This window comes from Siphateles boraxobius, unplaced genomic scaffold, assembly GCF_051911475.1.
Source record: "Siphateles boraxobius isolate OS27281-9 unplaced genomic scaffold, OSU_SipBor_1 189, whole genome shotgun sequence".
NCBI classification, from domain to species: Eukaryota; Metazoa; Chordata; class Actinopteri; order Cypriniformes; family Leuciscidae; genus Siphateles; species Siphateles boraxobius.
The window spans coordinates 171,819-243,907 of NW_027508798.1; the positions used below are offsets into that span (position 1 = coordinate 171,819).

Here is a 72,089-nt window from a genome sequence, read left to right on the forward strand (position 1 = left end):
TTTCAACCAGCACGGGATTCCAACATTCGACTAACATATTTCTGGCAAATAATTTATATGTTTCTCCCCAAACCGTATCATATACCTTCAAAACACCTACAGCACACGTCATATAGGATTACTTTAGAATACATGCTATTTTATTAAGGTTATGGCTTTGACAACACGGTGAGCAGGCCTCATTAAAATTAAACAGCACCTAGCGCTTATTTGTAAAAAATAAACATATCACCTAATATACAAATACTTGAACCTATATTCGATATATTATGAATGAGCAGTAATTAAATACAGATTAATAAGATAATATAGACGAAACAAGAAAACACGTTCTTACCGTCTCAGAGATGAAGACAAAATGGCTTCCGACCAACCGGAAATATGATCTCTGACAACAGTCGCAGCTCCTCTAGTGGTTGGGAGTAAATAATAATTTACCCTCCTTGCACATATGTAGCATTACTTTTATTTTATTATATTAACATAACTCACAATTTATTCACCAGGACACTTTCTATTCTTATACTATTATTGCAACAGTAAATCAATGTTGTATTTACTGCTATGCAAAACCAAAATCAGAACTCGTCCTTTTTGAGTAAAAATAAGTTAATAACCACATAAGACAGACAGGATGGTTTTTATTTTTTCCCCAAATGTTTAAAAAAAATAAAATAATTAAAGGCCATTAAACTATAACTCATTAATAACTATTGCACATATTTTTACTCATTGTTTACTTCAGTTATGAAAGAAAAAAAAACAATTGTTAATGATTTTTTTTCATGAAGTAAACAATCACAGTGAAAATATGTGAAATACTGCCATTTTAATCTCACTGCATTAAACTCACATTTCTTCCAGTTTGACAAGGACATAGTGCTATACACATAGGCTACATCAATTAATTTGATAGCATAATACCAAACTGGCTTTATCTCTACAAAACTTTTTAACCCAAAACTCAAACGTAATAGCCTACATACAATTCCACCGTTATATTTAGCAATACAACATAACTCTCTGACACAAAAGGTTGTGCTTTATCTTTTTTTGTACAATGAGACCAGTATCTTGAAAGTATACTATATTAGGCCTAATCCTCCAATATTAGTTCACATAGTTGAAAAGTTAGTTCACATAGTTGAAAAGTTACGTACATAATTAGTAAGATCTCTAAAGAGGACTATATAAAGTGTAACCCTATTGTACTGCCTACAAGATTAAGTAGTCACTTTTTTGTATTTCCAAAAAATCAAAAATATAATTTTAAATAGAAAGTAAGAAAAAGACAAATCAATATTAATTTAAAGCAAAATGTTTTTTGTATGTATAGGCTACAGCCTAACTATGAGCCTGTCCTAACAATGTCACACATTTCAATGTTATCCAGAACTATTCACAGAGCTATTCTGCCCTATAAAGGCAAAAGACCTTAACTCGCTACAGTGTGGAACTGAGAAAAATGACTTTAAAGATTTTAGTTGTCCCGCCAAATTAATTAAGGTAGGACACTGAAAATCTGGCAATTAGATGTTTAAGTAATGAAAATGATCTACATAACAAAATTTTGAGCTCAAACTTGACTTTTGACTACTATTTTTAAGTTACTGTAGGCTACTCTGCCTTTGTATTGTCAGCAAAGAGTGAGAAGTCATGCCAAGGCAAAAGGCAGTAACTTCCACATTATCAATATTTGGTTGCTGATCACCATTAACAAAATCATTATAGCCTACTAACACCTGTATAAAATCTAGTGATCGTGGCATTTATTTTGTATGATTTACAATTACCTAGCCTTCTTGTGCTTTGGTTGCATTCTGGTGGCCGTATTAATACATTAGACATGACAAAATACCTTATAGCGGTAAAGACTAAAGAGTATCTTCAAGTGGTATCGAGTGGCATAAGACTTGCTAAACTAGCGTTCAAAATGATCACGATAAAACAGATCCTCGCGCACATTCGACCCGGAGACTGGTTTATAGCGGTGCATCTGAAAGACGCATATACTTTCACAGGCGTTTACCGAGATTCGTGTTCGAAGGTGTCACGCTCCGTTCACGAAAAGTAGCCTATACAGTGCTTTACCCCTTAGGACTCAGTAGGGACTAGGGAGCGACTAATGCATTTATAGCACAACCGTATGTGTTCTGCGTCTTTTCAGTATGCGTTGATTTCAGCTGTCTGCCCTATTATTGTGCGTGCACTTATTCACTCGTCCCGCGGATTTATTCCAGACGCTGTGTTTTCTATGCATGCTTTTAACTGATGTTGTATGCACCAGCACTTCTTACTTCATTATGTTGTATGCACCAATATACCCTTGTTGCTTCATTATTATCACTCTGTGATATATTAGTCCCACGTCGGCTCGACCGTGTTCAGGGCGCGGAGCTGAAGGCGCCGGCGATGTTTTGGCACTCTGCCAGCTAGATGCATGATTGTTTCAACTAGGTCCGGTACCCGAACTGGGTGAGGCGGGGCTTTAGTTCTTTGTTGTATTCACCTGCTTCGGCATGTGTAAAATGTTTCTGTCAACTCTGCATATCCTTCGCGATCGATATCGCACGTTTGTCGATGGAGCGGGTTAAGAGCATACTAGCATGTTCTGATCGCATTAGTGCAGGACAAAGCTCTGAGGACATCAGAAGTTACAGGGACGGATGGTAGGTGTACAAAGTACACAGGCTACATCGTAATTTCAATTTTAATGGAGAGTAAAACAAAAGCAAAACACCGTATAATCTGATAGGTTGCATTATTTGATAGAACGCCAGCACAGTAACTTCATATTGAATTGACTCAAGATACTTATCCACATAATAAAGGAGGTCTTGAATGTGCCAAAAATATCAATAACTCATTTTCGACCAAAAACGAAGTTACGGTCTTTTGCCTTTGCACGGCAGTATTTTCAATGCATATTAGGGACATATTAGACTACTTAAAATAATAATTTTATATTAATAAACAAAAAATATTAATAGACTCCATTTCAGCCCTATTGCAAGCCTCATAGGGTACTGTAGGTGATGCTGAAACAATAATTCAGCTTGAAAGTCCTGAGACACTATATTTTAACAAAGTGTAGGCTTAAGACATTGGCAACGCCATTCTGACTGTTAAACATAACCTTTGAAACACCCAGGCCCAAAAAATATTGCAACAACATACATTAAAATTAAACATGGAAATTAGCGATCTTTACTGCTCAGCGTACAGCGGATAGCTGCAGTGCCTGCCCAGCTCAGAACATGTCTGACCATTTATAATTCATTTTATTAAAAAGATTCACCCATTTCAACACATAGCCTATACCGAATTTATATGCTGCCATAAAATGATGTAGCCTAAGCATGAATATAGTAATTTAGCAATAGGCCTTTAAAAATTGACCTATTAAACCTCCTAGAGAAAATACAATTGAAAACTTTGACTCACACTCAAAACCCATTTTCCCAAGGATTATTGATTATTCACATTTTTACATTATAAATATTCAAATTTAAATCCCTTTCTCCCATAAAATAAGCAAACAAAACCAATATAATTACATGAAAAAATAAATATTTATTATGGACATACAGAAAGCTTCAAGTGAAACCAGAGCACATGTTACTGTAAAAATAAAAAATAAATCTTAACGAATCTGAACTCGAAAACATCTCTTCTTTCAACCACCAAACAGACACCGCGTTGCCTTCCGCCTTTAGCTGTGCCCCGCATTACTCTGCAACACTGTCCCGCCGGTCTTCCGTGCCGAGAGCAGGAGCCGCTGCCTCTGACGAGCCTACTTCACGAGCACGAGCTGCCTCGATAGACAGTAGGAAACCGTCCAGGTTTACTTTCAGGTCGAAGGCGGGGGACTGTAGAAAGTGATCCTCGATCGCGTCGTTCAATTAACCGCTGAGGCCGGCGACGCGCAGATAGGTGGACAGCGCCGATCTGGTCAGCAACACGCTCTCCTCGCCGGTGGGAGTGGAGACGATAGCTTTCCCTCCAAAAGAGGCGGAGAAACAGAGGGACGCCTGCTTCAGCTTGCAGCCCTCGCACCTGTGCATCACCGACTTCTCCACGAACTCCCTCTGCTTGAACTGGCAGCTCGGACACTTCCGTTGAATAGCCACCTCAATGCCCTTTATTGTGGCGCTTAAAAGTGCCGTTGATTGCTCTGCTTCCTCGTCGCCTTCTCCCTCCTCCACCTCCAGATCAGCGATCTGTTCTATGGTGCTGGACGGACCGGTACAAAGGCAAATGCACCCGTCTCTCTCTCGCGTTGACAGGTTCTTGAAAGCGTACGATTTGCCGCCCTCCGCCGAGTTTACGAAGCTGTCCCACTGCGTCACCTTTATCTCGCCCGTTCCGTCGCAGATCCGCACCTCCTTAAGCTCGCACTCCGAGCCGTTAACGGTCACCACTCTGCTCACAGATCCGTGAAGCTGGACCTTTCCGCGGAGGTCTCCCACCTAAACACACCACAAACACCAGATTAGTTTTCTATCAATTGCGGCCACAAACAGGAGCGGTCAGGAAAAGTCAGCTCTGCGATACACACCTTCTGCCTCGGATCGAGCGCTTTCACCTCCTGTCATGGTTCATCCCGGCGCCGGGCACGGCAAAAACGACCACTTACTACTACGACCACTCTCCTGCCCTGCGCTTTGAATGACGGCGGTGAAGAACGGACAACTGTGCCTAGCCTGCCTTCTGGGTGACACGTTAAATCCTTCCAATGTCTTCACCCTCTTCTTCGGACCTTTGCAGGACTAGCCATCCCTCCTCATCTTTATTGGTGACAGATGCCGTGTTCTCTGGAGGTCCAAATTTGCTGTCTTGGACAAATAACATAATATGCCACCAGAGAACTATTTATCCCTGTGATATGCAAATTAAGATGAGACTGATGATTGGCCATTTCTAGAGAGGGGCGAGCACAATCATTTCGATCATTCAATGCTGTTTGTAACATTTAAAACTTAAACCTTTTGTCTTCAAATCTGCCTCTCTTTATAGCCTACTTCGGAAAAAAATAAAATAAAAACAAATAATTTGCAACAGGCAATTCTCACACCATGAAAAACAACTAAATTTAGGCAATAGGCGCAATCTGAAGCTCCAGCGCTGTTAGGCAATATTTTCAATCTATCCAAATAATTAATTCACGACTTACATTTCCTTTATTAAAAAAATAAATATCTATAGGCTACTCTTCCAAAAGACAGACACTAGTTTAAGCACGCCTTTTCTTTTACAGCTCGAACGAAAAACCAGATTGAGTTATTATAACGGCCTAATTTAGCCTATCTAGCCTACAAGATGTAGCCTATGTATCGAATATTTGTAAAACTTACACTTAAATCGTCACATTTCATTCAGAACATTACATGACTGGAAATAAACTTGATAAGTAGGTCTTGGCTTATGAAACGCGGACCAGTGAGTCCAATACATTGCAAAAACAGACAACTACACAAACAAAGAAAACAAATTTATTTAAAAACTTTAAATCCGCGATTAGCACTGACCTGAGACGAGAGAGAATATTATTTGTATCTTTACTGAAAGAAATGTATGACGTAGAGTCGTAGGCTACATTCCAAAGTAGTGATTTATTATCAGCGTCGGCGGTGATCCCACGCACTCATGCGCACTTTGCAAAACACACCACTAAAAACTTTGTTACTGAATAGAAATAAAAGCAGAATAAGAGCAACAGAAATATAAAATGGCCTTGCACGCATACATGCCGTGATCACAGCTCGCGCTTCTCACCGACTCCACTGAGTGAGGGAGTAACAGACTGCGTAAAGACACAGTACCTTCCTACTGCCTACAACTATTATTTCTCTCAAGTCTTTTCTAAATTTAACTATATTAAAGAGACTCTAAAATCCACTCGAATATCGTATAATTTATATAAACAAATTAAAATAGATTAACCTACTTTGAGAACTTAAATTAATAGAAAACACTTCTTCCCATGGCTTATTGATCTTTTAAGCCTAAAGCTATTATTATTATTTTTTTTACATTATCTATATACCATATTTAACAATACTTTTATTAATAAATATTACATATAAAATAATTTGTCCCGGTGAAATAAGCAGACAATACAAATTGGATTAAATGAAAAAGGAAACATTTATTAAACATTTGTTGAACATGCAAAACACCTGTAGTTAAAAAAGAAACAATATAACAATAACGAAGCTGAACTCGACATCTCTACTTCAAGCCTCCGAACCAGCAGACACAGCGTTGCCTTCCGGCGTGAGCTGTGCCCCACCTTCCTCTGCAACACTGTCCCCCGGCTCTTCCGCGCCGAGAGCAGGAGCAGCTGCCTCTGACGAGCCTACTTCACGAGCTGCCTCGATAGACAGTAGGAAACCGCCCAGGTTCACTTTCAGGTCGAAGGCGGGGGACTGTAGAAAGTGATCCTCGATCGCATCCGCGTCGTTGAATAAACTGCTGAGGCCGGCGCCGCGCAGATAGGTGGACAGCGCCGAGCTGGTCAGCAACACGCTCTCATCGCCGGTGGGAGTGGAGACGATAGCTTTCCCTCCAAAAGAGGCGGAGAAACAGAGGGACGCCTGCTTCAGCTTGCAGCCCTCGCACCTGTGCATCACCGACTTCTCCACGAACTCCCTCTGCTTGAACTGGCAGCTCGGACACTTCCGTTGAATAGCCACCTCAATGCCCTTTATTGTGGCGCTTAAAAGTGCCGTTGATTGCTCTGCTTCCTCGCCGCCTTCTCCCTCCTCCACCTCCAGATCAGCGATCTGTTCTATGGTGCTGGACGGACCGGTACAAAGGCAAACGCACCCGTCTCTCTCTCGCGTTGACAGGTTCTTGAAAGCGTACGATTTGCCGCCCTCCGCCGAGTTTACGAAGCTGTCCCACAGCGTCACCTTTATCTCGCCCGTCCCGTCGCAGATCCGCACCTCCTTAAGCTCACAGTCCGAGCCGTTAACGGTTACCACTCTGCTCACAGATCCGTGAAGCTGGACCTTTCCGCGGAGCTCTCCCACCTAAACACACCACAAACGCAACATTACTTTTCTATCAATTGCGGCCACAAACAGAAGCGGTCAGGAAAAGTTAGCTCTGCGATACACACCTTCTGCCTCGGACCGAGCACTTTCACCTCCGCTATTTTCATTTCTTTGCAGCTCGGCGGCGCACACCGCAAAAACGGCAGACTGGTCACCTCCACGCTCGTCCCACGAGAGCACAATACGTCGAAGCCGTCTGGATCAGAGAAGCCTATAGGAACAGGCAAAATAGTTTTATCAAAACTGAGACCACTGGCGATCCAGCACTGAACCACAACACATCAGTGAGGCTGTTCTGTAAAAATAACTAGGCTGCTTACTTATACTGCTCCTGACGTTGCGCAGCCTCACTGCGTTGCCGTTCTTTTCGGCTTGACCGAAGGTGGCTTGCTTCTCCATGGAGAAAACGACCACTTTGTGGTACTCCTGCCTGGCACTCTGAATAACGGCGGTGAAGAACGGAGAACTGTTCCGGCTCTGCCTTCTAGGTGACACGTTGTATATGAATCCTTCGACCGCGTCTTCAGCCTCCTTTCGGACCTTTGCAGGACTCGCCATCCCTTCTTCTTTATTGATGTCAGATGCAATGTTATCTTGGACCACCAATTTTGCTGTCTCAGACAATTGACTAAATATGCCACCAGATAACGCCTATTTATACCTATGATATGCAAATTAAGCTTAGACTGATGATTGGCTCTTCTAGCGAGGGGCGAGCACAATCATTTCGATCATTCAATGCCATATAAAACATTTACTTAAAAGGTAAACTGTTTGCCTTTAAACCTGATACTATAGTACCTTAGTACTATAGGCTACTGTACTACACAAAAAACGGATAAAACTACAATCACTGTAACTCACGAAAACGACTAATTAGCCTATTTCTCGTAAATTCAAAGGAATAAAGACTTTTTGCATTCCCTCCGCAAAGTAATATAAAAAGTTCATCTCAATGTCTCTTTCTACAATTTCATACACTCCTTAATAAAGCACGTAGCCTACTGGAGGGTAGATTTGGGTGCTGGAGCCCCTGTCCTGTACTAAAATTAATCAAAAAGTGCCCTTCTCAAACAAATATCAATGATATTATTGTGGCCATTACAACAAAATGCATTTCATTATAATCAATTATTAATGATAATTTGATTTATTTTTACATTTCTGTCAGCCTGAGGTGTCGTTGACATAACGTGTCAAATTGCGTTATGGGTCGCGTCAAATTGCTTGAGGGTCTAAAACTCTGGACTAGTGTGTCTGTGTGTGTGTGTGTTTCTGTGTGGACGGCAGGCGTAACCGTAGCAAAAGTTGCGTTTTGAAATTAAATTGCACTATTGTAAACACAGGCAGCCTATTTCACAGTCTGCTCGACAACCGATGCTCTCAAGCTAGCTATTTCAGTGATGCTCCACGGCAGGAAGGAATAAAACACATTTTAAACGTTTTTTTTTTCAATGGTTTTGTGTTGATTCAATAAAAAAATCCACATATTTCAAAATATTACATAATTTATTGTCATACCGACATCGTTATCTGACACAAGTTCAAATTTCTTTGGAACAGTTGATGCAAATTGAGCACTGCAAAAAAAACTAGCACCAAAAGTGGCTTTGATAAGTAAAATTAAAATCACTTTTTATTCAGTCTGATGTAGACTATATTGATACACCGTTTACCATTGGATCAATCCATCATAATTGGCCTTGTGTGAAATGTAGGCGAACAACAACGCTCCAAATGGTGAGGTAAGGACATTTTTCATTATTATGCAGCAATAATATAATAGTAAAGTAGGCTACTACTAAGAGGTGTTAGTGGGGCCAGTATGGTGCTCACCACATGGTAGGACACTGAAAATCTGGCAATTAGATGTTTAAGTAATGAAAACTATCTACTTAACAACATTTTTAGCTCAAACTTGACTTTTCACCACTATTTTAAAGTTAGCCTACTATACTCTGCCTTTGTTTTGACAGCAAAATCAAATCAAATCAAATCAAATCAAATCCTTTTATTGTCACACAACCATATACACAAGTGCAACAGTGGGTGAAATTCTTAGGTGCAGTTCCGAGCAACATAGCAGCCTCACTGCGTTGCCGTTCTTTTCGGCTTGACCGAAGGTGGCTTGCTTCTCCATGGAGAAAACGACCACTTTGTGGTACTCCTGCCTGGCGCTCTGAATAACGGCGGTGAAGAACGGAGAACTGTTCCGGCTCTGCCTTCTAGGTGACACGTTGTATATGAATCCTTCGACCGCGTCTTCAGCCTCCTTTAGGACCTTTGCAGGACTCGCCATCCCTTCTTCTTTATTGATGTCAGATGCAATGTTATCTTGGACCACCAATTTTGCTGTCTCAGACAATTGACTAAATATGCCACCAGATAACGCCTATTTATACCTATGATATGCAAATTAAGCTTAGACTGATGATTGGCTCTTCTAGCGAGGGGCGAGCACAATCATTTCAATCATTCAATGCCATATAAAACATTTACTTAAAAGGTAAACTGTTTGCCTTTAAACCTGATACTATAGTACCTTAGTACTATAGGCTACTGTACTACACAAAAAACGGATAAAACTACAATCACTGTAACTCACTAAAACGACTAATTAGCCTATTTCTCGTAAATTCAAAGGAATAAAGACTTTTTGCATTCCCTCCGCAAAGTAATATAAAAAGTTCATCTCAATGTCTCTTTCTACAATTTCATACACTCCTTAATAAAGCACGTAGCCTACTGGAGGGTAGATTTGGGTGCTGGAGCCCCTGTCCTGTACTAAAATTAATCAAAAAGTGCCCTTCTCAAACAAATATCAATGATATTATTGTGGCCATTACAACAAAATGCATTTCATTATAATCAATTATTAATGATAATTTGATTTATTTTTACATTTCTGTCAGCCTGAGGTGTCGTTGACATAACGTGTCAAATTGCGTTATGGGTCGCGTCAAATTGCTTGAGGGTCTAAAACTCTGGACTAGTGTGTCTGTGTGTTTTATTAAAGTCACTGAAACAATATAACCCTATAGCCCACATTTTATAGGCCTATACTTTCCCAATTCGAAGGCAGACTCAACAACCGCCCATGGAGACAGGCTTTCTGATTATACAGCTCTATAGAGCTGACTACCGTCTCTACACACGCACGCGATGGGGCATTAGTCAACACAAGTGAAAACGCTTTACTTTACTAAAGGCAAAATTAAAAGGATTATCTAGAGAAAAGCAAAGCCTCAATGCAAAGGAACGTACTTAAATTAAGTTATGGTATACTCTGCCTTTGTTTATCTATACGTCAATATGAATTTACCAAAACAATGCAATTGTAGGACGGTGTTCTGCTTCTGTTTAACTGTCCTGTCCATTATAATTTGCCGCATGTAAATTACGGAGTAGCCTGTGTGCACAGCTGCCATCAGTCCCTAACCTCTGAAATCAAAGGTCCTCAGAGGGATAGTTGTGTCCTGCACAAACCCGGTCAAAAACACTGTATGATCCCTCTCCATCGACAAACGTGCAATATCTATCATGAACACAATACACATGCCATACCAAGTGAATACGGCAAAGATAAAACGCCCCGCCTCCCCAACTCGGGTATCGGACCTAGTTGAAACACCCATTCATCTAGCTGGCAGAATGCCCAAACTGCGTCGGCACCTTGCACATGTATGTATCGCCGCAGCCCGGAAACCTGCAGGTGGTAGGAGCTTACGCCGCAAGTGGGAGGGGCTTATGCCGCAAGTAGGAGGGATTTTAAAAATGTGCAAGTAGGAGGACTTTAACCCGCAAATGGTAGGAGCTTATGCGAAAATCCCCAAGCTGTCATTGCCGAGGATGGCGGTGAATGAGTATGGCAGGAAATTGCGACAGTAATGAAAATAAATGATCAAACATTACGTTCCTAATCAGTCTGATTTCTTACAGCTTTGTTATTATTGTGTGTGTCCAATACAAATCACTGTCAATGATGAAGTCACGTCTTTACACCATTTACCATACTTAAAGTGATGGTGTTTAAAATTTATCACGCTGTAGGCCTTATTCAAGCATATTTCTGAATATTAGCTACATATTCTACAGTATCAAGTAAATTAACATATTAAAATGTGATGCAATTGGACTCAGTGAAGTGAATGTGTAAATACATGAAAAACATTTGGCTAATGTAAAAAAACAAAAAAGTTACCATCCATCTTTACTGCATTTTTTTTTTATGATAGCAGACTAATGTTCTTCTGAACGTGTTACAGATATATTACATTTAAATCTCAGGGTGGATAAATTATTTTTTTTCAATGAATAAAATCAAGTACAAGTCACTCAGAAGTGATTGCAAAAGTGTTTATTTTGTTTTATTATTTTTAGTATTTTTTGGTTATTTGTAAGGACACTATATCAGCTCATTAGAACTGATCTGCATGCAGTGAAAACTACAAAATCCAGGGTGCAATGTTTCTGAATAAATGCCCTGGAGCTCACCTCGCTTTCCCTTCCCAGCATAACCTGGTGGATACACAAGAAGCACAATAAGAACTAGGGTATAGTTGACATTGAAGATTTACAAACATTACAAATAATTTCTCAGCTCTGTAGGTCCATGCCACGCAAGTGAATGGTCTCCAGAACTTTTAAACTTCAAGGGATGACATAAGTAAATTCGATTTTTATGTTTCCTTTAGACTAACAACTAGTTTATTTATCACCAATTTACACAAAAAGTACCACGTGTGCAGCATTTGTACTCAAACCCACACTCCAAACAAGTGGACATTGAGTACATCCTCCAGAAGAGCTGTTTGTAGTGAGACGACTCATTTTTCCAGCATGCAACACCTGAGGTGAAAAAAAAATTAACATAACATTTAACATTATCAATGATGTTCTTGTTATGCGTTTTACTTTTTAATGTCAATATTTACTTTCTAGCCATAAGAAGTGTGCCTGATTCTTAAAATTGTCATCCCCAACTATGTCCCTGAACCTTGAGCAAGCCAATGACAGGGGCATGTAGGCAGCATCTCCTTCTTGAAAAACAACTTCAAGAAGTATGTTCATCAGCAACGCTCCTGATAACTCAAAAGATAGCAACAGTTAGCACAGACCGTTAAAAAATGTTAAAAAGCACAATATATAACATTATTCAACTACCTTGAAGATTAAGCATGATGGAGGGTCATCGTCTTTTAACAGCTCATCCTTAAAGAAAAAAATATAAGTGGATTCAAATTGTTCTATGATACACATATAAATCATCATTAAAATTGATTATGCATACCTTACTAAAAACAGAGGGCACAACTGGGATTTGGTCTGCTAAAATGAAGTAATTTAAAATTAGCTGACCAATATTATAGTTACATAAAACCCAGCATAGTATATGTATTTTGTTTCATATCAAAGTTCTTTCTTTTATATGCAAGTTCAGTTTTTATCTTCCCATAGGTTTCAGGGATTGCAGAGCATTCTTCTTCTTCTGAAAGAGGATTAAAAACAAAAAAAGTGATAAAAATTATCCATTCATTTTTAATTTGACAAAAAAATATCAGCAAAAATATAAAAAGCTGACAATACCAGCAACAACAGCTCATTTTCTCTTTCTCCCATATCTTCCACAATTTGAATGTCAAGCAACAAAAACAAATAAAGTAAGCAATAGAACAAGTACAATATCAAACTTAATTGAATGCAAGGATGCATTACATTAATCACAAATTACAGTAAAGAATTGTGTAAAGAAAAAAAAATATCTAATTAATGGTCCAATTTTAAATATTAAAAAAAAAAACTTATTCACCAATGAATACAACATTTCAAAATCTTGCAAACCCCTAATAGTATTAATAAAGATATTAAAGGAGTTTGATAGAGCAAGTAGTGTTTACTGATTTTCATCATCACTGAAACACTTTGCTACTACTTTTCACTCAAAGGGACTGCAGAATATATTATTACTGAAATAGTGTTATGAGCGAGTCACTAAATCATTCCGTTCCATGACTTCCCAAAACAGTTTACAGAGTGAACAAGATTTCTTCACTTCTTTAAGACTTTCTTAAAAACACCACGTGTTAAAACTACAGCTAATTTTTTCACACTTACTCTAAAGACAAATTTTCAAGCAAGATGGCACACCACCATTTTCTTATGTTCTTCATGTTTAGTTGTATACATAAAGCAATGAATTAGTATAATTCTCAATTATATTAAAATGCATATAGCTACAAAAAATAAATACTTACTTCAGTGAAATCAAACTTTAGTCCCAGAACAACATACGGTGCATATTATAATATGCAACGAAACACAAAAAAAGTTAAATCGGTAACAGCAATTGATTACGATTGGATACGATCTCCTATTCATAGTGAATATAACAATAATATTTTGGTCAACTTACACCCATGTACTACCACCCAAGATAAATGGGACTGAAGATGGCCTGTTGCCTGGAAGTTCTCATCAAATTTTATATTGTCCTTAGGACAAAGCGGACAGTGAAATTTTGTGCACTTGAGTCACTGGTATGCCTCAAGAGTGTCCTGCACATCTTTCACTGATAAGTGAACCTAAAAGACAATAACATGACTGAGCCTCTTGGTGGCACTATAATAGAACAAAACGTAAAATTGCCATTGAATTCAATACAGTTTTCTGATTTAAATGCTATACTTAACAAATGCATTGGTGTAACATTACGAAACTCAGTGTGTGCCATAAGCAGCATGCCCTGAAGGTACTCAAAAGATTTTGAGACAGCACCACCTTTTGGTCAAAAGTTATGATTAATTTCCGAAAATGCTAGTAACTTTTGAATACATTTGAATACCGCAGCAGCAAAGTTGAGACATGCTGCCAAAATGACTATTAAGTCTTTATCTCTGCAATGCCTTGATATTTTGACACCAAACTTTGTATGTTTCATTGTCACCTCACTCTGATCACAATGCATTGATTTCATAACTGCGCCACCTAATGGTCAAAAGTGATAAACCATTAAATCATTTTATAAGTTACTGTATATATAATTTAAGCCATTTTGCCTAAATTCATCTTTAAATGTCTTTAATTGCTCCTTGCTGCTGTCGGTCTGAAACTTCCAGCCATGTTGGCATGTCTTGTCGTCTGCGTTTGCGCTTGGCCCCGGAATGGCTGCTTGCAGCTATATTTATTATTCTTATTGCAACAAAGCATTAAAATTACAAGAAAGGGACAGAATGGTAGTGAAGACAAATCCACAGTGTGTGAGAACTGAAGTGAATGTCAGAAACATTTCTTTGATATAAAGGTTTATTATTATTTATTATAAGCAGTAGTGGTATCATATTCTTATTTTAAGTATTTGTATTGCAACAAAGCATTAAACTTACAAGAAAGGGACAGAATTGTATGGACAGGTCCACAGGATGTGAGAAGTGATTGTCAGAATGATATAAAGGTTTATTATTATTATTATTATTATTATAAGCAGTAGTAGTAGTATCATATTCTTATTTTTATTATTGTTATTGCAACAATAACCAATTCTATATGTATCAGTTTTTAAGCTATATTTGATAGATTCATAGCACTTTGTAAGAGTTTGCAATAGTTGATGCATGTTCCAATCGGGATTCGAACCAACGATTTTCGCCTTTTTCCCCTCTTTTTTTCTCTTCTCCTTCCCCTTCTTTCCTCCTTCCTTCTTCCGCTGAGAAACTGTCACAGGCTCTGTAGGAATATCCTAACAACACCACAACTTGTCATGAAAACAAAAACAATAAGATCCCCAACATGTGAGGCCTGCATCTCGAAGGTTTTTAAAGCAGTTTTTTGCAGAGGTCTGTGGAACAGGATCCCTGTTCTTCCACTGAGAAACTGTCACAGGCTCTGTAGGAATATCCTAACAACACCACAACTTAACATGAAAAAAAAAAACGAGATTCCCAACATGTGAGGCCTCCATCTTGAAGGTTTTTGTAGCAGGCCCCTCATCTGACCCCTTCCTGATGTTGGCTCCAGGTCTGTTAATAGCATGAGAAAAAGTAGATGTCATCACAGGCCTCTGCCCAGTCGAACACCAACAGCTCCCGTGTAAGCTCAAGGACACCTGATCAGTGGGCCAGTGGCGCAATGGATAACGCGTCTGACTACGGATCAGAAGATTCTAGGTTCGACTGCTGGCTCGCTCTGCCTCTTTTACTATGCTGTCAGCCCTTAGCCGTTTTAATATCCTATATTTTTGTTATTATTATTATTGGATTGGTTGAGAAATATTAAAAATTCACAGTCCAACAATAGGCTGCTTTGTCAGTAGGATAACGGTTACCATACAATACTATGCGTCTTTTAAAATGCATTGCATGAGTACTGTCACAAGGACCTTGCTTTACGACCAGTTTGTAGTGTCTATTATACCATCGCAAGAATGGGAGGAAACTGAACCCCCTCGTGAGGCAAATGAGAGCTCCCTCTGTTGAGCCTGATGAAATTGAATTCAGTAAACAATCCCTTCGGATCATTCCCATGTTCTTAAAGGGGACGGTCACACACTAAAAGTAAAAGGGTCTTCTCCAGGTAGAAGGAAGATCCCATATGGTCTAGCGGTCAGGATTCCTGGTTTTCACCCAGGCGGTCCGGGTTCGACTCCCGGTATGGGAAGAACGGGTTGTCTTTGCATCACTTAATCGAAACAACCAGCATGTATGTCTGTAGCAGTTTTAGCCAGTGGCGGAGACTCAGCAACCTGATATGTTGAGGTTCTGTCCTCAATCAGTGTGCCTTCAATAGCTCAGCTGGAAGAGCGGAGGACTGTAGGTGGCAAGTTGGCAATCCTTAGGTCGCTGGTTCAACTCTGGCTCGAAGGAGTTCTTTTTCACACATAAACATTTCCTTGGCCCTGCTTCTCGACGAGGGCGTCAGCGCTTGAGTTCGTAGTTTGCCATTTTACATTCACGGCCGCCGGTGGTGGGCAAAAACTCATTCCCTGGCCGGGAATCGAACCCTGGCCGCGGCGGAGAGAGCGCCGAATCCTAACCACTAGACCACCAGGGAAGGTCTGCTGACGACTTGCCCTCAAGCCTTGTTTTGGCCTATACCATATTTTGCAGCAAGACCACTAATACTTGTATTTTCCTCCAGGAGAGGAGACGTCACTGACCCTGGCAAACTGACAAACTGTCACAGACTCTGTAGGAATATCCTAACAACACCACAACTTGCCATGAAAACAAAGCAACCGAGATCCCCAACATGTGAGGCCTCCATCTCGGAGAATTTTAACGCAGTTTTTTGCAGACGTCTCTTACCCTGGATCCCGGTTCTTCCGCTGAGAAACTGTCACAGACTCTGTAGGAATATCCTAACAACACCACAAACTTGCCATAAAAACAAAAAATTTGAGATCCCCAACATGTGAGACCTCCATCTCTAAGGTTTTTTTTAGCAATTTTTTGCAGACGTCTCTGGCCCTGGATCCCAGTTCCCAGTTCTTCCGCTGAGAAACTGTCACAGGCTCTGGAGGAATATCCTAACAACACCACAACTTGCCATGAAAACAAAAACAATAAGATCCCCAACATGTGAGGCATGCATCTCAAAGGTTTTTAAAGCAGTTTTTTGCAGACGTCTGTGGGCCTGGATCCCAGTTCTTCCACTGAGAAACTGTCACAGGCTCTGTAGTAATATCCTAACAACACCACAACTTAAAATTTATTTTATTTTCTTTATTTTTCCAGGAAGGTCCCATTGAGATTAAAAGATATCTCTTCCACCAGGGAGTCCTGGCCAACATGGCCACACTACAAATCACACACAAACACACAACACATATAAAACATTCCAGAAAGTCAGAGCACAACATTCATCATAAATCAAGTAAAACAACAGCATGATTCAATCATTGTATACTGCAGTAAACTTTTAAATACATTCAAAGGAGGAATTGTTTCAGGAGGGACAGTAGCTTGAAATTCATTCCACAGCCATGGAGCATAGTAGGAGAAAGATGATTTACCATGCTCTGAATGTACCCTAGGTACTACTAATTTAATCCCATTAGATGATCTAGTGCTATAGTTCTTTCTACATAAACATAGAAGACTAGTAATGTAATTTGGAAGTCTACCCATCAATGTCTTTACAATAAATTCTAACATATGGGATTTCCTTCTTTGATATAAAGAGGACCAACCCAAATAGTTGTGCAGCAAACAATGATGAGTACGTGAACAAGAATTTGTTATAAAACGCAGTGCAGCATGATAAACGCCATCCAGCCTTTTCAATAAATATGTAGACGCATGCATGTAAACAACATCACCATAGTCTAAAATAGGTAAAATAGTACTCTGTGTTATTCTCTTTCTAGCTATAAAGAAAAAACTTTTTTTTTTCCCCAAAAAGAAAACCCAGTCTTGGTTCAAGCCTTTTCACCAAGTGATTAATGTGAACATCAAAGGCTAACTTCTCATCGAGCCATATTCCTAAATATTTATAAGTTGGTACTCTTTCTATATGTAAACCCTCAATAGTCAGAATAGGCATAACAGTAGACATAGAACGGCTACGTGTAAAAATAATATACTTCGTTTTATTTACATTTAAAACTAATTTTAGTTTCAACAAAGTAAGCTGAAAAGTATAAAAAGAATCCTTAAGAATTTCAATAGCCTGAGACACAGAGGATGCAGTGGAGTAAATAATTGTATCGTCAGCATAAAAATTTAGCTTTGCCGATTGTATTCCCTGCCCCAATTCATTAATAAAAATAGAAAAAAGAAGTGGTGCCAATAAAGAACCTTGCGGGACACCCTTCCTGACTATTACCATGGATGAGGTGTAATTATCTACAGCAACACATTGAGTTCTATCCGATAAATAATTTTTAAACCAACTCACAGCCGAATTATCGAGGCCAACCCTTTTAAGCCTCCGTAACAGTAAAACTTGATCCACTAAGTCAAACGCTTTTGTCAAATCAAAAAATAAGGCCGCACAATGTTGTCTATTATCGAGAGCAGTAATTAAATCATTAGTGACTAATGTAGTAGCTGTTATCTTACTATGGCCCGCTCTAAATCCTGACTGAAATGCGTTCAAAATATTATGACTAAGTAGATATTCTTTCAATTGATCATTTATAATAGATTCAAAAACTTTTGCTAAAACCGGTAATTTAGAAATCGGACGATAATTATTCAAATCGGAAGGATCGCCTCCTTTTAATAAAGGCATAACCATAGCCGATATCCAAGATGGCGGAATTACATTAGTGGATAGACTCAAATTAAAAATCGATGCAATATGTTCGGCAATAATATCTGCTGACAATTTTTTAAAAATTGGTTCAATTTGGTCAGACCCACCTGATTTCTTACAGTCTAAATTTCGGAGTAGTTAATGAACTTGGGACGGCAATACAGGGGCAAAAGAAAATAAATCTGATTCACTATTAGTCAACTCATCAGTTCTCTGTTCATCAAGGACCAACGAATTGTCTGTTATCAAACCAGCTGAAATAAAATGACTATTAAACGTATTAACAATAATAGCCTTGTCTGTAATCAATCATTGATTCAATTTTAAAACTTTTGGAAGATTAGTGGATGTATTTGATCCTATAAAAGATTTCGTTAATTTCCAAAATTTAGAAGGACAATTCATGTTATCATTAATCAGGTTTAAATAATACTGACTCTTCGAACTTTTTATTAATTTTGTACACTTATTTCGTAATAATCTATATTGAGACCAGTCCTCCTCACCATTTGTTTTCTTTGCTTTAGACCAAGCCACGTTTCTTTGCTTAATAAGATTAGAGACGGATTCATTGAACCAAGGATTATTTCTACCTCTCACCCGAAATCTACGTAAAGGAGCATGTTTATCACAAATTTCTAGAAAGATAGATTTGAAATAATCCCAAGCATCAACCACATCAGGTATAATTGAAACCAACTGTAAATCACTATTATATACATCTTGCAAAAAAGCCTGTACATTAAAAATTTTAAATTGACGTTTAAGATTTGAATTGAGAATTGAGATCCCCAACATGTGAGGCCTCCATCTTGAAGGTTTTTGTAGCAGGCCCCTCATCTGACCCCTTCCTGATGTTGGCTCCAGGTCTGTTAATAGCATGAGAAAAAGTAGATGTCTTCACAGGCCTCTGCCCAGTCGAACACCAACAGGTGCCGTGTAAGCTCAAGGATACCTGATCAGTGAGCCAGTGGTGCAATGGATAACGCGTCTGACTACGGATCAGAAGATTCTAGGTTCGACTCCTGGCTGTCTCGCTCTGCCTCATTTACTATGCTCTTAGCCGTTTTATTATCCCATAGTTTTTGTTATTATTATTATTTGATTGGTTGAGAAATATTAGAAATTGACAGTCCAACAATAGGCTGCTTTGTCAGTAGGATAACGGTTACCATACAATACTATGTTTCTTTTAAAATGCATTGCATGAGTACTATCACAAGGACCTTGCTTTACGACCAGTTTGTAGTGTCTATTATGCCATCGCAAGAATGGGAGGAAACTGAACCCCCTCGTGAGGCAAATGAGAGCTCCCTCTGTTGAGCCTGATGAAATTGAATTCAGTAAACAATCCCTTCGGATCATTCCCATGTTCTTAAAGGGGACGGTCACACACTAAAAGTAAAAGGGTCTGCTCCAGGCAGAAGGAAGATCCCATATGGTCTAGCATTCAGGATTCCTGGTTTTCACCCAGGCGGCCCGGGTTCGACTCCCGGTATGGGAAGATCGGGTTTTCTTTGCATCACTTAATCGAAACAACCAGCATGTATGTCTGTAGCAGTTTTAGCCGGTGGCGGAGATTCAGCAACGTGATATGTTGAGGTTCTGTCCTCAATCAATGTGCCTTCAATAGCTCAGCTGGAAGAGGGGAGGACTGTAGGTGGCAAGTTGGCAATCCTTAGGTCGCTGGTTCAATTCCGGCTCGAAGGAGTTCTTTTTCACACATAAACATTTCCTTGGCCCTGCTTCTCGACGAGGGCGTCAGCGCTTGAGTTCGTAGTTCGCCATTTTACAATCACGGCCGCCGGTGGTGGGCAAAAACTCATTTCCCTGACCGGGAATCGAACCCAGGCCGCGGCGGTGAGAGCGCCGAATCCTAACCACTAGACCACCAGGGAAGGTCTGCTGATGACTTGCCCTCAAGCCTACTTGTGGCCTTTACCAGATTTTGCAGCAAGACCACTAATAGTTGTATTTTCCTCCAGGAGAGGAGACGTCACTGACCCTGGCAAACTGAGAAACTGTCACAGACTCTGTAGGAATATCCTAACACCACCACAACTTGCCATAAAACAAAAAATTTGAGATCCCCAACATGTGAGACCTCCATCTCTAAGGTTTTTTTTAGCAGTTTTTTGCAGACGTCTCTGTTATTATTATTATTGGATTGGTTGAGAAATATTAAAAATTCACAGTCCAACAATAGGCTGCTTTGTCAGTAGGATAACGGTTACCATACAATACTATGCTTCTTTTAAAATGCATTGCATGAGTACTGTCACAAGGACCTTGCTTTACGACCAGTTTGTAGTGTCTATTATGCCATCGCAAGAATGGGAGGTAACTGAACCCCCTCGTGAGGCAAATGAGAGCTCCCTCTGATGAGCCTGATGAAATTGAATTCAGTAAACAATCCCTTCGGATCATTCCCATGTTCTTAAAGCGGACGGTCACACACTAAAAGTAAAATGGTCTGCTCCAGGCAGAAAGAAGACCCCATATGGTCTAGCGGTCAGGATTCCTGGTTTTCACCCAGGCGGCCGGGGTTCAACTCCTGGTATGGGAAGATCGGTTTGTCTTTGCATCACTTAATCGAAACAACCAGCATGTATGTCTGTAGCAGTTTTAGCCGGTGGCGGAGATTCAGCAACCTGATATGTTGAGGTTCTGTCCCCAATCAGTGTGCCTTCGATAGCTCAGCTGGAAGAGCGGAGGACTGTAGGTGGCAAGTTGGCAATCCTTAGGTCGCTGGTTCAACTCCGGCTCGAAGGAGTTCTTTTTCACACATAAACATTTCCTTGGCCCTGCTTCTCGACGAGGGCGTCAGCGCTTGAGTTCGTAGTTCGCCATTTTACAATCACGACCGCCGGTGGTGGGCAAAAGCTCATTCCCTGACCGGGAATCGAACCCTGGCCGCGGCGGTGAGAGGGCCGAATCCTAACCACTAGACCACCAGGGAAGGTCTGCTGACGACTTGCCCTCAAGCCTGGCTGTTGCCTCTACCAGATTTTGCAGCAAGACCACTAATACTTGTATTTTCCTCCAGGAGAGGAGACGTCACTGACCCTGGCAAACTGACAAACTGTCACAGACTCTGTAACAATATCCTAACAACACCACAACTTGCCATGAAAACAAAGCAACCGAGATCCCCAACATGTGAGGCCTCCATCTCGAAGGATTTTAACGCAGTTTTTTGCAGACGTCTCTTACCCTGGATCCCAGTTCTTCCGCTGAGAAACTGTCACAGACTCTGTAGGAATATCCTAACAACACCACAAACTTGCCATAAAAACAAAAAATTTGAGATCCCCAACATGTGAGACCTCCATCTCTAAGGTTTTTTATAGCAGTTTGTTTGCAGACGTCTCTGTTATTATTATTATTGGATTGGTTGAGAAATATTAAAAATGACAGTCCAACAATAGGCTGCTTTGTCAGTAGGATAACGGTTACCATACAATACTATGCTTCTTTTAAAATGCATTGCATGAGTACTGTCACAAGGACCTTGCTTTACGACCAGTTTGTAGTGTCTATTATGCCATCGCAAGAATCGGAGGAAACTGAACCCCCACGTGAGGCAAATGAGAGCTCCCTCTGATGAGCCTGATGAAATTGAATTCAGTAAACAATCCCTTCGGATCATTCCCATGTTCTTAAAGGGGACGGTCACACACTAAAAGTAAAAGGGTCTGCTCCAGGCAGAAAGAAGATCCCATATGGTCTAGCGGTCAGGATTTCTGGTTTTCACCCAGGCGGCCCGGGTTCGACTCCCGGTATGGGAAGATCGGGTTGTCTTTGCATCACTTAATCGAAACAACCAGCATGTATGTCTGTAGCAGTTTTAGCCGGTGGCGGAGATTCAGCATCCTGATATGTTGAGGTTCTGTCCCCAATCAGTGTGCCTTCGATAGCTCAGCTGGAAGAGCGGAGGACTGTAGGTGGCAAGTTGGCAATCCTTAGGTCGCTGGTTCAACTCCGGCTCGAAGGAGTTCTTTTTCACAGATAAACATTTCCTTGGCCCTGCTTCTCGACAAGGGCGTCAGGGCTTGAGTTCGTAGTTCGCCATTTTACAATCACGACCGCCGGTGGTGGGCAAAAGCTCATTCCCTGACCGGGAATCAAACCCGAGCCGCGGTGGTGAGAGCGCCGAATCCTAACCACTAGACCATCAGGGAAGGTCTGCTTACGACTTGCCCTCAAGCTTGCGTGTGGCCTTTACCAGATTTTGTAGCAAGACCACAAATACTTGTATTTTCCTCCAGGAGAGGAGACGTCACTGACCCTGGCAAACTGACAAACTGTCACAGACTCTGTAGGAATATCCTAACAACACCACAAACTTGCCATAAAAACAAAAAAATTGAGATCCCCAACATGTGAGACCTCCATCTCTAAGGTTTTTTTTAGCAGTTTTTTTGCAGACGCCTGTGGGCCTGGATCCCAGTTCTTCCACTGAGAAACTGTCACAGGCTCTGTAGTAATATCCTAACAACACCACAACTTAACATTTATTTTATTTTATTTCCTTTATTTTTCCAGGAAGGTCCCATTGAGATTAAAAAAAATCTCTTCCTCCAGGGAGTCCTGGCCAAGATGGCCACACTACAAATCACACACAAACACACAACACATATAAAACATTCCAGAAACATTCCATATTCCTAAATATTTATAAGTTGGTACCCTTTCTATATTTAAACCCTCAATAGTCAGAATAGGCATAACAGTAGACATAGAACGGCTACGTGTAAAAAGAATATACTTCGTTTTATTTACATTTAAAACTAATTTTAGTTTCAACAAAGTAAGCTGACAAGTATAAAAAGAATCCTTAAGAATTTCAATAGCCTGAGACACAGAGGATGCAGTGGAGTAAATAATTGTATCGTCAGCATAAAAATTTAGCTTTGCCGATTGTATTCCCTGCCCCAATTCATTAATAAAAATAGAAAAAAAAAGTGGTGCCAGGATGAGGTGTAATTATCTACAGCAACACATTGAGTTGTATCCGAATAATAATTTTTAAACCAACTCACAGCCGAATTATCGAGGCCAACACTTTTAAGCCTCCGTAACAGTAAAACATGATCCACTAAGTCAAACGCTTTTGTCAAATCAAAAAATAAGGCCGCACAATGTTGTCTATTATCGAGAGCAGTAATTAAATCATTAGTGACTAATGTAGTAGCTGTTATCGTACTATGGCCCGCTCTAAATCCTGACTGAAATGCGTTCAAAATATTATGACTAAATAGATATTCTTTCAATTGATCATTTATAATAGATTCAAAAACTTTTGCTAAAACCGGTAATTTAGAAATCGGACGATAATTATTCAAATCAGAAGGATCGCCTCCTTTTAATAAAGGCATAACCATAGCCGATTTCCAAGATGGCGGAATTACATTAGTGGATAGACTCAAATAAAAAATCGATAGGCAATAGGTTCGGCAATATTATCTGCTGACAATTTTTAAAAAATTGGTTCAATTTGGTCAGACCCACCTAATTTCTTACAGTCTAAATTTCGGAGTAGTTTATGAACTTGGGACGGCAAGACAGGGGCAAAAGAAAATAAATCTGATTCACTATTAGTTCACTCATCAGTTCTCTGTTCATCAAGGACCAACGAATTGTCTGTTATCAAACCAGCTGAAATAAAATGACTATTAAACGTATTAACAATATCAGTCTTGTCTGTAATCGATCTTTGATTCAATTTTAAAACTTTTGGAAGATTAGTGGATGTATTTGATCCTATAAAAGATTTCATTAATTTCAAAAATTTAGAAGGACAATTCATGTTATCATTAATCAGGTTTAAATAATACTGACTCTTCGAACTTTTTATTAATTTTGTACACTTATTTCGTAATAATCTATATTGAGACCAGTCCTCCTCACCATTTGTTTTCTTTGCTTTAGACCAAGCCACGTTTCTTTGCTTAATAAGATTAGAGACGGATTCATTGAACCAAGGATTATTTCTACCTCTCACCCGAAATCTACGTAAAGGAGCATGTTTATCACAAATTTCTAGAAAGATAGATTTGAAATAATCCCAAGCATCAACCACATCAGGTATAATTGAAACCAACTGTAAATCACTATTATATACATCATGCAAAAAAGCCTGTACATTAAAATTTTTAAATTATATTTAAGATTTGAATTGAGAATTGAGATCCCCAACCTGTGAGGCCTCCATCTTGAAGGTTTTTGTAGCAGGCCCCTCATCTGACCCCTGCCTGATGTTGGCTCCAGGTCTGTTAATAGCATGAGAAAAAGTAGATGTCATCACAGGCCTCTGCCCAGTCGAACACCAACAGGTGGCGTGTAAGCTCAAGGACACCTGATCAGTGGGCCAGTGGCGCAATGGATAACGCGTCTGACTACGGATCAGAAGATTCTAGGTTCCACTCCTGGCTGGCTCGCTCTGCCTCTTTTATTATGCTGTCAGCCCTTAGCCATTTTATTATCCCATAGTTTTTTTGAGGTAGGTGAGGTACGTGCTTCATTAAATTGGGAAGGAAGATTATTAAAATTAAAAAAGGAAGATCCCATATGGTCTAGCGGTCAGGATTCCTGGTTTTCACCCAGGCGGCCCGGGTTCGACTCCCGGATATGGGAAGATCGGGTTGTCTTTGCATCACTTAATCGAAACAACCAGCATGTATGTCTGTAGTCGGGGAGCCAAAGTCTCAAAAATGGGTTGAACCTGACATGGTCTGCCATACTTTTTATTTGTGTTTTTTCTGTTAACTTTGACCCTAAGAACCAATAATTGGAGGGTCTGCTCTGCCGGAAATATCGCGAAAAAAAATTCTGGCCATTTTAGTGTATGCACCCTTTATTTTTTATCAGAAAAAGGTGAAAAATGATTTTTTTCCTTAAATCCTCAGTGGAATGGGTAGGCTGTCAATAAATGCATTCCAGATACACAGAACACATGTGCTGACAACATCCACTGAAAAAATAACTCTTAAAACACATTTATACATGATTTTTACTTCATTAGCAATCAACTATTACCTTAAGTTATGACATCAGTCGATATGCCATTCTTTTCACTAAACAGTATACTCATTCCACAGAAAAAAATTATAAAAATCCAACCAAAATCAATGAATCTGTGATGATTTCACTACTAGTTGGCTATCAACAGGCTCAGAACTCAAAATTCTAAAAAACATGCTGCATATTTAGCATCATGGCACACTTACACACACACCCATGATCTTAGTAATTTGAATGAGTTTGGAACAACAAACTAACGGTTACCAACGGATTTTGAAGCTGCTCATCATTGTCTGTGGGAAGTGACAGTTAGTTTAGTGAATACCGGTAGGTCTGCCCCAGCGTTTTGCGAAAATAATGGTATGGATATTGTAATGGTAATTAATTGAAAGGACCACGCCAGTCTGCAAACAAGTATATTTCTGATGATTCCTCATCCCAAACGTATCCCTGTAGCATCAGCATTCATTCTCTACTAGTTTACTTAGCTAGCTTTAGCTGTTTTAGCTAATTTCAGTGGTTTCTTTAAAGGGCCATTACTCCTCACAGGAATGGGGTAGAGACTGATTTTTTTTTTTAAATGCTCAGAATCCTATGCTCTGCGAGAGGTATGTGTCATATATGTCTATTTTTCTTCGACCGGAAGTTGAGAAATTCAACAATTTCAACTGGACTTGCTAGGTAAAGAAATAGACATGAGCATAAATGCTGCTACAGGGAAACGTTTGGAGCGAGGAATCATTAGAAATACACTTGTATGAAGGCTGGTGTGGCCCTTGAAGTGTTTTTCATGTCAGACAGATAGTACGCTAGTAAGGATAACTAAAGGCTGCACTAAATGTTAACTACTCTTAGCAATTAGCTACATGGCCAGTTGATACGTTCAGGTTCAGAAAAATATAGTATTGTACAGTATATAGTGAGTGATTTGTCAAAAGCTAGTTAGCTATCAGTGTCAAACATCTAGATTTCTTTCACCTGAATGCACAATATTTCCCATTTGCAGATTTGGTTCAGATCTTATTGAGTTTGTTGTGGAGGAAAAGTTAGCGAGAAGAGAAGGCAGCAGAGGATTGAAAAGGACAGTAAAGAGGAGTGGAGTGGAGAGGAGAGTGGATGATTAAACAGAAGAGAAGAGTGAAGAGGACAGGGGTGGACTGAACAACAGAGAAGAATAGTAGAGGAAAAAAGAGGAGTGAATTGACCAGGAAAGAAGAGTGGAGTGGAGAGGTATGGAGAGGAGTTGATTGAATTGGAGAGAAGAAGAGAGAAGAGGAGAATAGTGTAGAGGAGTAGAAGAGGAGAAGAGTATAGAGGATAGGAGAGGAGAGAAGAGTGGAGAGGAGTGGATGGAATAGAAGAGATTAGGAGTGGAGAGGGGAGAAGAGTGAAGGATTAAACAAGAGAGGAGAAGCGTGGAGGAGAAAGGAGAGGAGGAGAAGGGAGAGGAGTGAACTGAACAGGAGAGGATAAGAGTGACGAGGAGAGAACAGGAGAGGAGTGATGTGAATTGGAGAAGTATGAAGGATGGAGCCTGAGTTCTCAACCAAGAAGCTGGAGAGAAAGCTGCTCAGTACCAACTATACTGCTTGCATAATATGTCAGAAAACAGACAGTGACGTTGGTCCTCTTCAGAAACTGACAAATCAAGGCTACCCTTCCCTCCTATATGCTGTAACCAATAGAAAGGATGCTGTCTCATACAGACTTGACAATGAGATGAAACCTCAATGTGACTTTCTGGGGAGGAATCATTTGTGGCACACACAATGTCGTGCAAAGTACACAAATCGTAAAACGGTTGACCAGAAGAGGAACAAAGGTGAAAAGCCAGAAGGCACTTCATTTGAAGCAGAACTTAATCCTGAGCCAGACAGCAGCAGGCCTACTAAAAAAACACGGATGTCAATGCCACAGCCCATCAAACACAGGGAAGAGTGCTTCATTTGTGGAAGAGCACGCACGACCGGGGGGAATAGATCCCTCGTTTTGATTGCCACGTATGACAGACAGAATGCAGTATGGGAAAAAGCAAACAAACTTGAAGATGAAGAGATGCTACACACGATTCGTGGTCCTGATGAAAACAAGTGTACTGATATGATTGCTGAGGACTTCCGGTACCACAAGGAATGGCATTTGGTGCATAGCTGCCCTACTGTACTATTGGAGGACCTGAAACCAAGTTGCGCTGCTCCAACATGGAGTTCATTCCAAGTATTTCTCATACCAGATACCATCCCTGCAACTGTGATCAGCTATGGTCCCTTCTTCCCCAAGTCACCAACAAACCCAGAAATGGTTTAACAGTCTGTTCAGTACTGCATGGATGTGTCGAGAAAACATGGTCAAGAGTATGCCATCATCACATGTGACCAAGCAATATATGAGGTGGTTCTAAGTCTGCAAAAGAAGAACAAAGAGAAGTATGCCAAACTTATCTTGCGCATGGGTGGCTTCCATATTGCTCAGAATTTCCTTGGAGCCATTGGGCATTTGATGCAGTCCACTGGAATCGAAGACATCATGGTCGAAGCTGATGTATGTCTCCGTGGAACAGCAAACAAAATCATCAGTGGGAAAGACTACTATGCAATGCTTCACGCCCACACTATGGTGTATGCAGCCATGTTTGCCCTACACTGGGAAGCATTTGCCAGATGGTTGGTCGATGAAGAGAAGGACCTGGAGTACATGAGTGTGCTTGGCAACAATATCCAGCTACTCCTAGATGCCCTGTCAGAAAAGGATTTAGAGAAGGCAACTTCTGTGTGTGCTGATGCAACTGACCAACTGAAAAAGCTGTCATGTTTGATGGCTGAGTTTAATGAAGCACGTACCTCACCTACCTCAAAGCTATGGCTAATGTACATGGATATGGTGATGATTCTTAGACGGTTCATCCATGCTGAGCGTGCAGGTCTGTGGGAGGAACACCTGGCTGAAGTGGAAAAGATGTTACCATACCTTGTAGCTGCTGGCCACTACAAGTACGTATCCAGCCTGCCCCACTATCTAGAAGCTATGAGAAGCTTGCCTACACTAGCTCCAAACATCTATAGGGAATTCAAGGATGGGAAGTTCACTGTACGTCAAACAGAAGGGCGGTTCAATGGTGTCTGGACAGACATGGCACTTGAAAAAACCTACAATCGTGATGCCAAGACAAAACTCTTCACTGGCATCAGTCAGCAGCCAGCATCCATGGAGAAATACTTGAAAGCTCTTCCAGTTCTGACAGCTGTGTCAGAGCAGACAAAGGCTATGGCACACCTGGATGCGGATGACACCCAACACCACAAGGACAAGGACAGCCAAGGTGCAAATGAGGCAGAAGGAAAATAACAGATGTCATCAACAAACAGATGATCAATCCTTTCACATCTGAAGAACAGGAGCTGATCAACATTTCAACAGGCCACAAAGCCACATCTGCTGACTTGACCTGTGCTTGTGAAAAAGGACTGGAGGCATTGGCTGCAGCAAGAAGAACAGGCAGTGAGAAAGTAGCCCAAATTAAACTTTCAACCTTCGCAGCAAAGCCAAAGAAGTCAATGTCCATGGCATTCAAAGCCAAAAAGGTCTATGAGGAGGAGAGTGCAGTTGTACGTAACCTGTACTTTGTTCAGGACTTAGAGGAAGACAGGAAGGTGGAAGTGTTTGGCCATGAATGGACAAGTTGCCCAGCCTCCCTGTTTGAGCCAGATCCGTCCCTTGACCAAAGTTATGCAATGCGTAAAGGAAACAAGGCAGACTACCTGGCTGCAATCAAGACAGCCCTTGGCAGCTCATGGGGGGAAGTGGACAAACTACCGCCGTCTGACAAGCCTGTTGTAATGGTAGTAGATGCCATGGCGTTCATTCAACATTACCAACATCTTGGGAGCAGCACCTTCCATGAACTGCAAGGAAAGTACCTGAGCCAGCTCCTTGGAATCCTACCAGACAAGTGTGACTGCATCCACTTTGTTGGTGATCGATATGATGTCTCCCCTGCTGAAAGTCTGAAAGGGGAGGAACGAGAGAAGAGGATGAAGACCTGCCCCAGCAAAATGAAGGAGTACAAGCCACATGATACTCTCCCTATACCTGAATGGAAAGGCTTCATTCACAATCCAGTGAATAAAGCTAATCTGTTGAACTACATGGGGGAAGAATGGGCAGCTCAGAACAAGTCACTTCCTGCAGGATGCACACTTATTCTTGGTGGAATCTTTTGTGATCCTGGTCGCACTGTCCTCTTGTCAGCGGATTGTCAGGTTGAGCTTCCAGAACTTTCCTGTGAGAAACATGAGGAGGCAGATACCAGGATGTTTGCTCACATTGCCTACTCAGTTCAAATTCTGCACCTCAAACAGGCTGTAGTGGTTGCGACTGACACAGATGTGATCATGATGTGCATGTACTACATCACACACATGGATGGGCTGCAGGAGCTGTGGGTGAAGACGATGGATAACTTCCTGCCTGTTCATGCCATCACAGAAGCTCTGGCGAGGAAGTATGATGTTGCAGCTTCAGATCTTACATCCCTTCTCCTCAGCACCTACATACTTACTGGATGTGACACAGTGAGCTATCTGTACAGAAGAGGAAAAAGGCGGGGCTACACAACTGCTATTAAACACCTGACAGACCTTCTACCGCTGTGCAGGTACGGTGACCCTGAGGAAAGCCTGGATGTTCAGGAAGAGGTTATAACAGCAGCACGGCAATACATGGTGTCACTCTATGACAGGAGTGACTTTGGTGGTACTCTAGATGCACTGCGAGCCCATCTCTTTGTGAGCATCAAAGGAGACATGCGTTGCCTTCCACCAACTGAAGATGCCTTCCTATTACATCTTCGCCGAGCCCTGCATCAGTTGGCTGTGTGTAAGCGGGCACACATGGTTCAGCCAACCTACCCAGCTGCCTCTGATTTTGGGAGACAACTTGTCAATGGAAAATTGGTGGCAACCATGATGCTGAAAGAGGCAAAACCTTCCGAACTTAGACACAGCAAATACTGCCGCTGCAAGAAAAGCATGTGTGCCCGAGGATGCTCCTGTGCAAGAGCCAATGTGAAGTGTGGCATTGCATGTCTCTGCACCGGGGACCCCAACAGATGTTCAAGGATTGAACTTGCGCTTGAAGACAGGGACATGTAAGTAGGCCATGTGTGTGTGTGTGTGTGTTAGAGAGAGAGAAGGGGGGGGGGGTGCATCTTTTATCGCGCAGCTGTATAACCCACCCTGCCGGTCTTGTTTGCTGTCTCCTCAGTTGGTGAGGGTGAAGGTCTGTCCCCAGAGCAGTATCTGCAGTGTGCCACCCTCCTGATTATCCCACCTCACAGGGACCTGCACCTAGTTAATTAAGTTATGTTAAATTATTTTGTTCTGTTAAAGTTGTAATAGTTGTCATCTGAGGCAATAAAATAATGAAAGTCATTTTGCTGTATTATATTTCTTGTGTGACACATTTCCATAGGGAGAACAGGGTTATGTTGAAATTAAAAAGATGCCTAGGTCATGATGTTTAATAATGTGGACATTAACAACCATGTTAAAGTCATCATGAAATCAAATTTTACCATTCGTATTTTTATATGTAATATTGTAGTGTTTATAATAAAGGATTTATCTGTGCACTTCATTATTTTTTTTTAATGCATGTACCCTTATAATCTTTAATCAAATACGTTACCCTTCCCTCCCCCCTTGAAACGACTTCTCTTCTCTTCCGGTCAAAATCTATTACTAGAGGGCATGACTATCAGCCGCCTCATCTTGGTTCACAGGAGGCTCATATAAATATGGGGTGATTCCTTACGGAAAATTTGGCTGCTCGTCCTCGTTCTCATCGTCGGTTTCCTCAATTAAAAATGCTTCATGGTAGGGTAACGGTGGTGAGTCCGGTGGAGAGAAATCCTCCACAACAGACTGTAAACTGGCATTCAAATCTGCCTCCATTTTGTTAGCAACGCCCAACCTCCAACGATCCAATTAATTCCAGAAGGACGAAATCAAGCCCCGCCCTACATTTTTTTTTCCAATTTCAGAAGCCGTTTCACTCGGATATACGTCACAATAAGGAAAAAAGGACAATCTCAACTTCCGTTTCATGACGATTTTAAATATCCAGTATGTCTTTCAAAATTTTGAGAGTAGCCTAAAATTCTATTGAGATTCTGAGCCTGTTCATCGCCAACTAGTAGTAAAATCATCACAGATCTATTGATTTTGGTTGGATTTTTATAATTTTTTCTGTGGAATGAGTACACTGTTTGGAGAAAAGAATGGCATATTGACTGATGTTATAACTTAGTTGATTGCTAATGAAGTAAAGATGAAAATATTGGAAAAAAGTGAGAAAACGCCTACTTTTTTGCATTAAATTGATGCAAAATCAAGTATAAATGTGTTTTAAGAGTATGGAATGCATTTATTGACAGCCTACCCAATCCACTGAGGATTTAAGGAAAAAAATCATTTTTCTCATTTTTCTGATAAAAAATAAGAGGTGCATACACTAAAATGGCCAAAAAAAAATTTCAGCAACCTGATATGTTGAGGTCCTGTCCCCAATCAGTGTGCCTTCGATAGCTCAGCTGGAAGAGCGGAGGACTGTAGGTGGCAAATTGGCAATCCTTTGGTCGCTGGTTCAACTCCGGCTCGAAGGAGTTCTTTTTCACATATAAACATTTCCTCGGCCCTGCTTCTCGACGAGGGCGTCAGCGCTTGGGTTCGTAGTTCGACATTTTACAATCACGACCGCCGGTGGTGGGCAAAAGCTCATTCCCTGACCGGGAATCGAACCCGGGCCGCGGCGGTGAGAGCGCCGAATCCTAACCACTAGACCACCAGGGAAGGTCTGCTAACGACTTGCCCTCAAGCCTGGGTCTGGCCTCTACGAGATTTTGCAGCAAGACCACTAATACTTGTATTTTCCTCCAGGAGAGGAGACGTCACTGACCCTGGCAAACTGACAAACTGTCACAGACTCTGTAGGAATATCCTAACAACACCACAACTTGCCATGAAAACAAAGCAACCGAGATCCCCAACATGTGAGGCCTCCATCTCGAAGGATTTTAACGCAGTTTTTTGCAGACGTCTCTTACCCTGGATCCTGGTTCTTCCGCTGAGAAACTGTCACAGACTCTGTAGGAATATCCTAACAACACCACAAACTTGCCATAAAAACAAAAAATTTGAGATCCCCAACATGTGAGGCCTCCATCTCTAAGGTTTTTCTAGCAGTTTTTTGCAGACGTCTCTGGCCCTGGATCCCAGTTCCCAGTTCTTCCGCTGAGAAACTGTCACAGGCTCTGGAGGAATATCCTAACAACACCACAACTTGCCATGAAAACAAAAACAATAAGATCCCCAACATGTGAGGCCTGCAGGCAGAGTAACTTTTACCACCACTGATCTCCAACGCCACTGTGCCGGCAGTGAGAAGCTCAACAGATTCCTGCTCAACACCTGCTCAAGGGAATATAAATGGAAACGGGTGAATGGCGGAGGAAAACGAGGAATATGTGGAACGCGGCCACTTCAGGACTTAAAACTAGCGAATCGTTTTGAGGTGTTGATTCATGACTCACCTCCTGTTCATGACCAAATCCCTACATCTCCTGCACTTTCACTGCCATCGCCTGTCTCTACTGTGGTGATTGGGGATTCTATCATCCGGGGACTTTCGTTCCCTTCCCACGGAAGTAAAGCAGCAGTACACTGTTTTCCCGGAGCTAAGGTACTGGACATAAACACACAACTCTCTGACGTGCTTGGGAAACACGTAAATGCAAACACAGTGATAGTGCACATTGGTAGCAATGACACTTCATGTTGTGAATCTGAGATTTTAAAGGAACATTTTAAAACGCTGCTAGTTTCTCTCACTAATACTGGGAAAAATATAGCTATCTCAGGTCCACTTCCTGCCTATAAAAGGGGTATTGAAAAATTTAGTCGTCTGCTTTCCTTGAACTCATGGTTAAAAATGACATGCGAAAATTTCAATGTAATTTTTATAGATAATTTTGATCTGTTTTGGGGACGTCCAGCACTTTTTAGGTGGGATGGCCTGCACCCAAATCACAGGGGCTCTCACATGCTTGCACATCATATCGAACAACATATTTTAATGTGACTACCTATCCAATACACTTCTGTAAATTGTATAAAACCTATTATATCAGTTCGTTACACTACTGCTAAGAAAAACACAGTGGGAATAAATATGAACAATCTACTGAAAATTCCCACTTCCAGCATATCATCACTTACGGAAACAAAACAAACAGAAATTAACATGGCTCTTTTTAATGTAAGGGCATTAACAAACAAATCATTTTGTATTAATGATCTCATTAGTGATTATAACCTGGACTGTTTGTTTCTTACTGAGACATGGCTTAGCACAGATGCACCGGCCACAATGATTGAGACCTGTCCTCCCGACTTTACTTATTCATTTTCAACTAGAAATGGAAAAAGAGGGGGAGGGACTGCAGCAATCTACAGAGAATCCCTAAAGGGAAGGGATATAGACCTTGGTACATTTTCTACCTTTGAATATAATGCTATTATTTTAAACTTCCAGCCACGCCTTCTTGCAGTGACACTATACAGATTACCAAAATTACTTATATCTCCTTTCATAAAGGATTTCTCTGACATGCTATCTGTTATTCATATGAATTATGACAACTGTATTTTAACTGGGGATTTTAATATACATGTTGATAATTTGTCAGATATCAGAGCAAATGAATTCTTGGAACTGCTAGAATGTATGTCGTTTAAACAACATGTAAACATACCGACCCACAAGCATGGTCACACATTGGATTTAGTCATAGCATATTGATTAAATATCAATATAACTTCTGTTGTTGATCTTGCACTATCCGATCATTTTTGTGTTTTCTTTAATAGTATTGATCCTTCTGTGCCTAATACAACTGAACGTATTGTTAAAAAACGTTTTATTACCTCTGAAGTAGCAGAAAATTTTACAATGCAATAATATTTTACCATCATCCTGTGATGTCTTAGTTGATGAGTTTAATAAAAAATTGAGAACAGCCCTTGATGCAGTTGCTCCACTTAAAACAAAAAAGGACACTAATAATAAGGTCATTCCTTGGAAGACAGATTTGACCATGAAAATGAAAAGAAACTGTAGAAGTGCTGAACGAAGATGGCGAAAAACTAAATTAGAAATACACCTAAATATACTCACTGAAAATCTTAAAAACTATAACAGAGAAGTTCAAAAATCACGGCAAGCTTACTTTTCAAACCTTATAAATGAAAATATTAATAACCCGCGATTCTTATTTAGTACCATAGATTCACTAATAAATCACAAAATTGATTGCAGTTCTGCGTTACCAACAGTGTTGGGGAAAGTTACTTTTAAAAGTAATGCATTACAATATTGCGTTACTCCCCAAAAAAGTAACTAAGTACGTTACTTAGTTACTTTTTATGGAACGTAATGCGTTACATTACTTTTGCGTTACTTTTTCTCATCTGCATGGGCTTGTTTGTTTGTTTTTTAATAACAGCTAAAATAATCTATTTTTGCCAATTGTTAAGGCCCTTTCACATCAAAAGTTAAATGAATAAGCCTAAGGCTGAAGGAAATGCATATTTACTACTGTACAGTAGAGGGCGCCGCTCACACAAACCTTTCAGCTGCTGCTGTTCTTGATTAAATAACAATAGGATACAGGAGAAGGAAGTTCAACACTCTTATTTCTAAACCTAATCTAAAGTCATTTTTGCTTAGTATGGTTGAATTAGATCATTGTAGGTCAGCAGCAAAGACATTGGTTAATAAAGTGAGATTAAATACATAAAGTATATGTGTAATTTAACATAGTTAATTATAAAACTTTTGCACAAAATTCTGAGATTGCATTTGACTGTTTTTATTCATTTTGAGGAATACTTAATGTTTTTGTGCAAGTGAGATGAGTAAATGCATGTTCAATGCAAATGCACACAACACCTCACTTTATTTCTCTCAACATGGGGACAGGGAGCTGTCAGTCAATAAATGTGAAAAAGTAACTAGCGTTACTTATTTGAAAAAGTAACTCAGATATTTTGTTGTAAATTGAAAAAGTAATGCGTTACTTTACTAGTTACTTGAAAAAGTAATCTGATTACGTAACTCAAGTTACTTGTAATAAGTTACCCCCAACACTGGTTACCAAGTTCCAAATGTGAAGAGCTTGCTATAAATGTTATAAATTCAGAGATAAAGCTATAAATATTAGATCAGGAATCTGCTCTGCAAACAAAAATAAAAACAAGATGTTCCCTCCTTTACCTAGCGCATATAATACTATCCAGATGGAAAGGTTTACTTTGGTTGATGCTGAGACCTTGAGAAAGGTAGTAACAGAACTAAAACCATCCACTTGTTCTCTTGATCCAATTCCTACCTCTCTTTTTAAATCTATCTTTAATGTAATATCTAATGATACTCTTGAGATAGTAAATCACTCTCTACAGCTTGGCATTTTTCCGTGTGATCTTAAATTGGCCCTAGTGAAACCTGTACTAAAAAAAGGAAATTCAGATATCTTAACTCCTAGTAATTATAGACCCATCTCAAATCTTGCATTTTTGGGTAAAATATTAGAGAAAATAGTTTTTAATCAGTTAAGTATATTCTTAAATACACATTCAAAATTAGAGATGTTTCAGTCAGGTTTCAGAAAACTTCATAGCACAGAGACCGCTCTTATTAAAGTAGTAAATGATATAAGAATAAACTTAGATAGAAATTGGCCTTCAGTTCTGGTGCTGCTGGACTTGAGCGCTGCGTTTGATACAGTGGATCACCAGATTCTTTTAAATAGACTACGCGAATATGTTGGCTTATCTGAAACCGTTTTAAATTGTTTTTTATCATATCTTAGTGGTAGAACATCTGCAGTATCTATTAATAATACCTTGTCTGAACATTATGAGGTACATTGTGGAGTTCCTCAGGGATCAATTTTAGGACCACTACTTTTTAATCTTTATATGTTACCTCTCGGACGTATCATCAGGAGACATAGTATCTCTTTTCATAGTTATGCTGATGATACACAGTTATATGTAGCCGTATCTCCAGATGACACTGCAGGGCAAATTGATTCACTTGCATATTGCATCCAAGACATAAATGATTGGATGTCGCAAAATTTCTTACAACTCAATCAAGATAAAACAGAAGTTTTGATAATTGGATCAAAAAAAATAATCCCTAAACTAAATATCCTGGGATTAAACCCAAGTAAAGTGGCAAAGAATTTAGGTGTGATCTTTGACTCTGATTTTAATTTTAAAGCGCATGTATGTAATGTTACTAAAATAGCTTTTTATCATTTAAAGAACATTGCAAAAATAAGACCATTTCTCTCCCTGTGCAATACAGAAAAATTAATGCATACATTTATAACTAGCAGGCTTAACTATTGTAATGCCCTCCTCTCTGGTCTACCAAAGACTACAATTAATCAACTACAATTAATACAAAACTCTGCTGCTCGAGTATTGACAAAGACCAAAAAGAGAGAACACATTACACCTATACTAAAATCACTACATTGGTTACCTGTTAGTTTTCGTGTCGATTTTAAAAGTCTTTTATTAGCTTATAATGCACTGCATGGACTTGCTCCAAACTATCTTTTAAAAATGCTTACAGTTTATAAACCTGTAAGGACCCTCAGATCATCAGATTCTTTGCTTTTAACAGTACCACACAGTAGAAGTAAAAGATTTGGTGATGCTGCTTTTAGCCGCTATGCTCCTCGTCTCTGGAATAATCTTCCAGAAGAAGTAAGACGTGCCGAAAATAAAAATAGTTTTAAGTCTAAATTAAAAACTTATCTTTTCAGTTTGGCCTTTCTATAATATTTTATGATGTTTGTAATTTAATGTCAATCATTTTTTACTTGTATTTTGTATTTGCTTTTAATTTTTGTGCCTGTAAAGCACTTTGAACTGCATTCAATTGTTTGGAAAAGTGCTATATAAATAAAATTTGCTTGCTTGCTTGCATCTCGAAGGTTTTTAAAGCAGTTTTTTGCAGACGTCTGTGGGCCTGGATCCCAGTTCTTCCACTGAGAAACTGTCACAGGCTCTGTAGTAATATCCTAACAACACCACAACTTAAAATTTATTTTATTTTATTAGGGCCCAAGCCTTGAAAAGGCGAAGGCCCTATTGTTTTCCTAAGGATTATTATTAGGGCCCAAGCCTTGATGAGGCGAAGGCCCTATTGTTTTCCTAAGGATTATTATTATTATTATTATTATTATTATTATTCGGGCACTTTTGGGGCTCTTAACGTGCACGAAAACTCTTGAAACTTTGCACACAGGTCAGAACCCGCGGCCATCAGGGCCGGGCTGAAGGTGGTACCCGGGCGTGGCAGGGGGGCTCGACAGCGCCCCCTGGAACGGGGTCCGAAAACTTGGTCCATAAATCAAACACGCTTGCATGTAATAATATGAAACTCGGTACACATATAGATCTCATCGGTTTATATATCCTTTGTACTTTTACTTTTTACCCCAGCCCAACAGGAAGTCGGCTATTATGGTTTGTTTGGAAACGCATGCAATGGAATTCGAAACAGTTCTCCTAGGAAATTCGTCCAATCACCACCAAACTCGGTGTGCATGAAGTCAAGCAATGAGGATGAAAAATTGCCAGCGGATTTTTGATATCTCGAACGGTTTGGCCGTGGCGAGGAAACGAAATTATGGCGAATAATGGAAACAGGAAGTGTGTTATAACTTCTTCATACATTAACATACATTCATACATACATTAACATCTTGATGAAACTTCAGTAGTGTGTTCGTTGTAAGAGGCCGATCACATGGATGTGACTCTTGTGAGTCAAAGTTATAGCGCCACCAACTGGCAGAAGGAAGTGTGTCACTTTCAAAATGCTTTGAAATCACCCTCTTATTTTAACCCGATTTGCTTCAAACTTCACTACTATAATGTAAACACACGGCAGATGTAGACCTGTGAATGGATTCTTGATATCTTAGATACTGTTGTCGTGGCAACGCATCAAACTTTAATATTCTTTTTTTATGCTTTTGAGACTCTTAGCATACTTGAAATTGCATGAAACTCGACAGACACATCACATTTATTAGCCAGTAGACATGTGCAAAGTTTCAGAAACGGGCGTGGTGAGGGGCTCAGTAGCGCCACCTTTTGTCAAAAGTGGGGGGATTAATTTTATCTACAGTAATAAAAATCGGTATGTGTATTGTTCTCCTCCAGCCAGACAACTTTCTAATTTACACTCAATAGCTCCAACCAACAGGAAGTCAGATATTTTGGTTTGAAAATAGTCATTTTATGTCTCTCTCTCTCTGAGACTACGTCTCTGTGTGTGTGTGTGTCTGTGAGTGTGGGGAGGGGGAGGGGGAGGGGGGCTAGATTAACCATTTCACTGCTGTTTGGTCTGGCCTGCATTAAAAAAGAAAATAAATGTCTTACGCCTTGTATTTTTTAAATAAGTTGTATTAATAAGTAAAGGCATATAACCAGTTGAATTGTAGTGCATTGAAAATAGTTTTATATAATTAGTTTATTAATTAAATTAACTTGGTCCATAAACTTGGTCAGAAAATTTGGTCCATAAATTAAACACACTTGCATGTAATATTATGAAACTCGGTACACATATAGATCTCATCGGGCCAAACAACTTTAAGCCAGCCCAACAGGAAGTGGGCTATTTTGGTCTTAATGTGGATTTTTGGCAAAATCAGCCTCTGATTTTTTACCCACTCCTCTTAAGTGGTTTATTCAATTCCCACCAAACTTTTTCAACATGATGAAAATACATTAAAGAAGCTAAATTGTGAATGGCTATTGAATATCTCAAATTGTTTTGCTATGGCGAGGGATTAAAGTAATGTCAAAAAAGTAAACACTAAAAGCCTCATATCTTCTAAAAAATTAATTATACACCATTTATTTCTAGATAAAATTACACAAATATCAGAACTAAACCCATTTTATTCTTGTTTTCAATTTAAGAATAATGTACAAGTTTAAAAACAGCCAGAATGTGCTATTCAGTTAAAAAATAAATACATCAAGTAATACAAAGGGCTATACTGCCCTCTTGTGTCCAAAATGATATCAACTCAGTACATAAAACTTTTTTTATCAGGTATGGCTATTGTAATTAAATATAAATATATTCGGTATGTGGCTGTGAGGATCTTTTCCCACCGGTTAATCGACGTTAGACACCAGCGAGGGCTTTTAGATCGCTAATATAAAAGTGAAAGTAAAGTATAAGGACGTCCGCACGGACATTTATAGTGGTGGCGCTCGCAGTGCGCTCGAATGAATTTCTATGGAAGTAGAAATGAAAAAACGTTCGCTCTGTTCTGCTCGCTCGTCGCCATGGACGCGCACCGTTATGAATGCCAGTGCAGCCGCATACTTTTTAGTGTCACTTTAAAATTAGCACCATATCGGGGGCCGATTGTTTCCGGTTTTCAGGTAAAACACAACAACAAATGAGTAAATGACAGATTCGCTTAAATAGGCGCTTTTACACAAAATATTCCGTCATCATTTTTTTCAGTCAGCTCTTCACTCTCGTGATTAATGAATTTTGACTCCTGTTGCTGATCTTTGCTGCAACTTTCGTTCAGCTCACAATTTAGTAAGCAAACACGCTTCAAATGTGTTTTTATTTTATTTTTGTGTATACATGTGTGTATATATATATATAGCTTATGTTTCAAATATGAGTCAATTAACAATCGTTGGAAAGAATGATACTTTTAAACATATCACTAAACCGTCATTAGGTGTCGCCAGGCGACCGTCTTAATGAGCGAGTCATTGATTCATTCGTTCAAACGATTCGTTCGAACAACTGAGTCATTCATGAATGAGACAGATTATGGATTGGTCGTTGAATCTTTGAGTCAACCGATTCGTTCAAAATGCTGAATCATTCAGTAATGAGAACGCGTTGCTGTGAGATCCTCGATGGTTCTGCTGTGATCTTTGTTTAACTATTTTCGCTGCTGAAACAGAAAAAAAGTCAATATTGCATCTAAAATGTAAGTGATTTGACGTGTGTGTGTGTGTGTGTGTGTGTGTGTGTGTGTGTGTGTGTGTGTGTGTGTGTGTGTGTGTGTGTGTGTGTGTGTGTGTGTGATTGTGTCTGTTACAGTGATTGTTTAACCCTTGTTAAAGTTTAGGCCTTGTCTTTTTGGATATATATCTTTTTATATAAAAAAATAGCATACAACCCATATGTTTTAAATGTATTGTTTGCTTTAAATTACATTGAGATTTGTATGTTTGGTAATTGAACCTGAATGAATTTTAAATGAATGTGCTATATTTCAGATCATATATTTGTTTTCCTTAAAATTTGAACTAACACTAACTTTATTCTCATCTGAATGATAGATTATTTATTTATGTATAAAATAAAAACACATTTGATTTTTCTTTTTTAATCAATGTAGAATGTGTAACTGAAAAAATAAACAGATTAGGGCTCTGTTCGAGGACAAGAAATGAAAACCAATGCAATATGATGAATGTCCAAAAGATTTTTTTGCTTTTAAACTATGTGTGTGTGTGTGTGTGTGTGTGTGTGTGTGTGTGTGTGTGTGTGTGTGTGTGTGTGTGTGTGTGTGTGTGTGTGTGTGTGTGTAAGAGATTTTGGTTGGGTGACAGTTGTAGTTTAGCAGTACAGTTTGACAAAAGCACAATGTTGTGTTTTATTGCGATTGTACACAAATATAAGTAAACACTTTGCAGTTTGAATAATGTCCTGTATGAACAAAAGGACGGAGTATGTTTTTTTGTCTACATTGTTCAATCACGCCTCACACACACACACACACACAAACTATTTTTCTAATCAGATCAGGCAAATATTCTGTCTTGGCACACTCCATATAACTTTCAAACTTGTGTACTTATTTCATGTGTCCATTGAGTCCACCTACATTAAGTAGGGTGTCTCATTTTTCATTTTAGGTTTCAGAAGGTTGCTCACGCATACTTTGTGGTTGATATGTGCCCTCAATGCACACTTTTGCAGAGCCCACACCAATGCAAGCTCTACAGCACACATCTTCTCAAAGCTCAAAGCGGGGTTACGTTATTGCCCGTCATGCACAGTAACCCCAAAGGCACCGGGGTGGCGGTGCCACCGGCTTGTTTATATATATATATATATATATATATATATATATATATATAAATATTGCTGCGAGCAGCGATGAAGGGCCTAAGCCGGCGGCACCGCCACTCCGGTGCCTTTAGGTAACTAAAGGCACCGGGAATGCGGTGCCACCGGCTTGGGCCCGTAATCGCTGCTCGCAGCTATATTTATTATTATTATTATTATTATTATTATTATTATTCTAACGACTATTCGGGCACTTTTGGGGCTCTTAATGTGCACGAAAACTCTTGAAACTTTGCACACAGGTCAGAACCCGCGGCCATCAGGGCCGGGCTGAAGGTGGTACCCGGGCGTGGCAGGGGGGCTCGACAGCGCCCCCTGGAACGGGGTCCGAAAACTTGGTCCATAAATCAAACACGCTTGCATGTAATAATATGAAACTCGGTACAAAACAGAGAATATTTATTTTAGTTTTGAATTAGATATTTTAAAAGTACAAATTTAAATGATTATAAAGATATATTGCTCGTGCTTGTGTGAATAGTATTCGCTGAGCTTTGTTTAAGTTTAGAGACGTGCACCAGAAAAAAATTTAACGGAGACAGAGAGGCAGAAAGCACACCCTGTTTATTTTCTTCATTTTACAAAAGCACACGGTTTTGATGTTAATGTGAGTGTACACAAAAAAAAGAAGACCCTCTATAGTTTATAATCATGTGTTGATTTTATTTATATGACCAAAAATGACGGAGTATTTTAAGTCTATGTTGCTGCTATGTGGAAAAAAAACAGCAAAAAAAACAGGTTTCTCGACCCCAGAGAGTTAAAGACTTAAAAGTTCATTCTTGTAACTTGTGATCGTTACAGGCACATAATGCGTGTTCTATGTTTGCTTTTCTGCAATTGCATGCTGACACAGAAACAAACATGCAAATTTAGGGTCCGTGAAGTTCTTAAGGGTAATAGTCTTTTCTGTTTGGGACTGTCATTTCTTTGTGAGGGGCGTGAGTCATTTGTTGAATGAAACACTTGATACTGTGGACGCATAGATAGTACGCTATTAGAAGAAATAACAGCAGAATTGCTATTTCCTTTATCCACAGCCAGGGTTTCCCAATCAAGTTTCCGAACCATGAAAAATTAACTTCAGTCATCTGGTGTAATTTTGCTGAAAGATCAAGAATGTCTTGTTGGATTTTGTTCAAGTTCTCTGTTGGATCCATTAACCCGGTGCAGCACTCAGGTCCGATGATGGTGCAGGCTCCTCCTTGCGTTGCTAGAATGTAATCCAAGGCCACTCTGTTCTGTAAGATCATTATCTTGTGCGAAGCGAGAGTGTCCGTGATGTTACCAAGGGCCAAAGCCGTATCATTGGCCAATTTCTGTACAGAATTCGATAAGCTTCTGACTTGATCAAGGGCTTGCATGACACCATAAGATGGTATTAATGCTCCAAGAGTTCTTGACCACCATGTTTGTGCACAAGTGAGTCCTGGAATGCAGCCATCTGCTTCGTTAGTGGTAGGAGCTGAATTTTGTAGCTGTGGGGAGCTTGGGGTGGAGTGTGTATTTTCTCTGATAGCTGGTAGAATATAAACCAGGGTGCACCTTCCGTTAAATTGGCTGGGGAGGATGCTGTAGACAGAAGTTCCACATAACCAAAAAGTGTCAGTTGGTGGAGAGATACACAACTGATTTATTTCAAAAAAATTTGGTAGGGATGGGTTTCTGGAGAAACACTCTGTTTAGTCATTTTCCTCTTTCTTATCTGTTGTAGTAACGTACACGTGGGATTCTGCTCCTCTTTCAATCACAAAGCTGCAACGTTCACAAGGAATTTCACCCAGTGGAGTCGATGCTGGAGCATAATTTTCTATGCACCAATAGAACACCATTGGCAGGAGTAGATCTGTCATGATGGGAGTAGCTGAAGTTAGGTTGCAGGATGGTAGTCCTGGAATGCAACACGGAGAAGCTGGAGGAATTGTTGTATTGTGACATTTATCCTTGTTGTATAATTCACTGGTATGATGATTGAATAAGGTACACGTGTCACATTTGGAGATAGGGTGTGCCACCCAGGGGATTCCTGCTCCTACTGAAGGTGCGTGTGGCATGCAAACGTCCTTTCCAGCAAACAAGGCATTTCTTGACATATTCATTAGCTCTAAGAATATGTTGTTTCTGGAGTCCACACTTTGTGCGATGTCCATGATGCTTAGTAGAACGACAATCTTGATCATGTTGATGGATGATTGAAGGTTTCGTATGTGAGTCTCTGCGTTGTGTATTTTTTTCTTTTTCTTTTCTTTATCCTTTTGTTATAGTTGGCTCGGAAGAGGGTCAAGTTGTTTCTTGAGGTTTTCTTGTGGCTTCATACGCAGATGACGAGGTCAGTGCGTATGGGTCTCGGGAAGTCATCAGTGGTATCTGCACAGAGTAAGAAAGAAAACAAAAGACAGGAGAGCAGTATTTGTTCAAACACTAGGGTTGTAAACTTTTCCGAGTCTGCTAAGCAGTAGAGCAGTATTTGTTCAAACGCTAGGGTTGTACATTTTTTTCTGGGTCTGCTATTGTCGTTCCATCTTTCCCTATTTCTTAATTCCTTTGACACCTAAAGAACGCAGTGAGGTGAGGATGGATTAATGGATGGGAAGGCCTATGAGGGAAGTCTTCGCCCCAGGGTTAACCCCCGAAGCCTGTTGCGTTTCGGTTCTTCCCGGGGCTCCTCACTGGTTCCGTGTCCTAACCTATCCCTGTTGGTGGGGGAACAACCTTACAGTGTGTACAATGAGTCCAGGTTTTCCTTCCCTGACACAAGACTGCAGCTGCTGTAATCAACATCACTTGATGTGGCCCATGTCACTTTGGTTCTAATGGAGGAAACGTCTTTGTACAGATCAATTATTGATTCAGGAGGCATCATTTTCTTCTGTGCTGCACTACCTGAACACACTTGTACAGTTGCATAGAAACAAGCCTGTTTAGCTGCCATATCAGCAAGAGCATTACCTTTAGCTTCCGTAGTATTAGTAGTGAGATGTGCTTTCACTTTGATCACTGCTAATTTCTTTGGAAGTTTCATGGAAAACATTAGATCTTTCACTAATTCAGCATGCTTAATGGGGGATCCAGCAGAATTTAGAAACGGTCTGGTTTGCCAAATGACACCAAAATCATGAATTACCCCAAAAGCATATCTGGAATCTGTGTAGATATTAGCAACTGATCCTGAAGCTAGCGTGTATGCTCTCGTTAGGGCTACTAGTTCTGCAGCTTGAGCTGAAAAATGATCTGGAAGACGTCCTGAAGCTAACACTTCCGTGGTGGACGTTACTGCATAACCTGCTCGTCTGATACCTTTTTCTTTTACTTCACTCATAGGTCTATATGTAAGCGTAACACAATTGTGAGTAATTTCTCCTTCATCCTCTAACAAAACTTCAGTCATAGCAGACATCATACATGAGGACGGATTCGTGACAGGTGCACGCTGTAAAACAATATTCGACATTATTGTGGACACGGCATGAGGGCTTTTTTTACGTTTACAGTCTGACCTAACACTATTAATGATGAAAGGCCTGTGCTGTAAAATAACATTTAAGGCTGTGAGTCTACTTTAACCAGTGTCCCCCAAAGGAAAAAACTGAGATACTCACTTTCCTTTTGTTCTATTAAACAAAAACAGAAGTTTTTTTATCTCTGTTGCAAGTTAGTGGGGAAATAAAGCACTCACAGCCCAAATGGTTAACGCGTCAACCAGCTGCCCCAGTTTAATGACGAGGGGAGGGGCTGCTTCAGAGTAGCAAGCAGACTGAGTAGGAGCTGAGTAACATTGTTAACTTGTTTAAAGTTCTTTTTGTTTTTCCTACACTCTTTTCCCCAATGTCCATGTTTACCACAATAATAACAACTACTGCCCTCTCTCTTAGGACATTTGCGTTTCTGTTGATTGTCTGTGTTGACCTTAAAGGATGCTGTAGCAATTTTTACTCTTTCCTTGACATCAGAGTCTCTTTCCCATGCAGCCAAACTGTCTAAGTTGTTTTGTATGGTTCTAGTGGACCATGTTAAGTCTAAGAAAGGCAATGCTTTTCTATGTTCTGACAACAGACCATCAAACCATGTGCGAACTAGGGGACCATTATCTTCTAGCACCTTCTCTGAAGTGTCAGCTATACCACTGTATGCTGCTGCTGACTGGCAAAATCTTTGAGTGTACTCACTAACAGTTTCACCCTTCTTCTGTAAACAACTAGTGATCTTCGACCAGTCAATTTTAGGTCCAACAATGTTCTTCAACGCTTTCAGAACTCCCTCTCTCAATTCATCTTTTCTGGCATGTTGTAGTTCAGAAGTAACAGCAGACTCAAAACTGTTGAATTCAGATTCAGTTAGCATTTGTGACATCAGCTGTGTGACTTCTGCCAACGACATGTCGTAAAGACGCATTTTACTGATCAATGCCCTTCTAGATTCAGAAACATCAGTGCGTACTGAAGGTAAGCTTTGGGATAGTCTTTCTATGTCTCTAGGTCCGAGTGCTTTGGCAACAGTTTGGTTTTGGACAACAGAAGAGTTGGGAGTAACACTTTCAGTTCCCTCAATTCCCTGAGATCTTCTTGCAACACAAACCTTTACTGAATCTACAGGCTTATCAGTTACTGATGGGATGTCTACATCTGTTTCAAAGAATGCTTTTAAGTCAGGATAAGTTTCATCTGACTGTTGGTCTTCTGAGTCACGTTTGGTTGAGGCCTTGTTATGGCCCACCTTAGTGTGCATTTGTTTGTTCTGTTCTTTTAACTCTCTGGGGTCGAGAAACGCGCCGGCGCGTTTTGCTGTTTTTTTTCCACATAGCAGCAACATAGACTTAAAATACTCCGTCATTTTTGGTCATATAAATAAAATCAACACATGATTATAAACTATAGAGGGTCTTCTTTTTTTGTGTACACTCACATTAACATCAAAACCGTGTGCTTTTGTAAAATGAAGAAAATAAACAGGGTGTGCTTTCTGCCTCTCTGTCTCCGTTAAATTTTTTTCTGGTGCACGTCTCTAAACTTAAACAAAGCTCAGCGAATACTATTCACACAAGCACGAGCAATATATCTTTATAATCATTTAAATTTGTACTTTTAAAATATCTAATTCAAAACTAAAATAAATATTCTCTGTTTATGTAATCTATTAAAAAAGAGAGAGGTGTCAGCCGATCTCAATATCGTTCTCTCAGCTCATTATTCTGCTGATCTGACACGCCCACGGAGAGCGCGCGGTATTCAAACGCAAATGATCTGAAGCAACACATGCAAAGTGTCAACGCCCCTCATAAACGCGATAACACAACAAATGTAATCATCAGATTAATGTAGCCTACTATTTCTTCTTGCGAGGCTGTGTGAGGAGTAATCCTGGGACATTTACCTCAGAACATGTGCTGTTTTTTTTTCATTTCGAGGAGCAACGGATCCATCTGATAAGTAAGTTCTTTATTATTATTTTTCTAATCGCGATATCATAGTGTATGTAAACCGCAAAAAGACTGTTTAAATATGAATTGCGTCTGTGTGTGAATGAATGAACTGAACAGTTTTTACCAAACCCTATTGCTATACTGAGATGAGTGAAAATCGACTGAAATATGTTGAAATAACGTTAAAATGTCTTTGTATTAGCAACGTATTAAACTGCAAATTAATATGTATGCCCTAATATAGGCTATCATAAAAAAACGACATGTCTATGTTACAGACGAAATATGAAAGACAACATTTCGTCGACTAGTTTTGGATAGATTATTAACTGTTTACTGTAAACTAGACTACTGCCACATTGAATAAGCTTCTGTTCACCAATTTCTGCTCAAATGTTATATATTAGGCTATGTTTGTTTTGTCAAAAATAAAGTAATCAACTAGGATGCTATTATAGTCTTTGTTCCAATGTAGGCTTTATTCAAACTAATGAATCCTTAACTTTGAAATATGTATGATAAAATGTATACTTTAGTTTTTACAAAGAAATATGAAATATCCATCTGAGAAGTAAGTTTTTTTATTAGTGTTCTAATTGCGATATCATAGTGTATGTAAACCGCAAAAAGACTGTTTAAATATGAATCGCGTCTGTGTGTGAATGAATGAACTGAACAGTTTTTTACCAAACCCTATTGCTATACTGAGATGAGTGAAAATCGACTGAAATATGTTGAAATAACGTTAAAATGTCTTTGTATTAGCAACATATTAAACTGCAAATTAATATTTATATGCCCTAATATAGGCTATCATAAAAACAACAAACGATATGCCTATGTTACAGAAGAAATATGAAAGACAACATTTCGTTGACTAGTTTTTGGATAGATTATTAACTGTTTACTGTAGCCTAAACTATAGACTACTGCCACATTGAATAAGCTTTTGTTCACCAATTTCTGCTCAAATGTTAAATATATTAGGCTATGTTTGTTTTGTCAAAAATAAAGTCATCAACTAGGATGCTATTATAGTGTTTGTTCCAATGTAGGCTTTATTCAAATTAATGAATCCTTAACTTTGAAATATGTATGATAAAATGTATACTTTACTTTTTACAAAGAAATATTACACTTGAAATATTGTTATTTTAATTGTTGCTGTAATTGTAACCTTTTTAATAAAATAGCAAATAATATATTTACAAGGTAGACTTAAACAAAATCTTAAAAGGTCAATATAAGCCTTCTCTTCAAATTATTTGTATTGTGTTTTATTAGTGACAAATTTGGGGAGAGGATACATATCCAAAACTTTCTGAAAATACAGTATGAGAATTAACTACACAATTACTAGAAATGTTCACCTTGGATATTATACAATTTGCAAGCAAAAATACAAGTGGAAAAATACTATTTTTTTATAGATGTTTCCAACTGTGAACCAATTTTGTAGTATACACATGTCACAATATAACCAGGCTGAAGACCAGGATACAATTCACAGAGTTTATTTAAGGCAATTCCACAGACTAATAGAAGTTCAGGAACTTAGGAAAAGTCTTCAGACAGAAATATCACCTTAAACTATAATAGAACGCAGGAAGTCCATTCTTGAAATGTCTCTTAAGGATAACTCACAGAAGATACAAGAGGTCCTCTTTCTCGGACAGTCAACAGAACATAACTCACTGAAGATAATTGATTCACAGAAGAAGAGTGAAGTCCTCTCAAACGATCCACTGAATATAACTCACAGAAGAAGAGTGATGTCCTCTCTCGGACGATCCTCATCATATAACTCACAGAAGAAGAGTGAAGTCCTCTCTCGGACGATCCTCATCATATAACTCACAGAAGAAGAGTGAAGTCCTCTCTCGGACGATCCTCATCATATAACCCACAGAAGAAGAGTGAAGTCCTCTCTCGGACGATCCTCATCATATAACCCACAGAAGAAGAGTGAAGTCCTCTCTCGGACGATACTCATCATATAACTCACAGAAGAAGAGTGAAGTCCTCTCTCAAACGATCCACTGAATATAACTCACAGAAGAAGAGTGATGTCCTCTCTCGGACGATCCTCATCATATAACTCACAGAAGAAGAGTGAAGTCCTCTCTCGGACGATCCTCATCATATAACTCACAGAAGAAGAGTGAAGTCCTCTTTCAAACGATCCACTGAATATAACTCACAGAAGAAGAGTGATGTCCTCTCTCGGACGATCCTCATCATATAACTCACAGAAGAAGAGTGAAGTCCTCTCTCGGACGATACTCATCATATAACTCACAGAAGAAGAGTGAAGTCGTCTCTCGGACGATCCTCATAATGTCTTATTGATAACACAAGGATCCACCTCGCTAGCAGCACAACAGACACTAGCCCTGCACAAGAACTTTAAAAGGCACAAGGGAACAGAATAATGTGTAACATATAATACCCAGCAGTGGGGGAGTGAGAGCAAACAGAATATAAAGGCTGGTGATGAGATGATTATGACGTGATAGAGATCAGGTGTGGTGATGAGGGAATCGAGTGCAGGTGAGGATCCAGGGGAATGCTGGGAAATGTAGTGCGGGACAGGACCAGAAAACCAGAGGAACCGTGACAGAACTCCCCCCTCCCCGGAGGCGCGTCCTCGCGCCTAAACAACAGAAGGGAGGAGAGAGTCAGGGAGAGTCAGGGAGAGGTCATAGTGAAAACTAGGGTGGAACCAGGATGGAGCCGGGGAGAAGCCAGAGAGGAGTAGATTGTGTGGTCGACCAGGGCGGACGTGACTTTCAGGTGACCGGGGTGGAGGCTTTCTCTCGGGTGGAGACCCTATTTCGGAAGGCCAGGGCGGAGAGAGTCGAGTGGTCAGCCATGGTGGAGTAGGCCGAGTGACCGCCCACGGAGGAGCAGGTTCTAAATAGGGTTGGTCAGGGTCGATGATTTGCTCCGACTTGGCTGGGCAGAAGATTTGCTCCGACTTGGCTGGGCCGACGAGAGGTAATAGTTTAACTGTGCAGAGGACAGTCTTGAGTTTGATTTCGACTGGACTGACAGTTGGCACGAGTTTGCCTTGGTAGACCGTCGTCACAGACTCGTCTGGGCAACTCTTAGCATTCGGTCGGACTTGACTCGTATTCGACTGGGTAGACAAACGACTCAACTTGACTGGGCAAATTAATTGAACTGGCTCTTCTGTGCAAAAGAATTGAACTGATACGACGGGGCTAATACATTGAGCCTGTTCATCGGAGCAGACGATGACTTTAATGTGGACTAGGCTTGGACCTTGACTGACTGAGCATACGAATAGCTCTGGTTCGAAGACGGGCTCTGGCTCTTGCTCGGAGACGGGCTCTGTACTGGACTGGACCAGCGGCGAAGGCGGCTCAGGACTGGACGAGAGCAGCGGCGAAGAGGGACCTGAGGTGGGCGGAACCAACGGCGAAGAGAGCTCCGAGCTTGGTGGGACCAGCGGCGAAGAGAGTTCCGAGATGGGCGGGACCAGCGGTGAAGAGGGCTCGGCTGGGCTGGACGGAACCAGCGGTGAACAGGTCTTTGGCTGGACGGTCCCCGGCTGGACGGTCTCTGGCTGGACGTGGCCGACGCGAAGCTCTGGCTGGACGTGGCTGACGTGAAGCTCTGGCTGGACGTGGCCGACGTGAAGCTCTGGCTGGACGTGGCTGACGTGAAGCTCTGGCTGGACGTGGCTGACGTGAGGCTCTGGCTGGACGTGGCTGACGTGAAGCTCTGGCTGGACGTGGCTGACGTGAAGCTCTGGCTGGACGTGGCTGACGTGAAGCTCTGGCTGGACGTGGCTGACGTGGCTGGACGTAACCAGCAGGGCAGGCTCGGCTGGACTGGGCGGAACCAGCATGGAAGTGGGCTTTGAGCTGGGTTCATGGGCTGTATCGGATGTGTGTGCTGCCCATACACACAAAACAGCCATGGACCCCACAATGAGCACAGTATCTTCCAGAGAAGCATGGACGGTCTCTGGCTCTGGACTGGCAAGAAGTGCAGGCCTGAGAGCTCCACGGACGGACATCAAAGCGGGGTCAGATAACTTGGACATCATGTTGGCACTATTTGAAACGAGATTACGTGCTCGGGGCCATGCACTGAGTCCAGGACGAATTAGGGGTTCTTGCTCAAAGGGCTGTGCTTTAAGCGACTGAGCAAACTCGGCATGGAAACTTTTGGTAAAGTAACTCAAATTCTGGAAAATAGAAGCATCTGAAACCAACAGATTTTGTGCCCACCTCTGGGCGTGGCCAGTAAGAAGGGAGAGAATGAAGGCAATCTTACTTGTGTCAGAAGTGAAATGAGTTGAGTTTACCACAAAGTAAAGTTCACAATAGAAGAGGAAGTCCCTGCTATCATCTTCCCCCGAATATGTAGCCGGTAATGCCATGGGACTGATGTAAGCAGAAGGAAGAACACTAGTGACGATGTCTTGCATCAACTGAGGTGCCACGGTGGAAGCAGCAGTATCCATAATTGACTGAAAAGCGTTGGTAGCGCAAGTAGAGGAAGTGGGTGGAGCTTGCCTTGAGGTGGCTGGGTATTCTGTCACAATATAACCAGGCTGAAGACCAGGATACAATTCACAGAGTTTATTTAAGGCAATTCCACAGACTAATAGAAGTTCAGGAACTTAGGAAAAGTCTTCAGACAGAAATATCACCTTAAACTATAATAGAACGCAGGAAGTCCATTCTTGAAATGTCTCTTAAGGATAACTCACAGAAGATACAAGAGGTCCTCTTTCTCGGACAGTCAACAGAACATAACTCACTGAAGATAATTGATTCACAGAAGAAGAGTGAAGTCCTCTCAAACGATCCACTGAATATAACTCACAGAAGTAGAGTGAAGTCCTCTCTCAAACGATCCACTGAATATAACTCACAGAAGAAGAGTGATGTCCTCTCTCGGACGATCCTCATCATATAACTCACAGAAGAAGAGTGAAGTCCTCTCTCGGACGATCCTCATCATACAACTCACAGAAGAAGAGTGAAGTCCTCTCTCGGACGATCCTCATCATATAACCCACAGAAGAAGAGTGAAGTCCTCTCTCGGACGATCCTCATCATATAACCCACAGAAGAAGAGTGAAGTCCTCTCTCGGACGATACTCATCATATAACTCACAGAAGAAGAGTGAAGTCCTCTCTCAAACGATCCACTGAATATAACTCACAGAAGAAGAGTGATGTCCTCTCTCGGACGATCCTCATCATATAACTCACAGAAGAAGAGTGAAGTCCTCTCTCGGACGATCCTCATCATATAACTCACAGAAGAAGAGTGAAGTCCTCTTTCAAACGATCCACTGAATATAACTCACAGAAGAAGAGTGATGTCCTCTCTCGGACGATCCTCATCATATAACTCACAGAAGAAGAGTGAAGTCCTCTCTCAAACGATCCACTGAATATAACTCACATAAGAAGAGTGATGTCCTCTCTCGGACGATCCTCATCATATAACTCACAGAAGAAGAGTGATGTCCTCTCTCGGACGATCCTCATCATATAACTCACAGAAGAAGAGTGAAGTCCTCCCTCGGACGATACTCATCATATAACTCACAGAAGAAGAGTGAAGTCCTCTCTCGGACGATCCTCATAATGTCTTATTGATAACACAAGGATCCACCTCGCTAGCAACACAACAGACACTAGCCCTGCACAAGAACTTTAAAAGGCACAAGGGAACAGAATAATGTGTAACATATAATACCCAGCAGTGAGGGAGTGAGAGCAAACAGAATATAAAGGCTGGTGATGAGATGATTATGACGTGATAGAGATCAGGTGTGGTGATGAGGGAATCGAGTGCAGGTGAGGATCCAGGGGAATGCTGGGAAATGTAGTGCGGGACAGGACCAGAAAACCAGAGGAACCGTGACAACACATTTCTTTTCTTGTGTCCTTGTATTCTTTCTTGTGGCTCAGTGACACACCTGTGAAAAGCTCATTATGCAGGCTCATTAAGCAGGTCTTTTGTCTTCACAGGTGTGAATCAGACCATTATACATGAGTCACGCCCATTTCGCATATTGCCTTTCCAAACAAAAAGTGTTTTACTAAATTTAAATCAATGTATTGTTTTATGTGAATGATTTGGAAGGATGATTTTCAGATCATTTTGAAGCAAAAATCCTAGGCGAGAACATCCATTAGTCAAAAGTCTTGTGGACACATATTTAGTATGTGTTTTGTGGCCTTATTTCAGAGACTTTAAGTTTTAGTTTTTTCAATAACCATGCATAAACAATATTCTCTCAAAAATACAAACATGTACATACATCTTGCTAACATATTATGGTAGCCCTGTTTGTGCTATATAGAGTGAATTTACACCTTTGCCATTAACATGTTTATAAATAACTGAAAAAAGCACAAATGTTAGAGCATGTCAGAACACCTCTAGGACCCCAAAACACATAGGACCCCAGAGGGTTAATTTAGCTATACACCTAGATTGTTCTTGTGCAATGGATGAGCTAAATTCCCTATGGCAAGAGATTATGCCTTTCATGTTTTTCTTTCTGATACATGCACCTAACACCTTCTTGCATTCTTCAATAGACCAAATCTTATCTGGATGAATCTCATATTTCTGTGTTAGTTCTTGTCTAACTTTTTCAGTGACTATTAGATCCATCTGTTCTCCTAACAGTGTTTTAAATTCGCTATCTGACCACAAAGGATTAGCAAGACCACCTTTTTTAGTTGTGGAAATTAGTCTAGCACTTTTCTTAATCATTTTGTGGATTTCTTTGTTACCACACAAACAAACACTAAAAGTTCTCTGATCCACAGAAGGGTACACTCGTTAACACAGATTACTGTTGTTAATGCTAACCTTCTCTGCCTAAAGCAAAGGATACACAAATTACTAGCAATTTATGCTAAAATCTTCCCTGCCTGAAAAAAAACATTTGCCACTTCCCTGGCAAAGCAGAGGATCAAACTTTCCTCTCTAAAAGAAAAACTTTTAAAAGGGTAACCAAAATAAATAGCCTGTAAGACTACCTCTTCTCTGCTTGCACAGAGCCTAACAATATTTTAACTTGAATGCTAAAATCTTCCCTGTCTGCACAGAGGATACCAACAACTTCCCTGACTATTCAGAGGATCAAACTCTCTTCTCTAAAAGAAATTTTTTAGAGGGTAACACCACAAGGTAACAAACAACAAAACAAATAATTAGCAAAATAATACTAATCTTCCCTGCCTGACACAGAGGATATCTTTTTAACATGTGATGTTAAAAACGTCCCTGCCTGAACAGAGGAAATATTTTCATCTTTAAAAGACAACTTTTAAAGGATAACTTTAGGTAATCAAACACTACAGCTGTCTGATAACTCTTTCTCTGACGGCACAGAGGATAATTTTTACTGGTTTTTCAACGGTTCTTTGAATGGAGTGAAACTCACCAAATTATTGTTGTATGGAAAAAATTCCGTCTGGAAACTCAGTCAGAGATCTTTGTTGAGCTTGGTTCTGGAACTCAGTTAGCTTTGTTGAGATCTTTGTTGAGATTCAGTTCTGGAACACAGTCCGCTTTGTTGAGATCTTTGTTGAGATTCAGTTCGCGAACTCAGGCAGCTTTGTTGAGATTTTTCTGGATTCAAAAGATTCAGTCTGGAACTCGAAAGTCAGATCTTTGTTGAGATCTTTGAGCTTTGAAGTTTCAAAAGTTCATTCTTTGTTGAGTTTCAGTTTCTCCATCCGGGTCACGGCACCATCTGTTGTAAACTTCTTCCTTCTTCAGTGTAGAAAAACTCAGAAGCGAAAACCAGGAGACTTATTTAAGCAGGATTCTTTATTCGCTGTAGTCTGCTTCGTACCCAAATCAAATCAAGTCTAACTAAGGCAGTATACATTTAGTTCATATACCCTTTCAGGGGGAGGAGTTACATAAAGGTGGAAACAAAAGCATGTAAATGAGGCATCTGGGTTAAGGAATGTGCCCTAGACTGAGAGTGTTACCAATCCTAATCCAATCAGCATAACAGTGTAATGTAAGTATCCTAATCCAATCAGCCAGACTCTTCACCGATACCTTCACATTATCTTAATGGCCAGGCAGTGCATAAAGACAAAAGGTGATAGTCTCAGTGCTCTGACCAATTTAACTTACAATAGAGAGCTGGACAGACAGGAACAGGCAGGTTTGTGACATCATTTAACTTAGATACAAAATTCACACTAATAAACTTTCTCAGTTTCTATGCTATTGTATTGGAAGCTCAATTATACATTTAAATAAAATTTGTAATCCTACACATGCCTTTTTAAAATGTTTGTGAATCAAGTTTTTATATAACCGCTTAATAAATACATTAAGTGACGTTTCTGTTTCTGTACTGATTGCATCCACAAAGACCCTCTAAGTACACATAAACTGGGATGGGCAAAGATACACCAAACTATTTTAAAATAAACTAACAAATTTGTACATGTGTCAACATTAACTGATGACAATAAGGCACAGTTGTATTTAACAAGTTACCCCATCTTGTGGCATTATAAAGTAATGTACAACCATTTTTTCTTGCACAACCTATGAAAACTTAACATATGCTGAAAATAGCAAACTAACATTAACTATGAGAGCTGCTTCTCAGGTCAAATAGCTAGGACATTATGTACAATGGTAATCAACTTAGCATAGGCTACGAACACCAAAACTATATCAACGTTGTTTATCGCAGATAGTTTGTCCAAATAACGTTTTTTGGCAGTGGCGTTTAGTTTCTCCCGGTAGGGTCCTTTCTCTTTTTCTTTAAACATCTCCATTTCATCTGTTCTTCTTCAATTTTACCTCGTTTTAGCCAAACACCCACTATTATACTAAAGGTAAACAGAGGTCGTGCCTGTAAAGATGGCGCCCACGTCCCATAATGCAACACGCGTGACGTACCTCCACATTCCCTATAAGCAAGGACAAAAATAAAACAATTTATTTTAATTCTCTACTAAGCAATACATTACAATTTAGCAAAATTAATAAACACTAATCATGAGCACATTGGATTCCCTGTATCTAGCTCAGAAAAATAAATAAAAATAAATAAAATTAATCCATTTCACGTGACCTTAGACTATATATACACGATGACGTTATAATTTTTATCAGATGACCGTTATTATTTCCTCAGCCTACTGTACCCTCAACAGTTTGATCAATTATCCCACATTAATAACCTTTAATTAGCAATTAACTGTATATATTTTGTATCTGTTCATTTGTTATACGTGTTTCTACTACTGTTGTTTTATTCATTCATTATTAGCCGGCTTTAAGTTTATTTGTCGTCAGTTCGTCAAGTTGTTGGTAATATGAATTAAGCAGCCTTTTGATATCTTGAAGTTTGTTATAAAGAATTATTATACATTAATATAACACACAGACACAATAAACCACAAATAACGTTACAAACAGGAAAAAACACCGGAAAAGATTAGTGTGCGTTTTCCTTTCTTCACGAAATAGCTGTGAGTGATGACAACACGGAGCGGGAAAAAAAAGCTGCTCTGATTGGTTTAGACCAGGGCGTCCAAACTCGGTCCTGAAAAGCCCCTGTCCCATAGAGTTTAGCTCCAACTTGTCTCAACACACCTAATATAAGCTTGATAAGTTGGTTCAGGTGGTTAATTGGCGTTGGAGCTGATTTCTTCAGGACATTGGCTCAACAGGAGCAACATTGGACGCCCCTGGTTAGACGAAAAGAGAAGTTAACGTGCAAACGTGAAGCTCTGTTCTACTTAACACTGGTTTCCGAAACCTTAGTGGACGTTATCGAGTGTAAAATCACTCACTCAACGGCTGTCCGAAATCGCTAATTTGTTTTCCTTCACTCCTCTGAATTAACTATGAATTAAGTGAGCCATACTGTACCATGCAGTGGAAAGGCACCATTACTGGCCCAATGTAGGGACGATGTGTGCACGAGGGGGAGAGTGACCCGGATAATACTAGCGTGCACGGTTACACAAGCACTAAACATGATGGTCATTATGGACACACACTATTTGTTAACATGCATGATTAAGAAGTCGTGTTAAACACGATTAAGTTACCTTAATGACGATGACACTCATCTATAGCGGGTGGATTGTGCCACGGATAACCTTCCAAAGTAGACAGTCGTGCACTTTTACGTGAGAGAAGGGGTACGTCGCACCACAGACTAACGTGTGACTCCAACGTGTGTATTTTTACATTGTATTTATGTATAGTACCTCTCTCTTTCCCCATTTCTATCACTCACCTCACTAAGTTTTGTTTTTTCTTTATGCATTCAGGTTTTCCTTGAAATATTCATAATATGGCTCCTTCAGAATCCTAGTTATTATCCAATCAATGTAGTTTAGATATTTCGTTTCACATGCAGTTTACTTGATATCGGCAACATTTATAAGACAATTCTTTCATGTGTTAAAGTCAATAAAACTGTAACAATATAAACAATTTCAGCCTATTGTGTGAAATAGTGAACAGGGAAACAGTTTAGTAAAAAAATTGAATATAGAAAGAAACAAATGTAAGTGTTCCAAATGCAAGTAATATCCACAGAAGGCAAGTTTGAATAACCCAAGTGCAGCATTTATTCAAACATAAGATCATTTAACATAAAACATTTGAACAAGATCAAAAATAAAAAAGACATGGTGTGGCATGAATCTCAAAACAAAAATGTGAACATAAAGAGTTACAAACAGTGGATACAAGAACAATACTTGACAAAGACACATGGCAAACATGAGGGCTTAAATACACATGACTAATGACTAGACAAGGGCCACCTATAATCAAGACAATCAACCAATGACAACATGACACATTCACATGGGGAACACATGGCACGATCACATGACTACAACAGGACAGACATGGAACAAGAACATGAAACAAAACCAAAACTTGACAGGAACTCAAATAAAATAAAATAATACAAAGTCTATTTACAAAAAATAAAACATTTATTGAAAACCAAACTGGTCTGAACAGCCAATTCCTGTTTCCATGGCGCTTTTAAATTCACTATATGTGTTTTTAACAGGAATTCGTAAAATTAACAAACAGGTATTTGCAGTGGGGAACATTGCCAGTTGGTCATTATCTTCGTGGAGGAAGGACTGCTCTGGCTGGGGTTGAAACCCAATTGCAGGAACCCTCTCCAAACCTGTGGCAAAAATTAAAACATCTGGGAGAGAAATTGGAGCTGCATCTCCGCCTGTCAAGTGATGAGAAATATTTATGATTATAAACTCTTTCCTTCAAGTACTTAGTAGAGCTGCACGATTCTGGATAAATTTAGAATAGGATTTTTTTTTGTTTCAAATATATCACAATTCTCACACAATTCTGAACAGACAATTAAACAAACAAAAAAACTAGTAATTTACTTGAGGTTCTGACAAATAGTTTATTGCTGCAGTCTGTTTAAAAAAGTTAAACTATTCTAAAAAAAAAAGTTTGCATGAATGACTCACTCATAAAGACTTCACTTGTTTCTACTTAACAAGTAAATACAGGTCCTTCTCAAAAAATTATCATATTGTGATAAAGTTCATTATTTTCCATAATGTAATGATAAAAATTAAACTTTCATATATTTTAGATTCATTGCACACCAACTGAAATATTTCAGGTCTTTTATTGTTTTAAAACTGATGATTTTGGCATACAGCTCATGAAAACCCAAAATTCCTATCTCAAAAAATTAGCATATTTCATCCGACCAATAAAAGAAGTGTTTTAATACAAAAAAAGTCAACCTTCAAATAATTATGTTCAGTTAGGCACTCAATACTTGGTCGGGAATCCTTTTGCAGAAATGACTGCTTCAATGCGGCGTGGCATGGAGGCAATCAGCCTGTGGCACTGCTGAGGTGTTATGGAGGCCCAGGATGCTTCGATAGCGGCCTTAACCCTCAGAGCCCGACGGCATCGTCCACGACGTCACACGGCACCTTCGATAAATATTTATATAATTTGATGAAAGTTTTATCGATTTTCTTACCGTTTTTTCCAATAGAAAGCTAACGAGCTAGCCATCACGGGGGTGTCTTTGGTGTCTTTGTAGCCTTTACAGAAGGTTTTCTATCCAGCCCGGAACTTGTGCCTCTTTTCGGAGTTTTTCAGCAATAAATCCAAACACTTACATCCAAGATTTATCCACTTGATGTCCATAATTTATCAATTCTCCCCCATTTTTGCCGCTAGCTCGATGCTAGCTGCCATCTTGGATATCACATGATGCTTTGCGTGATGTTGTTGACCAATGACAGGCTGATCCGTCTTCCACGTTGGTGTGTGTCATTATGCATGAACCAAGCTCTGATATTGTGGAGAGAGAAACGCACGGCAAAGTAGTTTTGAGGAGAGAGAGAGAGAGAGACTCGCGGCAAAGTAGTTTTGAGGAGAGAGAGAGATGCGCGGCAAAATAGTTTTGAGGAGAGATAATAGTTTTGAGGAGAGGTAATAGTTTTGAGGTAATAGTTTTGAGGAGAGTGGGCGAAGTAGTTTTGAGGAGAGAGAGACACGCACGGCAAAGTTGTTTTGAAGGATACACAGAGAAACACGGAGAAAAATGGATCGTCAGAGAAACATGGATGTAAATCAAGCGCTGGCCTTTTTTGATGCCATGCAGGATGATGGATATTCAGGAGAAGAGAGCTTTTTGACAGATGAGGAACTAGATTACCAGGATGGTCTAGACCCCGCTGAAGAGTAAGTGCCATTTATTTATTTACAGTAAAAGTATATAAAAAAAAAAGTAATACGATAAAATAGAAATGCGCACAGTAGCGTTTTCTAAAGATGTAAAAATAAGTTCTGTAAAAGTAGTAGTTAGAGTTGTGGATTACACTTTGTCTCTCAGCCATTTTTTGTCTGAGGTTTAGGGCGTTTATCTTATGTGAGAAATAAAATACAAAAACACTCATTGATCTGATATGTATGATCTAATATTTTGCTTTATTTATTTGTTTTACAGTCGTGATAATGAAGAGGACACCAGCCCACCCACCCAAGTCAGATATGAAAGTTCCCATTCTTCCGCTGAGGATGGCCGTTCCACTTCTGCTGCAGCATCCCAGCCTTCCACTTCTGCTGCAGCATCCCAGCCTTCCACTTCTGCTGCAGAATCCCAGCAGCTGCCAGGAAGTCATGGACGACTGCAGTCACGAGGGAGAGCATCCAGATCCGGCAGCTTGAGGGGTCGACAGAGTCTTGAATCCACTAGGTCGAGATCTAGATCACCACAGCCAGCAGCTCCAACTCCATCATGGAACAGTAAGAGTCAGCCAGACATCCCTCCAGTGCCCAAAAGGTTTGTCCCAACAAGAAAGCCAGGACATCAGCTTAGCCCCACATCCATATACACACCATTGGACCTTTTCAAACTTTTTGTCAGTGACAGTGCGGCAACCACTTTGTGTAATAACACAAACACAAACGCTGCAAAAAACATTGCCAGTGGCAAAAAATATTCCTGGAAAAACTTCACTGTTGAAGAATTTTTCAAATATTTAGGACTGACTTTCTTTTTTGCACTGGTGAGACTGACAAATATCCGTGACTACTGGAGGACAAATACCATTTTCAGCCAACAGTTTCCCCACTCAGTGATGGCACGTGACAGGTATCGGGTCATTTCCTGGAACATCCACATGAGCGACCCTGATGAAGATGTCCACAACGACCGGAAGAGAGGGACACCAGCTTATGACCGGCTGTTTCGTCTGAAGCCCCTTTTAGATGACATCAAACATGCATGCAGAGCATTTTATCACCCACGGCTGAACCTTTCAGTGGACGAGAGGATGGTGGCAACAAAGGCTCACACTGGCATGACCCAGTATATGAAGGCGAAGCCAACTAAGTGGGGCTTCAAACTTTTTGTGCTGGCAGACAGCAGCATTGGGTACACTTTAGACTTTGCTGTATACACGGGGAAGTCTGTTTTTGCTTCTGGTGTAGGACTGGTATACGACTCGGTTATGTCCCTCATGAACAAATCATCCCTAGGGAGTGGCTACAATGTGTATGTAGACAACTTCTACACAAGTCCAAAGCTATTCATGGATCTCTACTAGACATGTGCCGGTATTCGGTAATGCGATAAATCACGTAAATGAATATGCACGATATTGTTATCGCGGGGACTTCGAAATACCGTGAAAAATAATAGATCCGAATTTAGATTTTTAGAATGCGCATCAGCTTATTTTCCATCAACCGCTTAAAAAAACAATGCGTATATGCTGCGCAAAACACGTCCGCACTTTGATGTAAACAATCCCCACATCACATGTATAAGCACTGTGTGAATGCAGTGTGCACTCTAGTCTAATGTAAACAATCCTCACATGGAAAAGAAGCACGGCGGAAGGAGGAACGCTGCCGACTTTTTATCCCCCGCATGGCTGCCAACTCTCACGCATTCAGCAGCTTGAGACTCACGCAATTGACACTTTCACACGGTCCCGCGCCACACATCCATTTTCTCACGCAGAGAAAAATCGCGGAGCAAAGAGGACACTGACACCGACAGACTAGACAGAGCAGGTTACTTTTGATATGAAAAAAATATCAGCTCTCAGGTTTTATAACGAAATTCAGACAATAAATACTAGTATTTTGGTGCTTGTAAATGACGTGACAGATCGCGCGCCTCAGTTCAAGTAAACAGATCATCTGTTACTTTTTATTAATCAATCAGTGTTGTTCAACCACGGAAAGAGGTCAATAACACTGCAGGAGAACAATTATGTCACAGAACGTTACATTTACCTCAGGAAAGCCATTTAATGTTAGTTGACTATAAGAAAATAGCTATAGAGAGGAGTATTTTGCTAAATATGTGCACTATATTACATATTTTAATATATGTTTACTTGTCATTATATAATTGTTATTATAATGAAAATTACGGCATATTACATTTTTATATTTATATTATTATTATATTTATATTGTATGCATTATATTTAATTTCTCTCTGTATGTTTACAGCATTATGTGAGATATATTTTTTCTTGAGAAAAAATTAAATGCAGGCTATCTACTGTAGCCTACCTAATATTTATCCAAATGAGTCAATATTGAATCAAGATTGAAATTAAATCCAAGAATTTAATTGAAATCATGAAAATTGTGTTAAGCAATAATACAAACAGTAGCCTCAGTAACTGTACCATGTAAACATTATAACATGTTGTCACTAAAAAATAAAATTAATGTTTTGAAAATCACAATTACACATTGTGATGCAAGTTTTTTTTAGATACCCCCAATCCGTCTGTTTCTCTTGTGCAATTAAAATATCGTGATAATACCGTATACCGTGATAAAAGCTCAATCAATTAATCGCAGCATGAAAATTTGATACCGGCACATGCCTAATCTCTACAGCATGAACTTTGGAGCATGTGGCACCTACAGGGACAACAGACGAGGATGCCCACGCACAACCACAAATGCCATGACCAAAAAGGATCCTAGGGGCTCCATCAGGTGGATCCGTGACAGCCCTCTGGTTTTTGTAAAGTGGATGGACACTCAGGAAGTCTCTGTCTGCTCCACAATTCACCCGGCCTTCTCTGGCAACACAGTTCAGAGAAGGGTAAGAACTCAGGATGGAGGCTGGAACACCAAATCCATTCCATGCCCAACCCCTGTCACTGAATACAACAAGAATATGGGAGGTGTTGATCTTTCTGATCAACTCATCCAATACTACTCAGTTCACCATAAAACTATGAGATGGTACAGGACATTGTTTTTCCATTTTTTGGACATTGCTGCAACCAACAGTTACTTACTTCACAAGGAAGTTTGTGCAGAGAAGCAGCAACAGCCCATGACCCACAAGGCTTTTCTGGAGGAGCTGACAGCCCAACTCTGTGGTGTTACAGTTGCTGTACCCCCCACCCAGCAACAAAGTGACCATGTACCTGTGCCAACATCAGACCAAACTGAAACCAGCAAGAAGGCCTCCTATGGTAGAAGGCAATGTGTGAACTGCAAGCAGACAAGGCAGGTCAAACAGGCCACCCCCTGGAAATGCAAAGCCTGTGATGTGGCCCTCTGTGTGATTGCTGATAGGAACTGTTTTGAGGCTTGGCACCAGTGAATGAGGAAAAAAACGCCTGGACTTATTTTGGAAAAATGTAAATAGTTTTGGTTCTGTAGAAGTTACAATGTTTATTCTTGTGCTCCAGGACTCCAAAGACATGAACAAAGTGTTTTCCAGAGGAAATTTGCTTAGCTTTTATTTATTTGTGTGTGATTTCAATAAATATTTGAGTGATTCAATTTCCGTTTTATTTTTTCATTTGTCTTTATGGTCCCATAACTTATTTTACATCCAGGTGACATCAATGCAACAAATATGCTGAAAGTCCAATTTGTCTTGAAAAAAAAGAGGTGTGTCAATTGTCTGTGCACAACAGGGTTGATGTTTTACAAGCTTTTTTAGTAAATAAAACCAGAAGGAAAATGAATTGTAAAAATGCCCTTAGGTCTTAAAGGGTTAAGCTCATCCAGAGTGTTGGGTCTTGCGTCTCTCAACTTTCTCTTCACAATATCCCACAGATTCTCTATGGGGTTCAGGTCAGGAGAGTTGGCAGGCCAATTGAACACAGTAATACCATGGTCAGTAAACCATTTACCAGTGGTTTTGGCACTGTGAGCAGGTGCCAGGTCGTGCTGAAAAATGAAATCTTTATCTCCATAAAGCTTTTCAGCAGATGGAAGCATGAAGTGCTCCAAAATCTCCTGATAGCTAGCTACATTGACCCTGCCCTTGATAAAACACAGTGGACCAACACCAGCAGCTGACATGGCACCTCAGACCATCACTGACTGTGGGTACTTGACACTGGACTTCAGGCATTTTGGCATTTCCTTCTCCCCAGTCTTCGTCCAGACTCTGGCACCTTGATTTCCGAATGACATGCAAAATTTGCTTTCATCCGAAAAAAGTACTTTGGACCACTGAGCAACAGTCCAGTGCTGCTTCTCTGTAGCCCAGGTCAGGCGCTTCTGCCGCTGTTTCTGGTTCAAAAGTGGCTTGACCTGGGGAATGCGGCACCTGTAGCCCATTTCCTGCACACGCCTGTGCACGGTGGCTCTGGATGTTTCTACTCCAGACTCAGTCCACTGCTTCCGCAGGTCCCCCAAGGTCTGGAATCGGTCCTTCTCCACAATCTTCCTCAGGGTCCGGTCACCTCTTCTCGTTGTGCAGCGTTTTTTGCCACACTTTTTCCTTCCCACTGAGGTGCCTTGATACAGCACTCTGGGAACAGCCTATTTTTTCAGAAATTTCTTTCTGTGTCTTACCCTCTTGCTTGAGGGTGTCAATGATGGGCTTCTGGACAGCAGTCAGGTCGGCAGTCTTACCCATGATTGCGGTTTTGAGTAATGAAACAGGCTGGGAGTTTTTAAAAGCCTCAGGAATCTTTTGCAGGTGTTTAGAGTTAATTAGTTGATTCAGATGATTAGGTTAATAGCTCATTTAGAGACCCTTTTCATGATATGCTAATTTTTTGAGATAGGAATTTTTGGTCTTCATTAGCTGTATGCCAAAATCATCAGTATTAAAACAATAAAAGACCTGAAATATTTCAGTTGGTGTGCAATGAATCTAAAATATATGAAAGTTTAATTTTTATCATTACATTATGGAAAATAATGAACTTTATCACAATATGCTAATTTTTTGAGAAGGACCTGTACTGTCACTCTTCAGCTCAATAAGCTGTTCCTACATATCAATTGATATCTCGTTTGCTGTGCACACAAACGGATCTCGACCCACGCAAAAGAGCGATAATCCTCTTTAAAGTACGTCGCAAATTGTTTTCTCATTGCTGACAGGTGCTCAGACGCTGATTGAAATAGGGAGGAGAAATCGTGTGACGTGCCTGCATCAGTGATGAAGTCTGCAAGGATGAGGAACATGTCGCAGTTCCCTCGACTGATGCGGCCATGCCAGAGGTCTAGTTTTTGTGTGAAGGCGTGCACTTTGTCTAGAAGGAGCAAAATGTGAGTTTCGCGGCCTTGCGAAGACAGGTTGAGGCCATTCAAGCGGTCAAATATATCGACCAAATAGGACAGAGACGCAAGCCATATAGTGTCATCCAGATGCTTCGCCAGATCTGATTTGATCTGTCAAAAACCACTTCACCTCCTCTCGCAGCTCATACAACCGCTGTGACACCCGCCCCCTGGACAGCCAGCGAACTTCAGTGTGCAGAAGCAGCTGTTCGTGCCCTGACCCCATGTCCTGGCAGAGGACCCCAAACAAGCGAGAGTTTAGCGGCCGTGATTTGATGAAGTTTATTATTTTCACGGATAAAAATATCAAGGACATTGAAGATTGCTTCTCCTGAGTTTGGCTGCTGCACTATCGCCTATCATTATTCTGCACGTCTTGCGCTGCCGGCAAAATGAGAGTCTCGGCGATTGAATGCGGTTTACCCAGTTTACCGATCCTTTTGGCCACTACATACGATGCCTCCAAACACTGTTGGAGGCCATCAAGCTTTCTTTTTAAATATTCAGCCGGTTTATTTTTAATGCCAGCATGCTTTGTTTCGAGGTGCCTTTTTAATTTGCAGGGCTTCATACTGTCGTTTGCCAGCACCTCGGCACACACGGCACACTGAGGTCTCAGATCAGCCGTGACTGTAAACCCAAACTGCAGGTATGCTTCATCGCACCTTCGAAGCTTTTTTGCAGCTGGTGGTGCGTCGATTGGCTTGTTGGTCCTCACAAGAAATTTCTACATTTTAATGTTTTCAATAAAGTTTCAGCAATATGTAACTGTGTGTGTTAATTGTATACAATAAAACAAAAAACACCCTACTTTCAGCTTGTTCATTTAACAAAATGTAATAAAAATATTTAAAAAATCTGCATATATAATTTAAATATACATTCATTTTTTTTGTTATTTTAATTACACTGTCACTTTAAGACCTCATGCACGGATATAATATTGATTGCATGTGTTCACTTAAAACATGAGCGACCGCATTTACAAGAATAGCTAAAACGATACTCGGTTACTAACGTAACCTCGGTTCTCTCTAGAGAGGGAACGAGTATTGCGTAAGTTTAGCTTACGCTACGGGAAAGATTCATCTTCTCAAGATACTGAAGCCAAAAATTATCCTTAATTTTGTATAAATGGAAGCTCTAGCGTTAAGTTCTGCCAGGAAGACTCAATTGCTACGTCACTTATTACCTTCTCATCTATCCAATCGTGTCTAAGACTTGTGGTATAAAAGACCAGTACTTACACATGTCTGAGTTCACAGAAGCTGACGCTTTCATGCAGATTCAGCTGTTAAGCTCAGTAGTAGAACCAAACCATGTCTCAGGACACGCAATCAATTTGTGATTATTCCGATTCAGAGGATTTCGTTCAGCCATCTCCTTCTGCTTCACGTCGCAGTACCCGTATTCAATGCCGCACCTCTCTATGGGCGAGTTGGTCTTCCGAACTCATCCTAAACGCTCTCGAGGACGCCGGCATCCCTGTTAGCGAAGGAATTTCAAGAGAAGATCTTCTGCTCTTAGCCCAGAATGCTCTGGGCTATCCACCTGCATCTACTCCTCATCCAGATGCCGCTGTGACCACCGCCCAGCCGAAAAAAGCCAGTGGTAAAAGATCAGCAAAATCCACATCTCGCTCAGCTAAACGCCCAGCTCTACCGGCACAAGAGATATCTCCTCCGCATTCAGCTGTCTCTCTCGATACTAATCAGCTGCTTCTTTCTGCCGTTCACGATTTATCCCAAACGGTTAAAGGGTTACAGTCTAAGATGTCGGTTTTTGAAAACTCTTTCGGCATCCCTGACCACAGCCCAGATCCCATTACAACCCGGCCTTCATTTTCCGGTAGCATCTCAACAAACATACCTTCTACATCGGCCTCTCTGCCCGCTCCTCTCCTCGGGATTCAGTCGTCATCTCAAAATGTCTCAGCTCCACCGGCTTCTCCCAGCTTTAATCTCTCCTCATCTATACCAGCTCAAGCTTTTGGTAGGAGTTTCGTTCCTCCCGCTGCTGCTACAGTATCTCCACATCTCAGGTCAAATATTATCCAAGGTAAGGATATCAACTTGGCTTCCTTACTTCTCCCTTCGCCAGCTGCTGACAGAAAAATGGTGGACTGTGGTGACGTGGCAGTGCTCCTCAAAACTTCAGACCCGCGTTTGCAACGCAATTTATCGTTCGGAGAGTTCGTAATCGCCTTTAGCATTTACAGGGACACCCTATGCCAAGTTTACCCAAATAGAAGGGAAGAGCTTGACCTTTATCTTTCGATGATGGCAGACTTTAACCAAAGGTACGGAGGCACTTTATTTTACGAGTACCATAAATCATTTTCTGCTAAATCCGCGTCTTGCATTTCACTCTACAATTCAAGACTTGACTGGTCGATCACTGACACTGAACTGCTAGTTCGTCACTTCGGCGGTCAAAGAAGTTTGTCGTGTTCTATCTGCAGCGCTCACGGACACTCAGCTGCTCTCTGCCCGAAAGCTTTTACCAACCTTGATTCGGACGCTGTCCGTGGTTCTGTAAATGTAAGACGCAGCTCCTACAGCAGAGGTCGCCCTGCTGAAACATTTTATGACAATCCCATTTGCAATTTGTTTAACGAATCTGTGTGTTCATTGAATAATTGTCGTTTTGCTCATATTTGTAGCCTGTGCAAGGACCCGCACCCAAGATCTGTCTGCCCACGGCGATACAAACCTCAAACCAAAAAGAAAGCCCCTTTTCAGAAGAAATTCTGAGAAAACATCCATCCACACCCATCAACATCCAAAACCTCTCTAGCTACCTTTCTTCTCACCCCGATCCATCATTTGTTGACTATCTCATCACTGGTTTGTCCCAAGGGTTTAGGGTGGGGATACTCTCACCTCTCACCGCATCTTTTTCAGCAAAAAACTTGCAATCAGCTATGAACGAGCCCGGCGTCGTCTTTACTCTGCTCGAGAAAGAAGTCAATAAAGGCTATGTTATCGGCCCATACGCCTCTCCTCCTTTTTTCCCTTTCAGTATTAACTCTATTGGCGTCGCTACCCGTAAATACTCCGGCAAAAAACGTCTCATTTTCGACATGTCTTCCCCTCATTCCAGCATAATACCAAGCGTTAACGAATGCATTCCGCTAGAACCATTCTCCCTTCACTATGCTTCGGTGGACAACGCAATACAGTTAATCAAGCTAGCTGGTCATGGCGCTTGGCTGGCTAAAGCAGACATAACAGACGCTTTTAAAATCATGCCCATACACCCTGCTGACTGGCCACTCTTCGGCGTTAAATGGGATTCAAAGTTCTATTTTGCAGTAAGGCTTACTTTTGGGTGTAGGAGCAGCCCTCATATCTTCAACAGTCTCTCGGAAGCTTTGTGTTGGATCCTGCTGAACGTCTGTAAACTTCCGTTCGTTTTGCATCTACTCGATGATTTCTTGCTAATCGATTTCCCCTCTCCACGTTCTTCCATTCTTGATATCTTAAAGCAGGTTTTCAGCGACGTCGGTGTTCCCCTCTCTTCAGAGAAAACTCTGGGCCCCTCCACTATCCTAGAATTTTTAGGTATCTCCCTCGATACGGTTAAAATGCAAGCCTCTCTTCCCCCAGAAAAGCTCATAAGAATCAGATCCTTTTTGGAAAAATTTTCTTCTCTTCATGTCGTTTCGAAGCGCGATTTATTGTCCCTGCTGGGCCATCTAAATTTCGCCATGAGCATCATCCCGCAAGGCAGGGCTTTCATATCGCGTCTTCTAACAGCGGCTCATTCCGTGCCTGAACTCAGTAATCCGGTCCAGTTAGACGAGGGCTGCCGATCTGACATCACATTTTGGTCTCGCTTACTAAACGATTGGAACGGCATTTCTTTTTTCTATAACGAGGCTTTCGAATCGTCCGCAGATTTACATCTATTCACCGATGCGGCTCCGTCTGTCGGGTTCGGGGGATATTTTCAAGGGCATTGGTTCGCAGAGAGATGGCCGGACGATTTCCCCAAATCAACATCCAATCCTCTCTCTTCACCGCTATACGAACTATATCCCCTAGTTGTAGCTAGTGTAATCTGGGGTCCCGAGTGGTCTAGGAAACGAATTCTTATGTTTTGTGATAATGAAGCTACCGTAGCTATCATTAATAAAGGCAGATCATCTTGCCCGATGATCATGCCTTTTTTGCGTCGGCTAATCTGGCAATCTGTCATTTACAACTTTATCATCAAAGCTGCTCACATTCCTGGCCACTTCAATGTTGTCGCTGACGCTCTCTCTCGCTTTCGTTTTCAGACCTTCAGACGGCTCTGCCCCGCAGCCAACAAGGATCCAACACCATGCCCTCCCATGCTCGCCACAACGCTATATTAGAAGATTTGCTCTGCTCAGCTAGACTCTACATATCTAAAGGCGTTGCTCCATCCACTCTCAAAGCTTATGCTTCCGCCTGGTATTCGTTTTCAATGTTTTGTTTTGCCTTCCAACTTCCTCTCTTTCCTATTTTGATTTCGACCGTTTGCTCCTTTCTCGTGTTCAATTTCGACAAACGTAATTTAAAAATCTCTTCTATTCGTAAACTACTCGCAGGCGTTCAATTCTACGCCAAATATTTCAATCCCGATTCTCCCAGCCTTTTCACCGCCACTCCTATTCGCCTTATGCTCAAAGGCATAGCCAAAACGTCTACTGCGTCCTCCGACAAAAGGCTGCCTTTGACGTTACCTTTAATCCATAGGTTAATAGTTTCAGTTCGCAACGGCCTGTTTTCCACTTATATTAACACTCTGCTAGAAGCAGTTTTTCTAACAGCTTTTTACGGTTTCATGCGTCCAGGAGAATTTACTTCACCTACCAATACATTCGATCCAGCCCGCGGTCTTTCCTTTTCAGATTTATTTTTTTTCCCTAATTTTTTCACACTCTTTCTTAACCTGTTAACCGTTTCCAGAGCGTCGGCGCACTGAAGCGGTTTTTTTTTTTATTTAGTTCAAATTTACTATCAGATTTAATGTTATACCTTGACAAACTATACATCATTAAAAAGATATAATACTCAAGATTCAGTATTTGACCACTATTGTATTCTGAGAAACTTATAGTGACAGTTATGTCTTAATTTGTGTCAGGAGTTATGAAATGGAAAAATGAGTCGATACCTTTAATATGAATTATGAGCGTCAGCTGGTCCATTCATAAAAAAACACTCCGTGCTGTCGTCATGACAGCGATTCGCAAAACATCGTCCCTCAGGGCTTTAGCTCAAAAATGTGCAGACTTGGAGAAATATTGATATATTCTCATAGATTCACATCATATTGTCACGGGGTGAAGAATCACAAGACAAGGGGAGCTCATGCAAAGTGCCCAAGAGTGGATTTATTTACAACATGAAGAAAAAAACAAAGAAAAACCCGGTGAAGTGTGTTGCCTCTTCCTCGTAGTGCAGCGAGTCTGAGCTGTGCTTCTTGGAGTCTGAGCTGTGCTTCTTGGAGGCTGAGCGGTCAACTGCTGCTTTCTGGAGAAAGATAGAGTACAGGCATTAACGTTCTGTCTCGTGCAGAGATCTCTCTCCCTTTGACAAAGTCCATGTGGCTTATATAGCTGTTTGCTTGATGGGGCACAGCTGGGGCCGATCAGCCTGTGACGAGGGCATGCAGGTGTTCCTCGTCTGTTTCCAGGGCGACGCTGACGAACCCTCTGGGTGCTCGTCACACTCCCCCCCCCAAGCGTCGTCTTAGTCCTGTGGATGATTTGAGACAGTAGGGGAGAAATAGGGGGTGGGTGGGGAGTTACCCCTGACAGACCTGCAAAAGCTGCCCAAATCCGAGAAAGGCCGTCAGCATTGGCGTTTGCAGCTCCCGCCCGATGGCGCACAACAAAGTGGAAGTCTTGGAGTGCGAGGAACCATCGGGTTACCCTGGCATTGGTGTCCTTGGCTCGGACCATCCACTGAAGGGGAGCGTGATCCGTGACCAGTGTGAACTTTCGGCCGAGGAGGTAATACCGCAGCTCCAAGACAGCCCACTTGACAGCCAGGGCCTCCTTCTCCACCGTGGCGTAGTTTTTCTCGGCTGGGGTCAGCTTTCTGCTGATATACAAAACAGGGTGTTCCTCACCTTCCTTGATCTGTGACAGGACGGCTCCCAATCCCGTATCGGATGCATCTGTCTGTAACAGGAAGGGGCAGCTAAAGTCCGGTGCTCGGAGTACCGGTTCCGAGGTGAGGGCCGTCTTAATGTTTCGGAACGCTTCCTCCTTTTCTGCCGTCCAGTGAACCTTCTCCGGCTGTCCCTTTCTAGTCAGATCTGTCAGAGGGGCGGCTAAGGAGGAGAAGTTAGGGATGAAGCAGCGATAATACCCCGCCAACCCCAAGAACGCTCGTACCTGGGTCTTTGTTTCGGGTCTTGGGGCTGAGTGGATTGCCTCTACCTTTTTCTCTTGCGGTCGGATGAGACCCCTACCGACCTGGAAACCCAGGTACTTTGCGTCGAAAAGCGCGAGGTGGCATTTTCGTGGGTTAGCGGTGAGCCCAGCCTTCCGGAGCTCTGACAGCACCCTCCGCAGACGGTCCAGGTGGTCTTCCCAGGTCTCGGAGTGCACCACGACGTCATCGATGTAGGCGGCGGCGTAGGCCTGGTGGGGTCGTAGTAAAATGTCCATCATTCTCTGGAACGTGGCCGGTGCCCCGTGAAGACCAAAGGGTAGGGTCCGGTACTGCCAGTGGCCGCTAGGGGTGGAAAAAGCAGTTTTAGGCTTTGCGTTTTCAGAGAGCGGTACCTGCCAGTAGCCCTTGGTAAGATCCAGTGTTGAGATGTACCGGGCCCTTCCCAACCGGTCCAGTAGCTCATCGACCCTAGGCATGGGGTAACCATCGAATTCAGAAACCTCGTTGAGGCGACGGAAGTCATTGCAAAAGCGGAGGCTGCCGTCAGGCTTCGGGACCATCACGATCGGGCTGGACCATGGGCTGCGTGAAGGTTCTATCACCTCTAACTTCAGCATT

At 40.8% G+C, this 72,089-nt stretch overlaps 1 long non-coding RNA gene and 13 other non-coding genes across 14 annotated transcripts; 8 read left to right on the forward strand and 6 right to left on the reverse strand.

Annotated features, from left to right (window-relative positions):
- Nucleotides 1–11,527: 11,527 nt before the first annotated feature.
- LOC143741326 (uncharacterized) lies at nt 11,528–12,272 on the reverse strand. Its single transcript, XR_013205004.1, has 4 exons — nt 12,222–12,272; nt 11,993–12,146; nt 11,796–11,906; nt 11,528–11,576 (listed from the first exon to the last, which is right to left on the reverse strand). It is a non-coding gene; the product is annotated as an uncharacterized LOC143741326 (long non-coding RNA).
- A 3,366-nt stretch (nt 12,273–15,638) lies between these two features.
- Nucleotides 15,639–15,710, forward strand: trnae-uuc (transfer RNA glutamic acid (anticodon UUC)). Its single transcript has one exon. It is a non-coding gene; the product is annotated as a tRNA-Glu (tRNA).
- Nucleotides 15,711–16,031: 321 nt separating this feature from the next.
- On the reverse strand, nt 16,032–16,103 carry trnae-cuc (transfer RNA glutamic acid (anticodon CUC)). Its single transcript has one exon. It is a non-coding gene; the product is annotated as a tRNA-Glu (tRNA).
- A 3,637-nt stretch (nt 16,104–19,740) lies between these two features.
- trnae-uuc (transfer RNA glutamic acid (anticodon UUC)) lies at nt 19,741–19,812 on the forward strand. The gene has a single exon. It is a non-coding gene; the product is annotated as a tRNA-Glu (tRNA).
- Nucleotides 19,813–20,134: 322 nt separating this feature from the next.
- Nucleotides 20,135–20,206, reverse strand: trnae-cuc (transfer RNA glutamic acid (anticodon CUC)). The gene has a single exon. It is a non-coding gene; the product is annotated as a tRNA-Glu (tRNA).
- A 787-nt stretch (nt 20,207–20,993) lies between these two features.
- On the forward strand, nt 20,994–21,080 carry trnay-gua (transfer RNA tyrosine (anticodon GUA)). The gene is given in 2 exon segments: nt 20,994–21,030; nt 21,045–21,080. It is a non-coding gene; the product is annotated as a tRNA-Tyr (tRNA).
- Nucleotides 21,081–21,195: 115 nt separating this feature from the next.
- Nucleotides 21,196–21,267, reverse strand: trnae-cuc (transfer RNA glutamic acid (anticodon CUC)). The gene has a single exon. It is a non-coding gene; the product is annotated as a tRNA-Glu (tRNA).
- Nucleotides 21,268–22,024: 757 nt separating this feature from the next.
- trnae-uuc (transfer RNA glutamic acid (anticodon UUC)) lies at nt 22,025–22,096 on the forward strand. Its single transcript has one exon. It is a non-coding gene; the product is annotated as a tRNA-Glu (tRNA).
- Nucleotides 22,097–22,215: 119 nt separating this feature from the next.
- On the forward strand, nt 22,216–22,302 carry trnay-gua (transfer RNA tyrosine (anticodon GUA)). Its single transcript is given in 2 exon segments — nt 22,216–22,252; nt 22,267–22,302. It is a non-coding gene; the product is annotated as a tRNA-Tyr (tRNA).
- Nucleotides 22,303–22,417: 115 nt separating this feature from the next.
- Nucleotides 22,418–22,489, reverse strand: trnae-cuc (transfer RNA glutamic acid (anticodon CUC)). The gene has a single exon. It is a non-coding gene; the product is annotated as a tRNA-Glu (tRNA).
- Nucleotides 22,490–24,675: 2,186 nt separating this feature from the next.
- Nucleotides 24,676–24,748, forward strand: trnar-acg (transfer RNA arginine (anticodon ACG)). The gene has a single exon. It is a non-coding gene; the product is annotated as a tRNA-Arg (tRNA).
- Nucleotides 24,749–24,872: 124 nt separating this feature from the next.
- Nucleotides 24,873–24,945, forward strand: trnae-uuc (transfer RNA glutamic acid (anticodon UUC)). Its single transcript has one exon. It is a non-coding gene; the product is annotated as a tRNA-Glu (tRNA).
- A 6,960-nt stretch (nt 24,946–31,905) lies between these two features.
- Nucleotides 31,906–31,992, forward strand: trnay-gua (transfer RNA tyrosine (anticodon GUA)). The gene is given in 2 exon segments: nt 31,906–31,942; nt 31,957–31,992. It is a non-coding gene; the product is annotated as a tRNA-Tyr (tRNA).
- Nucleotides 31,993–32,107: 115 nt separating this feature from the next.
- Nucleotides 32,108–32,179, reverse strand: trnae-cuc (transfer RNA glutamic acid (anticodon CUC)). Its single transcript has one exon. It is a non-coding gene; the product is annotated as a tRNA-Glu (tRNA).
- Nucleotides 32,180–72,089: the final 39,910 nt, after the last annotated feature.